Below are 72089 nucleotides of genomic sequence, written 5' to 3'. Positions count from 1 at the left end.
TGTATATACATATATATATATATATATATATATATATATATATATATATATAGACTTTGAAGTTGAACCTAAGCTCTTTGCTCTACCCCATGCCAGCTGTATGACTGCTGATATTAATTAGAGCCTTTCTAAGCTCTAAAACCCTGAGCAAACACAAGTCACTGTTATTAATAATATGGGCTACTCCAAAGAGCACTCAGGCTGTCCTCACTCAGACAGACAGGGAAAGTGGAGAGAGATAACCACAGAGATCACTGGAGTCTCACTGGAAAGGCCTGTGATCACCAGGTAGCGATGCTCTTCTGTAGATACTGTTGTCTTATGAGAAGCAGGCTTGATAAAAGGTGGAACAAGGAGGAATTGTGGTCTACTTAAACCAGGAGAAACGGAGGGTAGAGTTAGCAAAGACCAGCATGGAAGGGACAGTAGAACAACGCAACTGCCATGTACTCCTGCCCTCTCACGTGAGAGGTGAGGAAACCAAGGCCCAGAGAGGGGCAGAGACTCGCTCAAAGTAACAAAGCTGGTTAGCACTGAAGCTGGGACTAGATCCTAGCAACGCCCATGAATGCCAGGTTACCATCCTCCCAAGATTAAAATCACTTTTTAACAACACTCAATATGACTATCTTTTCTCTGTGTCCCTGAATGAAGCATTTACTTAAAGAACATGCTGATTAGACCTATTCTCTCATGATGTCACTGCTACAGTCTCCAAAGCCCTGAGAGGTGTGTAAGAGGGATCCGGGGTTAATGAAAGGGCCAGTGCCCAGCATATTCACAGGATGCTCTTTGCCAGGCCAGAGCACAGTCTGGATTTCAGAGACAGGCCACTTCCACTCCTAGCCCTAAACATCTTCAGGGGCATGACCTTCCTCAGGCTGGGAAAGTCAGCCCAGCATCTGAGTCAAGTGAACATGGCAGGTAGAAAGAGCTCAGGTTTTGGAGTGAGCAAGATCTGGTTTGGCAGCCCCCTCCGAGAACCTAGCCATAATCTTACAGTCAGTCCTTCTCTACCCCTGAAAGTGGCAAAACCACGGTGATGTTATCCTTCCAAATGCTGGGTTGAGCATTTATCCCATGGCAGGTATTGTGCAGTAACAACGAATTATGAACTCCCTCCTTTCTCACTGTTTAACCATGGGAAAAAGCAGTAATAGTAGCAACCATTTATTGGGCACTTATCATGTGCCAAGCACAGCACGAAGCATTGTATGTGTCTCACCTCACCCCTCACAATGCTGGGAGGTGATACTACTGTTTACAGGTGAGAAAACTGGGACACAGCCATGACGAGGTTATGTGGCTAGGAAGTGGCAGAGCTGGGATTCATGCAGCCCTTCTGACTTCACAGCCTGTACCCCTAACCTCCTTAACTCCCCCCATCCCTGTAATAGAGGCAGCACTTTGTACTCCTCAGGGTTATTGCAAGGATAAAAGCAGGTCAGAAAGTAGGCGACCAGCACAATGCCTGACAAATGTGGGTACTTAAGAAATGTATTCTCTGTCCCTTATGAGGATCGAGGCAAATAGCAAGGAACAAGACAGGCGGAGACAGGGACCAACATTCTGCAGTCTGTTCTGATCATGCAGCATCACGTAGGGATCACCTCATACAGCGAATAGAAATGTTGGTCTGGTCTACCTCGGACGATTTCAACCTACTTGTTAAAACATCAGGCCTCCTCAGAATGACCACCTATCTTTTTTCTCCAGCTCTCAGACAGGAGTGTGCAAGCATACATATGCACAAGCACGGACACATAAATATACACATACTGTGGCTTTTCTTTTTCTTCTGCTTCTTTTGCTTCCCTGCATTTGGTATCCATGGCAACACACAGCCGCATCAAGGAGGTGGCATAGTTGCTGTTTCCTCCGGTCCCCATCCTACTGATCAAGACTGTCCATCTAACTCAAAAGTATCCTTCAGAGGGCTGGGCTAGCCTTACCCAAAAGACAATGGGACATTTTCTTAAGGGAGGGGGGCAAAGGGGAAGAGGGTAGAGAATCGCCACTTTAAAAGCAAACCAACAACAACAACAAAAAACCTCTCTTTAAGATGGAGACAGAATAAAAGACCCAAGTTCCTGGATATGCCAGGCAAGTCTTTCTCAAGCATGGGTGCTGGTGAGGCTAGTTTGGGACTTTGGCCCCTGTGGTATGCTATGACTAAGGGCAGCTAGCTATTTCTAGCCTTTTTAATGGCGGGCTTCCCGGTGTGTAAAATCCAAGCCCAGTTCCTACAAGTCTGGAGTCGCAGAACCCATACCTTGCACCACCTATCAGATGCTGCATCTCCCAGCTCATGTGATTCCCTCAGGTGAGACAGGTCATTCTGTACAGTTACCCTGAGCATGAGGGTCCACACACGACATCGAGCATGAGGGTCCAGACCCACAGCATCTTACTGGGTCTGCCCATCAGTCCAAGTTGAGCCTTCTTATTACTGCCATTTTTTTTTGAAGCAAGGGAACTGAGTATCTAAGGAAACACCAATCAATTGCTCACAATCTCTTCATCTGATGTCAAGTCTGGTTTCTTGATCACCCTGCTACAGCTGATCCTTCCCCAAAGCCACCAGTTACATATGACACCCTACTACAATGAAGTAATATTATGTCCATGGAACTGCTGTGGGAACTATGTCATTTAGAATTAAAGATTATGTAATTCTCCATCCTCCTCCATTTCACAGTGGAGGAAACTGAACCTTATATCATTTATACACATAGTAGTTGCACAATATGTATCTATTGGAGTCCAAAGGGGAAGGGATCTTAAAAGCTCGAGATGACAGCTTTTAACAGGATAGGATGAAGACTCCTATCGTAAGTCCTAGTAGAGTCTAATTCAACATACGCTTGCTAAGCCCCTGTTAAGGCAAGTGCTGGGGCTATAGATATGCGGCAGAACTGGTTTCTGACCCTGAGGTGGGCAAGTGTTGCTATGTGAGCTCTTGGTCCAGCCCAGGAGCTTCAACAAGTTAAAGAATGAGCAAGAATGAGTCAGGCAAAATGGGGAGGCAGAGAAGAGAAAAGGGATTCCTGGTGGGGGGAATGGCATGACCACGTGCATAGAAATCTGAAACAGCTTGATGTGAACTGGGAACTCTATATAATTCAGAGTTACCATCACGTGAAGCATGAGACTGAGAATGGTGGGAAAATAAAAACGTGGTGGAAGTCCGGGTGCTTGCAATGAAGGGCCTTGTAATCAACCTTCAGGAATTTAGACTTTATCTTCAAGGTCATTGGGAGCTTCTGAAGTGTTCATGTGGTGGGGACTCTCCTGTAAAATCACTGAAGTGTTCATATGAAGCCACTGAAGGGTGCTGTATATCATGTAGAGAGGGCAGATCAGAAGAAGAAATCAATTAGTAAAACTTTGCGATGTCTGGACTCAAGACTGGGCCATTTATTGTCAGGAAAGATTAGGGATGGAGAAGAGGGAATGGATGCAAGAACTTCTTGGGAGGTAAAATTGACAGGTCTTGGTGATTGATTGAATATGGTGGGTAAAAAGAGGCGTCAAGGATACCCCCAGTGTCCTTTCCATTACATAACCTTTACTATTATCTGGAATCGTCCCAGCCCAAGACCAAGGTACCTAAATATATAACATCTTCCTGAGGTTGCTTGAAAACTACAGGCTCAGAACAAACAGAAAGAATAGTCTTGAATCAGTTGGACTGTGTCCATTGTGGCTCTGCCACCAACAGGCAACGTGCCTTCAGGACTGTCACTTAATTTTTATGCTTTGGTCCCTTCATCCGAAGGGGACAGTGGGCTCACCATCTCTCAGGTGCCTTCCAGCCCTATCTACCTTCCTCATGCAATTGTTATGAAGGCCAAATTCACTCATTCATTCATTCATTCATTCATACAGCAATATCCATTGAGCACTATCCATGTGCCTAGCCCTGTTGTAGGTTCTGGAAGTCCAAAGATGAACAAGAGCTAACACCTCTCAGGGAAAGAGGATGGGAAGATACAGACAAATAACAAGCAGTTACAACATGAGCTATGGAATCAGAGAACACTCAGAAAGGCTCTTCACCCAGGTTGTGAGTAGAGTAGGTCGGGAACTATTTCCCTGAGAATGAGATACCTAAATGAATATTGCAGGATAAATAGTTAATCTGGCAAAGAGAGGGGAGAGATGTTCCAGGCAGCAGTAACAACATCGTACAAAGGTCAGAAAGTAGAGAGTACAAGATCAACTCAGAGAATTGAAAATGAGAACCGTATGTGAAAGTGTGTTATAAACAGCAACGTCCTGCATTAGTATTACCATCACCACATTCATAAGGTAGAACCCAGTGAATCACACTTCAAGTAGGATGCACTTCACTTTTCTAATGAACCAGGTTGTCCAAACCCATCAGATTCTGTTCTGCTCTCCTCTGGATTACATTCTATGGTGATACAGAGAAATACTTTCACTCACCAATTCTTTTTACTATTCTCCATTACTTTTCCTTTAAAAAAAAGAATATCAGATATATTGTACAATACAGTTTAATCATTCATTGTCTCTTTACAGTCTCAAACAATCCTGTGGTGGCAAAAAAAAAAAAAAAGACATTATTATCCTAATTTTACAGAGGAAGATGGTCAGACACAAAGAAGTTGAGTGGTTCAGCCAATAGTAGAGAAACCAAGACTTGAACCCCATGTCTCTGGCTCCAGGTTACCCTCTCTTTTCCAAAACCCATACAGACCTTCCGATTGTACTTATCATAGAGCCACACCCATCAGTCTCACAGACTTTCGTGGTAGACTGCACTTGCCAAAGTCAGCGATCCCCTTTCATTGATTACCTTGTAGGTGGGTCTGCTTCTTAAATCTCTTTAGTTAAGCCATCTCCAAATCACTTTGGCTAGAAGATAGGATCGGTTTATGTCTGGGAAGGTTTCCTGTAGACAGCAAATGTTATAATGGGAAGATTGCCCACGTTTTATCAAGGAAGGTGATATTTCCTGGCTCTGAGGTTCTGACTTTTTAACCTTTTGCATAAGTCAACACTTGCTTAGAATTTGGATCTGAACCTGGAAAGCTAGGGTTGGAGCCTTCCTTGGCTGTGCCCCTTACCACCTTGTGACCCTGGAGCAAATCACTGTACCATAGCCACGTCTGGGGTCCACACATACCTTGGTTCAATTCCCAACACGTCTTATGATTGGTTCTATGGCCATGTGCAAGTTATACAGTTTCTCTGAGTCTTAGTTCCTCATCTAGAAAAAATGGAGACAGTCCTTATACCCCTCAAGATAATGTGATTCTGGAATATAAGAGCTGCTGCGCTGATATTTGTTAAATAAGTGGGGAGTTTAAGAGAATTCCCTTCACTTTTCTTTCCCTCTCTGGCTCACTTTCCTCACCTATGGAAGGGAGATAAATATCTCTTCCCTGCATATCTCATTGGGCATCTGAGCAATTCCCATATAGTCATGTCTGCAGAAGTTCTTATAAACTTGAATAGCCTAGGAAGATCTAAGGTATAATTTACTCTATCCAAGGAACCATGAGAAACCCTTCCTATATGTATTTGTCATTTTTTAGTACCCTACAGAGTGGATATCATCATTTCTAGTTACCAGATAAGAAAAACAGAGCCCAGGAGGTTAAGTGACTTTCCCAGGTTCACAAAATCATCTGTGCTGGAGCAGAGATTACAAACCAGGTTGGTTGGTTTGACTCTAAATTCAATGTTCTTCCCACAATAGCCTCTGTTCCCAGTTCCCATGGAGTCTCAGGGTCACAATCCTCATCTCTGGAGCTAGGCTACCTGCAGACCCATTTGAGGTCCACCACTGATTAATTATCCCCCAGATAATCCACTGGGGGAGGATTATCTTCTCTAAGTCTCAGTGTCTTCATTTGTGAAAAGAACGTATTAATAGTATCTAACTCAATGAAGAGTATGTAAGACTCTTCATCTCACTTTCTTCCAGTTTCTTCAACTCAAAAATGAGAAAATAACAATTATACTGCGTTAGACTGAAGACAAGGGGTAGGCCTTACTCAGTTTTGATTCTAGCTCTAAGATCTAGGGTGCTCTTTACATGAGACTCATGTCTCACCTCCTTTGGGGAGCCTTCCAAGATTATTCGGGGTCTGTGTCCTCAACATGCATTGGGGTATCAGTTAACACTCATGTGTATGTTGCTGATTAAATGTATTTAAATATCTTTCATGCCTTGCTGATACTGTGAGATTTACAGCTTATTAGACTCTAATAATAATAACTATCATTTCCTGAGTGACTACCATATTCCTGAAACTGGGCACTTAACCTTATGAAGAGTGTTTTATTATTCCCTTTATATAGAAGAGCAAACTGAGGCTCACAGAAGTTAATTTGCCCAGAGGCACACAGCTGTTTGCATGGAAAACACTAAAAAAGAAAATGTTTGTAGGATGAATGAATGAATGAATGAATGAGTGGTGTGTCCTCAAAATCACTGAAAATTTGGAGAATAAAGTTCTTGTCTTTTATGCTCACAGCATCTAGAATAGAACAGATTGCATAATGACATTAGAAGCAGACTTAGATAGAGTTATGGCCAAAATGTCAGATGAGTTGTCTGAAGCCTCTACCCAATGGACATGAGTGGTGCAGAGGGGAGCCCATCAGGCCGGATGTGAATCTTCCCATCTGCAAGTGTAGTGGCTGGGAACTAACAGTTAGTCCTGTGGGTTCCAGGTCTGCCAAGTAGCCACCTAAATTGTTATTTCTTTGAGGACATTTGCTTCTTTCATGACCCGGAGAGCCAGAGCAGAAATTTATATGAAATTATGAAAATTGGATGCCCAAAGGCCAATTCCCCTTGATACCAATAATCCTTGGTTCTCCATAATTTATGTTTGAAAAATAAGATAAAATCCTCAGAGTTCAATGATGCTTCTTCTAACAGTCTTCCAAGATCTTGTGCTTTTGCTACCATTTGACACCCGAATGTAACATCAAGCCAGCAGAGGGAAGCATGCAGGGGTGGGGGCCGGACCCTAGGGGCACAAGAGGAAGTCAGAATTCTTACTTCATCCAGGTGTTCCACAAATATTTAAGAAAGGTCTACCTGGTGCAGGAGGAGCCATTGTTCCTATATTCCAGAAAAGGAAACTGCAGCTCAAAGAGGCCTGTCAAGATGATTAAGATATGGTCCCTCCCCTCAAAAAGCCTCAATTCAATAGAGGTGACAGACACTGAGGCCACGACCTATGACCCAATGAGAGTAGGTACAAAGTACTCAAGGTGTGTGGAGGATCGTGCAATTATCTTAAGAAGGAAGGCCTCCCTTCGGGAAGTATTTGCAAATGTGGTGAAGTCATGCCTGCCAATGACTTTTGACAATGACATTTGCCTGTTCCTCAAATCTGTGGTTTCATGATAACATGCATCCTGATTCCTTCACCAAGTATACGAGAAGGCTCCAGGACTTGGAGTCTTTGCTGTGTGATTTTAAACAAGCGACTTCATACTTGTAAGCCCCAATTTCTTTATCAGCAGAATAGGAATAATGATAATCCGAATCCTTATTAGGATTATTGTAATTATTGTCATTTCCCTAGCTACCCCCAGACATCGCCATGGGGCCTTCATGGCCTAACATGCACCCCAAAACATTGAATCAACTGCAACCTCCTGTGTATGTGTGAAAGGTTCTATTGTTGTTTCTATTGAAAACTTGTCCTTTTATTCCCAAGTGATTAGATACTCTATATTGATTCTTCAGTGAATTAAATCTTGTCCCAAAGACGGGTCAGCCTCTAGAGGGTCTCCTTTCCCCCCATGTGCTTCAGAGAAGTAGTGCAATTCCAATACTCAGGGTTTTTCAAACGTGACATAGTGGACCTTTTGGACCAGAGAGTTCTTTGTTGTGGGAGTCTCCCCTGTGCTTTGCAGGATGTTTAGTAGCATCCCTGGTCTCTAACTCCTAGATGCCAGTACCCACCTCCCAGTTGTACAAACCGAAATGTCTCCGAAATTGTCAAGTGTCTGCAGAGCGGAGGTGGGGCAAAATCGCCCCTATTGAGAACCACGTGGGACAACACACCACTAGGAGGTATGCCAGGCTGGAGTCTCTGCCTCCATGTCACAGATGAGAAATAACCTGAAGCCCAGAATAGGAAGGAAGCTATCCAAGCTCACAAAGGAGCCTAAGAGCCAAGTCCCAATATCTCTTTCCAGAACACCTCGTGTGTAGAACTACAGTGCCCTCCAGGAAGGAGAGACAGGGAGGGAGTCAGTCCCAGAGTCTGAAGACTGAGTCTCCTCTTTCTCAATCCTGCCTAGACCCTCCCCACCCCTCCTCACCCCTGAGCCACAGCCTGCAGGAATGCCTGCTCCTCTCCCTCCCTCTGCCCTGCCCTCTCCCCTTCCATCTGTGTTGTCGGAGGGGGTTGCCCACTGGATGCTGGGATAGGCACTGGGCCATCATTACAGGAAGGGTGACAAGACGACAGCGAGGATAAAGCCCGGACTTCGTCTGGCCCTACACTTCAAACTTCAGGGTGATGTGTTGTCACCAAGAAGCAAACATAAAAAAAAATCCTCAAACGAGATTCCTCTGTTGCCATGTAAGGGAAGGCCTTGGCCAGCTCTGTGCAACCTGGGAGAGTTGGGGTGGGGGTAAGTAGCACAGAGAAGGGTATTCTGGTTCACTCCCTAGTCCCCACCCCCAGACCCCCCCACTCCCCCTTTGTATCCCTCTTGGAAGGGCCCCTCAGAATGCACCAAAATAACCCCTCCCTCCTCCTTCACCTCCCTGTCCATTTGCCTCGTCTGTCCCCCCTGCAAGTAGGCCGGCATGCAGCCTGGTGCACGGGTTAGGGGTGTGTAACATTTTGTCTGAATAGGCCCCTATGTTCCCATAATTTATAGTGGTAAGTAATCTTATTTGCAAAGCAAGCCCTTACAGTTATAAAAAACAAGTTAATTGACTTGCATAAAAATCAAACATGTAAAAGTTTTCCATCTTAACACAAACAGCACACTGAGCCCATTTGTACAATAGCTATGGTGCAGCGCAGCCCGCGTCTGGACTACCTGGGACCCGGCCTCTTTCATAACCCAAAATGGAATCTTAAACCCTGACAAGGCCACATACCGATGGGAGTTACTGAATTTAGAGTCAGTCACTCAACTAATTATACGACGTTTTATTTTTTTCCTTGTGTCAATAAACAAACTTGGGTCTGACTTCTGACACTGAGTCCTAGAAGCCAATTAAGAGGCGTTCCCAATATATTACAGGGTCTACAAACAAGGATGGCTTTTCTTGGAAAAGTGAACATCATGTTTCTTTTAATGAGTGTGAAAATATATGAGTTTCTTAATCACTGGCAACTTCGATGGAGTCTGAGACAGGGAAATCACTGACTCCCTGCTCAGGAATGAACAGGGGCCAGATTCTTGATGGGGTTTTTATGATGGGATCCTTGGGTGAGAGGCTGCTGGGAAGACAGCATTCAAGAAATGCTATGTTTCATTGTGATGTGACAAAGAGTTGGCGGCAAAGTCTGCTTTATGATCCCAAGGGAGGCAGGGAAGGGAGCCCCACCGTGGTCGGGATCTTCTGCAGAAAGCAGTGAGACCCCGCCTTGCAGAAGTGGAGAAAAATCATAAACCCAGAGACATGTGCTGCAAAGGGCTATTCATGGGGCTATCCTGATTATCCCCATCCTTCCTCTGCTGTCCAGAGAGCCCATTGCACAGGTAAGAGGAAGGGGGAGGGAAACTAATATTTATTTAGTACCCATTATGTTCTGGGGGGGGGGGGCTTTGCTTTCTGTATCCCTTTTAGCTCTCAGAAGAACCCTGTCAGGAAGATATAATTGTTCTTGTTTTACAGATGAGAAAACAGACCCAGAGAAGAGGGGTGATTTGGTCAAGGTCACACAGTGAGGTCATGGCAGAGCGAAGTGAGTTCCCATCAGCCCTCTTACTTGCATGCTGGTCTGACGGGGCAGGATTGGTCATGACTAGCGCCCTGGGGGACCCAGGATCAGGCATGATATCTGAGCATCCACCGTTTCTGGAAATGGCTCCACCTATCCACCCACCAATATCTACACAGGCTAGGAAAACAACGAGAAGAAGAGTGTGCTATGTGTTCTGATGGAGGTATTCACAGAGGAAGGGCACCCCATTCATCCAGACGGTGGGAGCAGGGGGAGGTCATCAGGAAATACTCCTAAGAGCCAGGGACCCTTCATCTGTGACTTAAAATACTTCGGCATTTTTAAATTACCTCGTGGACAGTGAGGAAAGAGCATCTAGGGGGACAAGACAGCTTCAGCAAAGGTGTGAAGGTGGGAGAGCAGAGAGCGCGCGGCCAGTGGAATCCCAACACTGCTGAGGGCGCCAGCACTTGCAGAAGGTTGCACGATGGGTGTGTGAGGCTAGAGATGAGGCCAGGAGGGCCCATCAAGGGGCCTGGAGGCGGCAGGGAAGACCATCCATACAGATCTCTGGTTCCGACTGAGCTGCTCATGCCTTGGGCAGGGACAGACAAATTGGCCCCTGGCAGCAGGGCTCAAGTCTGATGCTCTGAGGCAGCAGCGCCAGGGTTCAGAACTTGAGCTCTCACCCAGCCTGCCTGGCCCGAATGCGGGCCCTGGGAGGGACACTTAACTCCTCTGTGCCTCAGTTTCTCCCCTACAAAGTAGGATAATAAGAGTATGTACTTCACAGGTTTGTTGCGAGACTTCAGTCAGTTCATTCGTATAAAACTGTTAGAAACGTACCCATCTCAGAAGGAGGGCCTAAGACACGTAAGAGGATGACGCGTTTTCATTTGGGCACCCCTGCCTCCTAGACTCTGTCACCTTGGAAAAGTCTCCCAACCTGCCAAGCATACAAGATGTGTGGGCTCTGGCAGATAGTAGGTGCTCAGTGAATAGACACTGTGACTGTGGCTTCCACTGTCATTATCACTGTCTCTGGAACAACCCAGTGATCTCCTGTCTTCCCCCGTGAAGTGTGCGTCACGGCCATCATCCCTTCACTGTGACATGTCCAGGCAGGCTGACATGCCACCCAGGCAGGCAAGACAAATGGACTTGCCACCTACACGGAGCACGCATGCACACCCAGGGCACGTAGCCTAACTTTCAGCACAACAGGGCTCCCTTCTTTTCGGTGTTGCTGCCTCTCTGCTCTGCATGTGCTCTGCGCGGACTGGAGGTCCCCGTTATTTATGTTTGGAAAATGCATTCAGGGCAGTTCCCAGAAGCACTTACAGAGCTCTTATTTAATTGCTACTTTATAAACTTGCTGCTCCGAAGAGTGAGGGATTGATGGCTGGGCCTGGCACCTGGAGTGGCCTCTCTGCAGATGCTTTTCCGAGAATGGCCTGGGAGCCAAACTCCCAGGAGCCCACAGCCCCATGTGGCTCTGGCCTGCAGCCAGCTCCAGAGGGTCCTGTGGGCCTCGTCACCCTAATCCCCAGCTTTGGAATGGCAGCAGCTGCGGGGCTAGACACACACACACACACACACACACACACACACACACGAAGACCCTTCATCAGTTCGGAGCTAAGGGCTTTGGGATATGAGGGTGGGAGCGGTCCTGTTCCTCCCCAGTCACCCTCCCGTGGCCACGGACCTGCAAAGCCCAACACTGAGGACGAAGGGACACTGATCAGCTCCTGCAAGCCTCTCTCTCACTTGCCTCCCTGTCATCCCTCGGGGTCAGACCTGGGCCCGTATCCCCACATCCCCCATTTTCAGATCAAGCTACTTAACCTCACTGAGCCTCAGTTTCCTCTCTGCAAAGTGTGGTTTATGGATCCCACTTTCCAGCGTCGTTGAAAGAATAAAATGAAATGATTGTGCCTCTCCTGGCATGGAGACGTAGAAGTAGAAGATCAATAAACATTATTCATTGGAGTTCTGTGGCCACAGAAATAAAGGATGAAGTGTCTTTCATGTCGTCCTCCTAAAGTCATCAAGTCTAAACTTCCCATCCAGATAAAACAGAGAACTTCACAATGATCCCCTCTGTTATCCCTTCTGCCGTCACTTCAGACGACACCATACTCTAGTGCTGTATGAAGTTCTAAGAAGCATTTTATAAATCCCCTCTCAATGACCTTCACTACTATCCATCAGGATTGGACGATGAGGCTCACGTTCTAGATAGGCAGAGTGACCATCCATTAACCAACTTCTGTCTCTCAGCCTTGCTCCCTTCCCTCCACAACACACCCAGTTTGCCCCGAGTTAGCCCAAGCCCCATTTGTGCCTCCAAGATGGCTCCCAACAATCTCACACTCGCATCTTTGTATAGGCCCCTCCCACGTGAATAGGGCAGATTTGCATAACCAATAGGATGCTGTGGAAGTGACTGCCGAGGCTAGGTCATAAAATACATCGCCACGTCCACCTTGTTCTCTCAGACCACTTCCCATGGAGGAAGCCAGTTGCCATGTCATGGAGACACTCAAGCAGCCCTAGGAGAGGTCTTTGTGGGGAAGAACTAAGGCCTTCTGCCAAAAGCCAGCATTAACTTGCCAGCCAGATGAGTGCACCATCTCGGAATCGGATTCTCCAACTCCAATCAACTGGCTGCAACCTCATGAGAAATCCTGAACTAAAACCACCCAGGCAAGCCACTCCCAAATTCCTGACCCACAGAAACTGTGAGATAATAAGTGTTTGCTGTTTGAAGCTGCTAAGTTTGCAGTACTTTTGTTACACAGCAATAGATAACTAACACACCATCCATCTCACTCACCCCTGCCCAGCTTCACTTTAACTCTTCCCTCCCCTGCTCCTTCCATCCTACACAATACAGGCACTTATTTCAGACCACACCAGTACTTTAGTTGTTATACCTATTTTTTTCCTTTTTGTATATGTTTATTCAACTACTTGTCTTCAGTGTGTGTGTGTGTGTGTGTGTGTGTGTGTGTGTGTGCCCACGCTCATGCAATCCCCAGATATAGGCCATGTTAACTCCTAGTGTGTGTGCAGCTTCTTCAAATGAGGACCCTAATAACCAAACCACAGGTGGTTAGTACATATTTTAACATTTCAAGACCAAGGCTTCTTGGTCTTTTGGCTCACATTTCACCTCTCCTGCCCGCGTCCTCAGCTCAAACCTTCATTATTTTCCTCCTAGACTATAGCCACAGCTTCCTAGCTAGTTTTCCCACTTCGAGTAGTGCCTCTCTTCGTTTCCTCACACAACTGCCATGCAACTACTATCTCATTTTTTAAAAAAATATCATCTGCTTATAAACCCTATATTTCCATCACCTCACAGGAGAAAGCCAAGCTCCACGGTGTGCCCAAGAGGCCCTCTCTGATTGGCTCCCACTTGCCATTACTCTCCTATGATATGTTGATAGGTCCCTGACATTGTTCCCTCTGTGCCTTGGCACTAACTATGCCTTCTCTCTGGAAGCCCTTCCCTGCCTGGTCTACCTGGCAAACTTCTATTCATCCATCAAAACCCAGTTCAATTACTGCTGTCTTAAAATTTTCTTCCACATCTCCAGGCAGAGTTAGGTCCCCTGTGTGTCCTGGCTGTATCTTTCTGACAACAATGAGCACATTGTTAGAATTATATACTCATCTATCTCCTCTGCTAGGCTGGGGACCCCTAGAGTTTCATTCATTTTTGTTCTCTTGGCATCCACTTCAAGGGCTTGGCACGTAATAGCTGCTCAAGGAATATTTATTGAATCAGAATGTTTTGGGTGAGGGGAAGAGGGCAATTTTCATTCTGTGAGCTACAGTATGGGAAACTTGACGGCCTGGTGTTAGGCATACAGAAGACATACAATAAACGTGAAGGTTGGTGTCTTTTTGTCCTTTGCCCGACATGCAGAGGGGTGAACCTTGTTTGTTTAACCATGGCTTCACAGCTCCTTCATGCCTTCCCGGGAATTTATAGGATGGCCTGATGTTTCACTTACTTTAAACTCTTCCTGAACTCTGTGGGCTGTTGATCCCATAGCCTCCTCCCTGCCAGATCTCCTGGAATCTTTGTGTTTTTCTTTTGTAAACCTTAATAATGGGTTTCATGAGGTCATGTAGCATTTACCTTTCTTGTCTTCAGTTCCTAGAATCTCACTGAATTCATTCATTCGTTTGCTCACTATTAGCACATTGATCTCTGGAGTCCAACTGCCAGGTTGAAATCCTGGCAAGCTCTGTGAACTTGAGCAAGTGAATTCTCTATGCCCTTAGTTGCCACATCTGTAAAGTGGGACTATAACAGTGTCTATGCCACAAGGCTGTGTGAGGATTCTGAGAAATACTATTGATACACAGCAAGAGATCAGTGAATACTGGTATCTGTTCATTCGACAAATTCCACAAATATATATTTGGTACCTGTAGGGGCCAGGCACCATTAGATGCTGACGAGAATGAGACAAGCTACCTGCCTGTTGGAGCTCACAGAACAGTGGGACAGACATGGAAAGGTACACATAAATACAAATAATGCCATACAAGTGCTACAATGGAGGCAGGCCCTGAATGGTTTACTGGGAACAGAGGAAGAAGCAAATATCTTTGCTAATGAGGAAGTCAAGACTTCATCACTGAAGAAGCGGCAGTTCACCAGGTGAACAGGGGACCAGCATGGGTGAAGGGCAAAGGGCTGAGACAGTGAGGGGGCTGCTTAAGAAACTCAATAGCCCAGAGGGACTGAAACACCCGCAAGGTGTTATTTGCTCCGTTTTACAGATGAGCTTACTGAGATTTGAGTATTTGTGGGGCACACAAATAAATGAGAGTGGAGAGATGGCTGCAAACAGCCTGCAGACTTGGAAGGCCTTAGATGGCAAGCCACTCACATCACAGACATGAGGAGAAATGGAAACATTTGAGAGCCTGCCAACCTTACATCTGCATTTAAGAAAGCTTACTCTGGCTTTGACCAGCTTGGTGACTACTGCAATAGTCCAGACAAGACAAGATAAACGAATAGAGAAGAAGAGGGAACAAACTCAAAAGACATTTAGAGAAGAAGTCAGCATGCTTTGTCTATAAAAGGCCAGATAATAAATATTTCAGGTTCTGTGGGCCATACAACCTATCACAACTACTACAGTTGCAAAATAAGCCATAGACAATCTGCAAATGAGCATGGCTGCGTTCCAGAAAAACTTTATTACAAAAGGAGGTTGCAGGCCAGACGTGACCTATGGGCCAGAGTTTGCCAACTCCTGATTTAGAAGGTGGAAGGACAAGAATTGACATCCAGAATTGTAGGGAAAGTGCGGGAGGAGGAAGAAGGAGGAAAATTTTAAGAATCTCAAATGGTCACTAGATCCAGCATGCTGCATCTTTCCCAAAGTGGCCTAGCACTATTCCATATTGAGTTATTTGTTTCCAAAATATAAAGACTGAGATTTAACCAACTCTGTTTTCAAGAAGTTGCTCCTTATAGCTGCTGCCTCCCAATGTCCCATAGGACTCATTCGATCCTATACTGACCTTTGGAAAGATTGGAGAGCAAGGACGAAATATTGACCCATGGTATAGCCTTTCAGAGTGCCTGTCTCCCCATTTCCAACCCAGACCCTCTCTAGGCCTGAAGGGAAAACCAGAGCAACCACTGTCCAGTTGAACTCCACAGCAGGGAAAGGACTGACCCAGAAGGCAGCACACCTGCTTCAACCCGCTTGTCTGGATCTAGTAGTCAGTAAACTCGCTGCTGGAAAATGGCACACCAATCTAATATGAGGAAATCATATGTACCAAGAAAGCTGACTATTTAAAGAAATCCTGCAGATAATTCTAATGTAAAGTGTCTACCATTATATCCTTCTGCAACGTTGGTGGGAATACGAACAGGTGCAAAACTTTTGAAGGCTGCTTTGGTTACAGCTTTAAAAATTTAAAATACCACTTTACTCAGCATTTCTACTTCTAGGAATCTATCACGTGGAAATACTTGCAAGTATCTATGCCCTAGGTTATTTATTTCATAGCATTCATTGTGTTATAAACTAAATATTTGTGTCCCCCCCCCTCCACCAAAATTTTTATGCTGAGACCATAACCCCCAATGTTTTGATATTTAACGGTGGGACCTTTGGGATTAAGTTTGTAGTTAGGGTTAGGTGAGGTCATGAGGGTGGGGCTCTCATGATGAAATTAGTTCCCTTATAAGAAAAGGAAGAGACATGAGAGTTCTTGCTCTCAGCATGAGCACACATCAAGGAAAGCCATGTGAGTACATAGGGAGCAGGTGTCTGTCTACCAGCCAGGAAGAGAGCCCTCACCAAGAACCAAATCTGCCAGTACCTTCATCTTGGACTTACCAGCCTCCAGAACTGTGAGAAAGCAAATGTCTTGTTTAAGCCGCCCAGTCTATGGCATTATGTTTTAGGCGTCCAAACTGACTAAGACACATTGTAATAGCAAAATTTAAAATTAAATGTTCATCAGTAGGGAAATGGCTGAACTATGGTTCATTCATAGTACAGAATGCTGCACAACTATTAAAAGTCTGAGATAGATTTATAGGAATTGACACAAATGGATCCCAATTCAATGGGAGTAAAAGAGTCACCATAAAAATATGTTATTTCAGTTAAAAAGTAACTATATAAGTACCCTCATAAATACATGTCATGCATAGCAGGGCCAGGACTAGAGTGACTCAAGCAAGGTGTCTAGGGAGCAACATTTAAGGAGGTGCTCCCTCCAGGTTCGTGGAGGTGTTAACTCTGCATTGGCACAAACCTGAGAGTGAGAGACTCGAGACAGCCTCCTTAAATGTTGCACCCTAGGCACTTCTTTGCCTCACCCTAGTCCCAACCTCTATGCACAGAAAAAAGTTTTGGGCTGATACACATGTTACATCTGGGAGAAGCACTTTAGGGATGGCAGTAAGAAATCTTCATTTTTTTATTTTATACCCTTTTGTAGTGTCCAATTTCTCTTGTAAAAACACATTAATTGAATTATTAACAAAGCAGAATTTCCTTTTGAAAAATCTTCCTTTACCTCATTAATAAACATAGATTTACATAAGTTGAGTGCTTTTAAATGTGCATCTATTGCCATAATAATAGGTACCATTTATTTATTAAGTGCAAATGTACCCAGTACTTTTACTATATTATGTGGAATTACCATAACCTCACATAACAGCAGCTTAACCAAATAGGAGCTTCTTTTTCTCACATAGCAAGAAGTATGATTTCATGTCAATTAATTTTGGTACCAGCCGGCATAAAAAAAATTATCTCCCCAAAAAATCAATGACTCTACAGAAAGAGCAGGCAAAAGGTGGAGTAGAAAGAGTTAAAAACCTGACTTTGAGTTCCAGCTGTGCCTCAGACCAGTTATTTAAAAACAAACCCAGGTATAGCTGTAAAGCACTCCTCAGTATTTTCATCTGCAAAATGGGAATTATAATGTCTATCTCAAAGGTCTGCTAAAAAAATTAATGAAATAATAATACAAGTGCAATTACCTAGTACTGGTAAGCTCTCCCCTGCAGTTAATTTTCTCCCTTCTTGAGACTTTCTGAGACTACATCAGAATGTCTTGCAAATCAAATTTCCTCTCTCCATCAGTGTATGGTCATCTCAGAGCAGTTCTGCCTTTATTTCTCATGGGTTAGCAGCTGGCAGACACCATCAATATTATTATTGTGTCAGCCCAAGAACGTGGTAGACTAGATCAAGTTTTGACAAAAGATGCTGTATATTGGGACTTGAAAAACAAAGAATACCATGATCTTCTTTCAATTATCTGATGCTTTGGCCTGATTACTCTTTGGGGAGAAACTACCCTACCCCTCTCTTCATTCATTTTATACATATACTTCAAAAGTCTCCTTCAGTAGAGTCCTTACTAGTGAAGAAGGGTCCCCAGGCAGACCTGTAAACAGCAGAGCATATTTGAGGCTATGGGAGTGGTACATGTGGAGCACGGGTTTCAGCTAAGTTTGGGGTCTGTTTTGAAGACTGGCTGACTTGTGCTCTAGGTGCTAATGAAAACCAATGAGTCAGAGCTTGAGCCCTCAAGTGCCCATAGCCTTTTGAAGGAGAGATTGGTGATGTGTAAGCAGAGATATAGATGCATTTGTTTGCTATCCCTTTACTGAAAGAGGAATTAGGTGGGAAATTTTAATATATTGTGGCCAGAATGAGAGGAGCTGAGGCCCAGGCCTAGGCCGAAGAGCAGCTCTGCCCTCCTACACTGCTTGTGGGATTGAAAAATGGGACAGCTACTTTGAAAGAAAGTGTGTCAGTTCCTCAAAATGTGAAATAGAGACTCATCATGTGACTCAACAATTCTACTCCTCGGTGTCTACTCAAGATAAATGAAAACATATGTCCACACAAAACTTGTATAAGAATGTTGATAGCAGCATTGTTCACAATCACCAAAAAAGTAAAATCAACTAAATGTTCATCAGTTGATTACTGAGAAAACAAAAGAAGGTATATGCATATAAATAAATATTGTTTGGCAATAAAAAGGAATAAAGCAAAAAAAAAAGAGCAGCTCTGATTACCTTCCTGATGATGATCAAGGCTTAGAGCTTGTTGGGGAGAGGGTGGGGCTCAGTCTCCATGCCATGTGCTCTTGTTGATAGATCCTAATTGTCTTTGGAGGAATGACCTCACCTTCTGGGAAATAGTTGAGCTTCTCAACAATGGCCATGAATGGTACAGGGGTGCTGAGATGATGGGCCCCTCAGTCCAGCAGTGACTTTACAACCATAAGTGGCCTCGTCCTTTCACCCCGTTATACCTTACAAATATCACTATGTGTCGGGATATGAAAAAAAAACGTTGAGAAATAATGCAATTGAGCCTTGAGAGACTCTTGATGAAGGTGTCCTGTCCTCTTTTGGTCAACAGGGAGGTACAGGACCCTATCAAGCTAACCAACAAGTTCCTTTCTGGAACTTGATTATAAACAGAGCATCAGTGACTGAAAATGGTAGGAGAACATTTTGTCCAGTGGCAGCCCTGACTTTTCCCAACGTGGGTTTTCAACCTTTTCCCTGATGAGCTCCCCTTCCTTCCTTCAATAGAGGAATCTGTTGCTTGCAACCAAGGAATGCTAACCAATACCATGGTTGCTATGTGGGATGGTGTGTGTTTGGGTACAGGTGTGTACCTCTATGTATAATTGTGTTTTGTGTAACTAAGGTCCCAAACACCCTCTTGTACCTGTGAAAGCTGAAGCCCTTCCTTGCTCTCTCATTCTCATTCCCATTCTGCCCCTCCAATTCCTAAACTCTTCCCCCAAAGTCCTCTGGGGACAGAAGACCGGGTGGGAGGCAGCCAGGAACCCTGACCTGCTCCTCAGAGGTGGGCTGGTGATTACAGGCTGGCTGCTAAGCACTGAGGAAGGTAGACGCAGGGCCAAGAAGAGGAGGTGGGAGTCAAATATATGGTGATGGAAGGAGAACTGACTCTGGGTGGCGAACACACAATGTGATATACAGATGATGTATTACAGAAATATGCACTTGAAACCTATGTAATTTCACTAACTATTGTCACCCCGATAAACTTAATGAAAAAAAAGGAAAAGAGAGAGAGAGAATTCAAATGAGAGCCATAAAAAAAAAAAAAAAAGATGAGGTGGGAAACAAGAATACATTTATAATTCCCAGGGCCTGCAGGCTTGCCACATGGCAGTACAAATTCCTCACAAAGATCTTCAGCAGGTCTGTCCTTCAGGGTGGGAGGGTGACTTTTGTTCACCAAGGCCTGGGTCCTCTGCTCTTGGTTCCACAGTGAGAGGTAGGAAAGGGGTTCCCACCCATCTTTGGGGAGGCCACTCAGCTCAGAGCATCAAGGGGGCGGGCCCAGTCAGGGTGGTATAAGAAGATGAGCAATATAGCTGGTATTTACTATTGAAAACACATACAGGTAAATATTTGGCTAAGTGTTTATTTGCTGGTGGAACTTTTTAAATGGTTGAATGGAGCCCAAGTGTCAGTGCGGAGAGTTTGATTAAAAACAAACTGGGTAAGTGTTTCTTCACAGTTGTGAACTTGGAGAGTTTCTGTTTCTTTGGCTCTGGAACATCCACTGGGCTCTGTCCCTCAACTCCAGACAGTGGGCGGGGAGCCCCAGACTGGTGGCTCTTCCTGCCCCGTTAGCCAGTGAAGCCAGGGCCTCACATCCCCGCATCAAAACAGCGTCTCTACGGCCAGTGCAGACAGAGCTCAGGGTGAGAGAAGGAGGTTCTCTATATCTCTGGACCTCGTCTGTTACCGAGGCCTACCCTCCTCACCAGGAAGCCATTTCGTGAGGACAGCTCTGAGCATCACTCTGGTGATGACTAATTGTTTACAGATCTGTCTTTCTTTTTCCCTGTCTTGTTTTTTCTCTCTCCAAGTGAAGTTTAGTGCTTATGAAATACATGTCTCTTGCTATTAAGCCTGAACAGGTGGGAGCAGGGAAGGGTGAAACTTTGCTTTGCTAAAGGGTCTTTAGAGCACATATCTCTCCCACAAAAAAAAAAAAACCTCCAGCATCTGCTGAGTTCCTACTCTGTGCCAGACTCCATCCCAGACTCTCCCTCCATTCCTCATCTTGGTTCATCTAACGGTGTAGGAGATTTATCATCCCCATCTTACAGATGCGTAAACTGAGGCTCAAAGGTCTGCCATGTTTTGCCTGAAACCATGTAGTGGAGGTGGCAGGAGAAGATTTAAGACTAGACGTGTCAGACTGTAAAGCCGCACTTTCTTACTCCCTCCACTTGCATCCTCTCACTTTACCTGATGCCCATTCTGCTGGATATCCCAGAACAAGGAACCAAGGCCTGTGAAAAGTCAGGGCAGAAGATGAACAGGGGACGTAAGCTACCTCTCCAAACCCTTGGTACTTAAAAGGGATGGTAATCCATAGCTTGGGGAGAGAAAACGTCATCCTGAATGGCTGGCTCCCTATACAGAAGGCTCCAAAATCCCAGAACACTGGATGGGCACAATCTGAAGTCAGGCCACTGTTGTCATCACCTCCTCGAGTTCATTCTGCTCAAGAATGGGTGAATGGGGGGAAGACACTTAGACCCTGGAGACATTTCTTCCTCCCTTCCATATTACCACCTGTGCTTCAGGAACCACAGATCTAGGTGTAAATACTGCTAGACACAGACTGGGAACAATTACATACCCTCTCAGAGCCTCACTGGTCCCATCTGTAAGATGGGGATAATCAGGCCTTTACAGAGCATGACTGAATATTAAATAAGAGGATATCTACCAAGACAGTGGCTGGCACTAATCACTCAAAAAAGTATTACACTTACACACACACACACACACACACACACACACACACACACACACACACACTTCCACTGAATCCCATAGGTGAATGCCCTGATTCCTAAAAGAGAGGGAAAAGTCCAGCCTCTGGCCTAAGACAGCTCCCCACCCCCCACCTGAAGGATTGAATAGTCAAAGCCAGTCCTTTACCCCTCACGACTCCCGCAAATTGCAAGCAAACAAGACTTCTCACGATAGGCGGCCCTGGAGTTTGGCCAGATTCCTGAGGGTGAGAAAAAATATCACACTAATTCTCCAGGAGACTGTCCCCAGAGAGAAACTGTTCTCACCAAGGGGATGTCTGCCTTGTGCGGCGGGTCTGACCTGAGCCCCAGGGCAGGAAACCCAGTTGGGATAAGGGATGCTTGACTCTGGGGACCTTAGCTCCTCACCACAGGCCTTGTAGGTGCTGAGGAGGCACCATTGTCCCTCATCTCACAGAAGGGGAAACTGAGGTTTGGAAAAAGTGAGCAACTGAGCCAAGGCCGAGCAACCATTCTGGATAAACTGTCTCTGCTCCAAGGCCGGGCAGATCCACATTTCCAGGAGGGGGAGTTTGAGAAAGCATACTAGATGTCGCAAAATAATATTACACTCAGAAAAAAAGAGAAATAAGTTTTGTTTTAACTATGCAAATTACTGAAAATTACACAAATTTCAGTTGGGCATGAGTTAAAAGAATATTAAGAAATATTCCCTTGGACAGTGAGAGTGAGCAGCCCAACAAGAATTATGGAAAACCACTCCCCTTTTTTATGAAGAGAAGGCTTCCCCACCCTTCTCTTCTCTCCCTGACCCCTCTTCACACACACACACACACACACACACATACACACACACACACACACACACAATAGTTCTGCAGTTGTTTCAAATGGGGTGGGTGGAGGTCAGGGGGTGAATAAAAACTCATAATTAAAATAATGGCGCACATGCATTTTTCTCCTAGAATTCTTCTCTTATATGAGCATGAATACATTCCTATATAGTATTATAGGTTTATTTTCCACCTGAAGAAGAAACAGAGAGGTAAGGTAATTTCCCCAGGATCACACAGCAATTTAGTATAGCAAAGAAGCTACTAGCCCAACGTCCAACACGAAAAGCCTATACTTTTGTGAAGTTGTCATTTCCCTGCCCATTCTGCTGCCTACCCTTGAATTTCCCAGTGGGGCCCTGGCCACACTTTGATCCCAGACCTTCTGGATCTCCTACTTTCTTAGCAGAAGGACATATTCAGAAGTGCAATTACACTGGTTTGATACATGTATGTATACAAACATACATGTATCTATGCATACATATATCATGTTTGTATATATGTAATATATACACATATATAATACATATGTATACCTACATATATGTATTTATATACTTGTGTATATATAGAAAAGACAACTCTTGAAATCCATGAGAAGAGAGGAAGGGGGGAAAAGAACAGAGAATGCATAAGAGGAAGAGGAATAGGGTGTGAAGAAGGAAGAGAGGGAAAAGGAGATAGAAAAATCAGAGGGATCAACAGAAGAAGAGGAAGATGGGTGGGTGGAAGAATCACCAGAAGAGGAAACAGAGAAAGCAGAGATGAAGACATCTCTTCTCAGTAAAATAAATAGCCGCACCACTCAAGCCATTAACTTGCCAGAAATTTTCAGGCTGCGCCTTGGCCCAAGAAGTATGTTTGTAGCCAGGGAGGGCCCCTCAGAGCCTGCCTCGTCTCAGCAGTCACACTCTGAGACCCTTACTTGTGCCTGCCAGGGAGACGAGGGAAGGGTGGGCAGGCCCGGGGCTGATGGAGGCAGGGGCGTGCCAGGCCCAGCCCCAGGAACACTGGGCATTTCCGGCTCCTACCCTCCTTCCTAAAGCTGCTCAGGGCATGCTTTGACCCAGGTGGCCTCATGGGTATCATCAGGTTCTCCCTTGGGCCCGCCTGAGGTTGGCCTTCCCTGCCCTTTGTATGCATGGAGATACAGACTGGCAACTTCAGTGTGCCTCAGTTTCCTCATCTGTAGATTAGCGCAGCAAGAATACCACCTCACCAGTAGTCGTGAATCTTAAATGACTGCAGACACGTCTTGGCCCCGAGTAGCCTCAACAGCTCCTTGTGGAGGCTGCTGTTATTGTGTGTGACCTAGGCTGAATCTGCCTCCTCAGGCTCTCACAGCTAAGACTTTTATTCTGAAGCAAGGCTCTTGGATCATCCATCCAAGGGCTGACTGGGCAGTGAAGACATGGTGTCTTAAATCCAGGGAAACCAAAGTGGGATTTCTGGCATTCGGGGAACAACTATGAGTGAGAGAGACTGTATTCATTCAGATGAATACTTAATATGCATCCCTACTCTGTGCATAGTCCCATCCGTGTACTTGGCAGTGCCATTACAGCTAAGTGACAAAAGAGAAGCACTCAACACCCCTTCCCAAACTTCTCTTTTCTCTGCTTTGTGAAAAATTGTTTATGTATCTGTCTGTCCTTCTAAATAAACTGTCAGCTTCTTAAGGATGGGGGTCTGCCTTGCTCCTTTCTACCTCCCACAGTGTGTGGTACAAAGTCGACACTTAATAAATATCTGAGAAATAAGCCAACAATGAAAGCATGAGAGTCTCAAGGATGGGCCTCCAGGAGGAGATGGGGAGGGAGGCCCCTGAACCTTCTCCCATCACCATCACCATCAGGAATGGCATCTTAGTCAAGTCGAATGAACTTGAATTATGGAGGCCATGAGATGGGACCTGGGCTGAGTCACTCACTGTGTGACCTAGGACAAGTGGCTCAGTATATCTGAGTTTTTCCTCACCTTTCAAATGAAAACATGCCCCCTACCTCCTTGTGTTATTGGAGGGATGAAATAGGAGAATTAAATGGCGGCATGTGGCCCATAAATTGGCTCAAGCACCTCTCTTCTCAAGCCCTTTCTCTGGACAACACAACAGAGCCCAACCCCTTCGTCTTCTCTAGCTTTGCAAGAAACTCATCAAGATAAAAGGACCCAGGTCACCCAAGGAGTAACTAGGTTCATCCCACAGGAAGTATAGCCTCTCAGAATTCTTTGAGAACGCTGTGAGTGTATACGGTTTTAGGTCAATGGCATTTTCATAAAATAATAATAATACTATGGTGATGGCTTTACACATACATTATATCTCATTTAATCTTTACTTCTCTGTGGAGTAGGTGTCCATAGCCCCATTTCACAGATGAGGAGATGGAGCTCTTAAACATTCACCCAAAGTTGCATGGCTCCTGGGAAAGGAGCCAGGATTTGAACACCCTCCCCTAGGTCTGTCTGATTCCAACATACATTCTCTTTCTCCTCTAGCCCATGGCATCTGTCTATAAACGTCAAAACAACTTCATTCTCATCAGAAACTGCAGTCAGAAGATGAGAGGATGAAAGTGGGGGGTTGGGTGGGGAAAAGGAGGCTGAGAATCCTTTTTCCATCTGAAACCCGTAGAAACATTCCAATTCCATTTTTCACTGTCTATCGCATCCTAAGCACACAAAGGCCTCAGCCAAACCCCTAAATATTTAAAGAGTAACAGAACTCCAGATTAAATTAATATCCACATTCAAGTAGTAGCTGCAATGAGGCAATTGCCAAGTTATTTCTACCCTCATGAGAAAGAGGAGAAAGCAAATATTAGCCAGGACCTTCGATCTGGAGCAGTGAAATCAGATCCCACCAGGCGGTGCCATGCTGGGGAGCTCTTGAGCACAATCAGATCTTTTCATGTTTCCACTCAAGACTGCTCCTTTCTCACCCAGTTCCCGCCGCACGGCTCCCCTCCTGCGGCAATGAATTGGTACCAAAGTGATATGGACTGTTTTGACACTAAGCACCAATTCCACAGCCTCGGTTTTCATCGACAAATCGATTATTCTAGTTCATTACAGGGCCAGAGTGAGTTTTCCCATCAGAAGGGAAACTTTCATTCACTCTGCCTGTCACTGGTCCAGGAAGGAAAGACAAAGAGAGATAGGCAGGAAGGAGCTATGCTCGAGTTATGAGAGAATGGCCACATGTTTTCTTCCTGGGACACAACCCAGAGAGACAGAATGTCACTAAGCCAAACATGCAGAATTCCAGGAGCAGGGTTTGGGCTTCCTGAGAGCACCCAGATGAATCTGCATCGTCCCCCATCTCAGAGGCACTGCGACATGCCCCACAGAGGCTTCAGACTGTCAGGGAGAGAGGAGCAGGTGGGGTTTGCAGGAGGTAAAATCAAACCACAGGCAGCAGAAGTGGGATAAAAGTGTCACTAGATCACTAGTCCTTCTCCTGCAATGAGAGGATCTCCCCCAAACACTATGCGCAGCCCCTCAGAGAGAGCACCTACTATGTGCTAAGACCCAAGGCAGGTGCATTGTTTTCTCCCCCACGCCTTCCATGACAGGCTAAGGCAACAAAGAGCCACTGCCCATTTATTCTCAAATGTGACCCCTTTAAGAGGAACCCTGGGAAAAATGACTCTGGTCTCAGTGCCAAAGAAAGATGCTCTCCTGAGAAACCATTTTTTAAATGGACAACATGAATCTTACAAATGATGGTGTTTGCTTTATTTTGACCAACCAGAAGCTCACAGACAAACGTACTAACAAATTTTAATAATTGAGCAAGACTCCATACTGTGCAGGTTTGTGTACAAACACCGTTCTAGTTTCATATTTCTGTCCAACTCTTATTTTCTTTTTTTCCCACGATTTCTTTAATGCACTACATCTCTTTTAGGGAGCTGTCATGCCTTTTCTGGAAAGAAAAGAAGTATGTGGGACCTAACCAAGCCATCCTTTAATAAATGAACAAAATGCAAAATCTGGTTTCATCCTCGCAGACGCCTACTGATCATGATCCTCATATTTGGGATGAGAACATTCAGGCACAGAGAGCTTAAGTAACTTATCTAAAGTCACACAGCTAGTGAGGGGCGTAGTTAGGATGCTAACCCAAGTCTGCCTGACTTGAAAGCTTCATGACCTTTCTACTGCCTGGTGCTGCCAGATAGTATTCTCCAGTCCCATAAAGCTTCCCCTGGTTTCTTGATCCAGGTCTCAAGACCTTCCAGAATCCAAGAGTACAGCCATAGAACCAGCCACTGCTCCCATCTTCTCCCCTTTCATCCAGGATAAATCAAGAGGGCACAGGTGCAGACTCCATCTCCATGTCGTCCTCCCCAGCCCAAGCCTGACCAGTCCTCAGACAGCACATTACTGGCTTGGCACCTTCCTTTTAGAGCCACGTGTACTGGGAGGGAAGCCTCATGCATGTGTTTCTGATTTGCATGCATCCCCCCTGGTCTCCACAGAGCTATTCAAAGTCCAAGAAGCCCCAGGATCCTTTGTTTCCCCCTTACACACTCCCTCCTTTCTCCTCCTTCTCCTCCTCCTCATCTTCTTCTTCTCTCTCTCTCTATCTCTCTCTCTCTTTCCCTCCCTCCTCCCATCCTTCAGCGTTTCTCTTTGAAGCAGAGAACTAGACTCTGCCAAATGAATATGTAACTGAAACTCCAAAGGACTCGATGGAGGCTAGAAACTCCTGAGGCATGATCGCCCGGTAGATGCCAGCTCTGTGGACAGGACTCCAGCTGGGACAGCTCTCAGTCTGCCAGGAAAGGGGGTGATGCTGGTGGTCTGAGTAATTTTTAGCTGATAATGTATATAAATGCCCTGTGCCTGACCACCTAGAGGTAGGGGTGATTTCTCCACTTTATAGGCAAGGAAGCGAGGCTCTGAGAATCAAGAAGACCCTTTCATTTATTTGGTGCCTACTATGTGCTGAGTGCCTTCCATCTGATACCTCTCCGTCCTCACAGCAACCCAGGGAGGAGGGTGGGGGGTGGGTACCCTGAGGCCCTATGACTTCATAGGGCATCTTCCCTTCATCACACAGCTTATAAGAGGCGAAGCAGAACTCAAACCCAGAACCATGTGATTCCAAAACCATTATTTCCCACCATGCGGAGGGACATGGGTTGAAAGGACAGGCACCCCCAGAGGTGCTAGCAAGGAAGTGGGTATACACCCTTGAAACCACCCCACCCCCCCGAGCACCGCCAACAAACAAGAGACGCGCCAAGCAGAGCCTGCTGTCTGTAGCCTTTCCCGGGAGGATTTGAGTGATCCGCGTAGGAGGGCTTATTCCGAAATGGCTCTCTCAGGGAGGAGAGTCCTGAACCTGACTGTGAGCAGCGAGCGGCCAGCTTCTAAGTGAGCAGTGTTTGCCCTTGGGTCCCCTTCCCTGAGTCCCACTTCCCCACCAAGACCAGCTGCAGGATTTGCAGCCACAGTGCAAAATGAAAATGTGGGCCTGGTATTCAAAAATCCTTCTTCATAAGATGGAAACAGGAGAGCATGAAACCAACATAGGGCCCTGTGCAATGGCTGGGGTCACATGCCCCTGAAGCCAGCCCTCAGTGACTCCTTTCAGCACCCATCAGAGGACGGGGTGTCACCTTAGATATCTAGTTCCAAAAGCCCAGAGCGGGAGCTGCCCAGACACGGCTCAGTAACCCATAAGTGGCCCAGCAGGAACCATCACCAACATCTCCTGACTCCTCATCCAGGCCTCTCTCCAAATATGCCCTTGCTGCTGGCAGCTCCCACCCCCAATCTGATCTCACGCAGACTTAATGAATACCTGTTGATTTATTTCCATCGCAAAAAGAAGTGATACTCATTCACCACCAAGTGTAAATAACCAGTATCAGTTTAAAGTGTGACCCTACCACAGAGATTTTCATTTTCACAGGGATCAAAGTCTTGAACTCAGGAAACACACTTCACTTGGTGGCCTTCCAGGCATCAAAGAGTGAATGGGGAGGTGGTGCTAGGAACAGAAGGGAGAAGCCATTTACCTGCCCACCTATGGGTCAGGCCAACTCCACAGGGGCAATGCATAGAGAGACTTGGTGATGGATGGATCTTAGGGACCCCTTCTAGCTTCTCACAGGGGCTCAAATAAGTACTTCATTTTCATCACATGGGTCTCACAGTGGTAACAACCATTGTACTCTTCATCAAGGCTAAAAATCTCTCTACAGGAAACTGGGCCCACCATGACTTTGGCTTTCCCCCCGCCCCCAAACTCATGGTGGATTCAATTCTTCCCTGAAACAGGACCTGAAGAAGAAAGGAAAGAGAAAGAGGAACTAGGATGGAGGGCAGATGGGAGGGAAGGAAGGGAAAAAGGAAGAAAGGAAAAACATTGATTTTGCTTTTAATTGATTGTAAGCTTCATGAGACCAGGAACCATAGATGTCTTGTTCCCCCAGAGCCTAAGACAACAAAGGCAGCCAGTACAGTGTCTGGTATCCTGTTGGTGTTTGATAAATATTACAGATGGATGGATGGATAGATCGAGGGTGGGTGGATGAATGGTTGTATGCATTAATATACATGTAGGTGGATGGACATGTAGATGGATGGGTGAATGGATGATGGATGAATTAATGGAGTGGATAGTTGGATGGATGAAAGGATGGTGAGCAGTTGGGTAGATGTGTGGGGTAATAGATGAATGGGTGGAGAGATGGTTTGGATGGTGGGTGAAATGCTAGTAGGCCCTGTGTTAGATCATTTTGTGTCTATGTCATTTTATTCTCCAAACACTGCCTTGAATCCTCTTTGAACAAAGTAGAGTTTTAAACAAGTAAAATAACTCATCAGCACTGTGGGTTAAATATTGTTCAAGGTCACCTCTTCTATAGCTAGAAAGGGCCCAGTCAGAATCCAAATCTCAGTCTGCCTGAGTCAACTCAAAGCTTTCTCCCCAGGACTAGCGTACTGCAGAGGCTGGCCATGTGCCCAGGGTACACCCTGCACCATTTTCTGCGTATACTTAACCCTGAACCTCTGGGCCCCATCTCCTGCTCCTGCCTCAAGGACGCAGGCACACTCAACATCTTTTCTAATATTTTCTAATTCATTCAGGCTCCTTGATGCATCACATGTTTCTTTTCTGGAATATTCCAACCAACACCTTCCATCTCTCAGAGATGAACTGACCAGGCTGGGTAAGGCAGGGAATGAAGTCCCTCTGACATGAAACCAAACCACACAAGAGAAATGTCCCAGTGAGTTGTCAGCTTTCTGTAACCTGATTCTGTGTTTGCATTTAGAGTCTGGACACATACCCTTCCCCCGACCTCCTCCACCTCACCCTTTATTTCAACTCTCGAGGGTAGTACCCTTTTGGAGGTCAGGGAACCCTAAGAGAATTTGATGAGAGCTAACATACTCTACTCTGCACCCCAAATACACACAAACATAAAATTATGTATACACAGACCCCTGACTTAATTCATTGTGTTGTGGAATTCACTGTTTTGTGTGTGTATCAACTCTTCATATTCTAGGTATCTAGTATGTGATCCAAAGTTGTTACTTCTGCTCCCATTTCCCTTTATCACTGTCAAAGATTTAAACAATAAGGTGTATGCCAAGGCTCCACAAAGTTGCATAAACTGACTGTATCCTCTGTGAGTTGGGTAGGCAGCTCATAAGATGGCTCCCGAGGGTCCTCACCTCCCAGAATTCATGTCCTTGTCTACCTCCCGCCCCTTGAATGTGGACTAGACCCAGTGACTTTTTTCATCGAGTAGAACCTGGGTGTCCCTTCCAATATTAGGTTACAAAAGACCCTGGCTTCCGTTTTGTTCACCCTCTTTTGCTCACTTGATCGCTCACTCTTATGGAGGCCTGCTGCCATTTTGTAAACTGCCCTGGCCATCAGTCAGTGACGAATGGAATCCTACCAATAACCTCCTGAGTGAGACTGAAAGCAGACCCAGCCCCTGTAGACATGACGCTAGTCCCAGCTGTAGCCCGAGGAGCCCCAGCCCCAGAGATTCAACTAAGCCACACACAGATGCCTGCTCCACAGAAACGTGAGATAATCAATGTGTGTCGCTTTTTTAGGAGTAATTTATTATACTTGGATAGATAATTAATACAGTTATCTGACATCCTATTGAACACCTGCTCTTTGCCAAATGTTCTAAGGGAAAGAGATGAATAAGATCCACTCCATATCCTCTAGATAGTCTCAATCTGTGAGTCAGCTAATAAAAAGAGATCATTATAATTCACTTAAATAAATATTATAATAAAGTTATTACGCATTGACAGAATAAACAAACAATAAAAGTCAAGGCAAGTCACATAGTCAAACACAAAGTTAAGGGGACGGGAACTATATTCCACCTCCAGCAGTGAGAAGAACATGACACAGGCTGTAGATTCAGGATAAGGAATTAGGGCCAACCATGCAATCTACTGCCATGGAAAGACCTATGAAGGAAACTTAAATGCCCATGACTAAGTAAAGAAGCCAATCTAAGAAGGCTATAGACTGCATGATTCCAATTATATGACATTCTCGAAAAGGTAAAACTATGGAAACAGTCAAAAGACCAGTGGTTGCCGGGGTTAGGAGGGAGGGAGGGGTGAATGGGCGCAACACAGAGGATTTTTAGGCAGTGAAACTACTCTGTATAGTATGATATTATAATGGTGGATGCATGTCATACATTTATCCAAACCCACTGAATGTACAACACCAAGGGTGAACCCTAACGTAAACTGCAGACTCTGCGTGATGAGGACCTATCAATGTAGGTTCACTGATTGTAACAAATGTATCCCTCTGGTGCAGGACGTGGATAGTGGGGGGGGGGGGGCTTTGCATGTGTGGGCGCAGGGGCCATATGTGGAATCTCTGTACCTCCTATTCAGTTTTGCTGTAAACCTAAAGCTGCTCTTAAAAATAAAGCCTATTAAAAATGCAATCTACTATAAAGAGTTATGGCTTAGAAAAAAAAATACAGTTTAGAAAAAAATACATTTAATACATGCATTTTAAAAAGACTGGAAGGAATGATAACAAATGTTGATACAGGATGATGGTGGATTGGGCATCATTCTTATTTCCCTCTTTATATTTTTTCCATCTCCAAATAGTCTACAATGAGCATGTTTACATTTAAAATAAGAAAAGAAATGTTACAAAAAATATGAGAAGAGCTCTTGGAGCATGAAGGAAAGAGAAAGTATTTCTGGCTAAGAGAGCCCAAGGAAGTATCTAAAGGCAGGTAACATGGCACTGGCACTGAAGAATAAAAAGTCCTCTGGAAGAGGACTGTAAGAGCATTTTAGATCCAGAAAACAGAATAAGGCCACTAATCCAGGGGTGGAACTTTCCTCAAAGCTTTTAGGACACTAAGTGCATCTTAAGGGTCTGCTGTGCAGCCAGGGCCAGGTGCACTGATAGGTAAGTGACGAGTGGGGGTAAACTCACCTTGTGGAGGGCAGAGTCGGGAGGAAATGGGCATTATTTAAAGAATCTAAAATGTCAGAGGCTGAAAGGACTTTTGAGAGAAGATCAGCCCCTTCATTTTATTTTAGGTCTTTTAAAAAAAAAAAAAAATTGTTTAATAGTGATTTCACATGGTTCAACCTAATATCAAGAGGGGACCTGAGCCCAAAGAGGGAGAGGGCTCATCCCACAGAATCAGTCAGTGAGGGGTAAAGCCCAGACATGTCCAGTGCCACTTCAAGAGCAAAGAAAGAACAAAGGCAACAATTTTAAGCTGCTTCTGTGAATAGTTCCGATAAGGGTAGTTTTGGTGAGGAGCATCTTAGATCTTCAGAAACGCTGACCTGGGAGGGTTTTGCTGTGTGTACACGGTTGGGCTCATAGTAAAGAAAGGACTTGATGTTAGTTCCATCGTCATTAAACAGGTACATCTGACTTTGTCTTAGAAGACCTTCTGCAGGTAGGCATGAGGTGAGCAGAGTTTTGGAAAATCCTCATGGGCAGAGACAGCATCCCGTTCTTATCTGTGGTGTCTATGGGCCGTGGCACAATTCCAGGTACAGGCCCACTGTTCGGTACTGTTTGTAGATCCAAGGCCATGGGTCTTCAGCCAACGGTCACCCTTTGTCTCCTACTCTCCCAGGATCAGAAGACGTCTCCAGGTCTTGGTCTGTGACTTTTATTTTTACGTAAAGAGCTTTGGGTAGCAGGAGGTGAGGCAGAGGGGGAATAGAGTGTGGGGATGTGTAGCCATCAGGGGGCCCTGAAGCTCAGGGGTGGCTCCACTGAGCCACTTTTTGTGTTGCATTTAGAAAACACGGGTTTTTATAAGGAAAAAAGGGGCAAATCCATTTCTCTGCTGGGGGAATTTGGGAGCAAGCATTAGCCTCCTAAGAGGGTTCACAAGGTCTCTCTCTCTCTCTCTCTCTCTCTCTCTCTCTCTCTCTCTCTCTCTCTCTCTCTCACACACACACACACACACATACACACACACACACACACACACACACACACACACACACACACTCATTTCGTATCAAGCACCAGGTTTAAGTAAGTCAGAAAGGAATGGTACCATTGTTCCCTGTTTATGCCTGTTTTTCAAGAGACTGCCCCGGAAAGTCACCTCTCTACCCTTCCCCTACCTGAAAATGAGATTAGAACTTGCCCTTGCTGTTGCCCCAGGACCAGTCCAGCTCAGCACGCTCACAGCAGGGCCATTCAGTACGCACTAATCATTTCTTCCTATCTCCCCATGAGATTAGAATGCTCTGGGCTCCGGCTCCTGGTACAGCCTGACTGTGCGAGGCCCCCACACGCCCCGGCCACTGTGAAATACCCGGAAACAACAGGTCCTAGAAGAAAAGACCTTCTTAAGGAGCTGCAGCCTCACCCTCCTCTTTCAGTGAAGCACTTGGTGGAGGTGGGGGCAGGGAGTATAGGGACGGAGGGAACATAGAAGGAGAATCTGCATGTTTCAGGAGACCTCTGCCCTCATGGGGACTGCTCGTGGGGGAAGTCTGATGAAGCCCTTGAAAATGCCTCCTCCCCCTAGGCATGTCCCCAGACTAGAGCCCCACAATGCCCCACGACCCTCAGGAGCCTCATTTACCAAGTCTCCAAGCCTCCCCTAAAGATGAGCTTCTCAGGTTTACCTCCTGATTGCCCAGGGAGAGGAGACTGCCCACCTTGAAAGTTACCTCCAGGCAAGCTTCAGGCTTGGGACCCACTTGCCTCTCTCTCCCTCTCTCTCTTCCCAGCTCTTGTTTCAACCAAACAGAGCTCTTCCTGAATGTGGCCTGTAGCACTAAAGCCTCAGAGGAGAGGCTGCTTCTGTGACTCTTTCCAGCTGTCAGAGAGGCCAGCTAAGAATAACTGCACCCGAAATAGCACTTGGGGTGATTTAGGTGTGGCTCAGCCCAGAGGCAGGTGGATGGACTAGATGACTTTCGGGAGTTCCTTCTACTCCTTGGATACCTCATTCATTCAACAAAAATATACTAAGTACCTACTACGTGCCAGGCATTATGCTGGGTACCAGGGATGTTACGATAAGATATTTGGCCCCTGTCCTCATGGAGGTCTGAGCTTAGTGAGTAAGCCACAGCCCCACTTCTCCTGCCACCATGTTGCCTGCCCCAATTGGGATCAGTAGGGTCTGCCTCTGTGCCATGGCACTGTGTCCAGACCTCTGGCCCAGCTTGGAATGCACTGTACTATATTTACCCCCCTCTTAAGTTGCTTCCTTATGAGATTCTGAATTTTTGACACAAGAATCATTTCTATATCCCCACAACTTAGCACATTGCCTGGTCCATTGTAGATGTAGAATAAATATTTGTTGAATAGTGGATGGATGGATGGATGGATGGATGGATGGATGGATGGATGGATGGGTGGATGGATGGATGGATGGATGGATGGATGGATGGATGGATGGATATACTCATAGATCAATGGATCAAGTACTTTACTTTATGGAGATATTGTCTAATTGGGATTTTCTATCTGCTTCTTTTCTTTGAGCCCAATTTGATTTGGCTTGTATATCAATTTGGGCCATACTAAAATTAAACATAAGATATCTACAGTGAACATTTGAGGGAGAATAAGAATGACAACTTTATGACATACATGCCAATGCTTCTCACTTCTACACTCTTTTCTGCTGAGTCCAGATGCTCCTCAGAGTCCCTCTCACCAGTGTCCAGGACATTTGCAGCCAACCACTGGAGATGTTAGTTAATGGTGAAGCTTATTCACCAATCACAACTAGAAGATCAAGCTCGGCAAAGAGAAGCAGTGGTTAGGTTCCAATAAATCATTGAGATCGAATGATCAGGTGAAAAGCTTCTAAAACAACGTCTTATGATCAATCATTGTAACTAATACCCAGCAGAATTTACAAATACATTACATTTTCATTCAGATGCTAGTTAATGATTTTGCTCTATATATTGATGGATGAATTGCTTACTCATCTCCACAAGAAGCCCCCTGAAATCCCCACGTTTCCCAGGGAATCGCCAAATTTCCCAAGTCAGCCTTAAAGAAAGTCAAACTCTAATTATGTCACCATCTCATCCAGAACTTCCAAGAGCTCTCCATCATCCCTTTGATAAAACTCCAGCTCCTTAGAAGAGCCTTCCAGACCTTCCATGAAATTCAAGATGCAGCCACATAGGAGTCCCTGCCAACATGCCACTTCCTTCTACTGGAACTTAGCCTTCATTCTCTGCTTCCCTCAGAATGCTTTTCCCTCCATCGCTACCTAGTTTAAATCTGCCCGTTCTTGTGAGAACATAGGAAAATGCTTCTAATTAATGATTCATTTTAACAATGAATGCAAGAATGTATGCTTAATATGATAACATATGACATGACAGCAAGAGCTATGGAGAAGCTGTACCCAGGGGGAGAGGCTGGCAAGACATGCAGCAGAATAGAATGCCAATAAAACTTTTGTTGGTGGTATGGAGCTGTGAGCGATACTTCGTCTTTATTTTCTAAATGTTTTTCATATAGTTCTGTTGTTCTTATAATGAGATTTTTACACTAAACCGGCATCTACTATAGGATGGTAAGTAAGCTACTTTTAAACCTTACACCTTTATCACAGTTCAGTTCAAATGTTATCACCTCCAAGATGCCTTCCCTGACTACCCACTTCCATTGTCCCCATAAGATGCAGGACTTCTTCCCCTGTGTTCCATAGTCTTTCATTACTGCCTCTGTCAGAGGAGTTATCAGGATCTATACTGAATCATAGATGATTGTATATACACTTGTCTTTAGCTTTATGATAAAAGGATATTATTTTTGATTCAATAAATGAAAGAATGGCCATGTTTTCCGTTTGTTATGATATGGAATAAATCATTACATTCTCATTTCTACTTTCAACTTTTTATGTGACCCCTCTCAATTTCTGCAGCCTGCCCCCCCCCCCCAATTATTCCAAATCCCAGGCAATTATTTGCAAGCATTTATAAGACCAAAATGTAGGGCCCTTCAGGGTGGGAACTGCCCAGATCTTCTAATACACATTGGCCTTTAAAACAAGTAAAATCAGCCACTTAGGTAATTAATTTGCAGGAAATATGAATACCAAGTCTTGGTGGCAAGCTGTACACTGATCTGTGGGATTTAAGCATTCAACCAGTTGGGTGAAGAATTAGGTGTGCCCGTGTTCCTGACAACAATAGGAGAATGGGCCTTCGTTCCCGACTGAGACTACAGACTTACCCATCAGACTCACACAGGTACAGCATAATTGGTGTAGACTTATTTGTTTGAACTTGCAAAATGGATTTCTCAAATGTTTGAGCTGGTGCTAGAAGTGTTTTCAAAGTGCCTGTATACTCATCTTAAATACACACATTATTAAGGGATTTTATTTGACGTTTAACAATTTTGTATATTAATATTCCCCTCTTTGCCCTAAATGGCCTAATCCGTCTAAATCCGTAGCATCAAAAGTCATTACACAAAAAGAACAAGATGCTGCCAGAGCCACTGTGGCCCAGCATTGAATTTGCGTGAGCTGAGATGATTCAGGCAGATTTATATCCTGTTATTTCCTGAACTCGGAGCAAAACCTCACAGGTTCAAGACTTTGCAAGCATTTGTCTGAGCAATCTCACTTCATCACTTTGAAAGGGATGGAGTTTCTGCCATCTGCTCGAGCAGCGATGCCTTCATGAAAAAGAGAAATCTCTCTGTCTCTCTCCAGCTGGATATCTGAACCCCAGGGTGGGTCCAAGGCCCATGGCCACTGGAAAGAGGGTTATCTTTACTTAATCTTCCCTCCCATGGAAACTTTTCTTTTACCTTTTGCCTGGGTTTCCATGACATGGAAAGATACTTGAAGAGAGTATAAGTGGAACTTTATATTCTGAAGTTATTACTTTGTTCTTCTCACTACCAAATGACATAAGGGTTAGGAGGGAATAGTGGTTTTTAATCATTTTTGAGTCACACACATCTCTGAGAATTTGATGAAAGCTATGTACTCTCTCCCTTGAGAAAGTCAGATATGTGCACACATGCAAAATTTTGCTTGCAAATATAAGCAGTTCACATGGTGAATTAGTCATCCATGGCTTTCCCAAGGGTCTATGAACTCCAGTTTAAGTCTGTCTCATCTAAGCAACGAACGCTTACATGGCCCTTTGATATACAAAGTCTTTTTAAATCTATCTTTCATTAGATAACTTAGTAAGGTAGGTACTCATTGCACGCTCATTCGCAAGAAGTATTGTCCATCTGGCTTATCAGAAATATATTTTGACTTTCTGCTCTCAAATCTTAATTTTCACCCACTCCTGATGAGAAACTGCACTTTGAAAATCCAAATTCTATTTGTTATGGTTTTTCAAACTAATGTAACACTAATTCCTTTCCTTCCCTATTAAAAAATGGAAAGATCACAAACTGAATTCAAAAGGTGTGGGCTAGACTCTAGACGCTGCCTTCTTTAGGTGTCACTAAGTCATGTCTCTGAGCCCTGGCTTTTTCATTGGAAGAAGGGGCCCGACAACACCTCCTCACTGGTCCAGGGCATTACATGGGTCAGGCCAGGATTCTCGTTTGAGCCACACACCCCCGTGGGACATATCAATATCTCTGAACACATTCAGTCGACCTATTGTTTCCATAATACAAACTACAAAGAGTCCAACCTACAAAATCTTCTAGGCTGGTGGCACTAAGCAGAACATAGAGTGAGCAAGTGTTACAGGTAGCCGGAGGGTTATTTTTAAAAAGGTTTCTTAACTCCTGTGATAACAGTGATTTAACGTGTCTATCCCAATGTTCATTTCTCTGTCGTCTACCTTTGAATGGGAGGCTACAAGATCAAAGAAAACCAGTTGTTTCATCAGATATCCTGAGTTATTAATAAACTCTCAGAACAAAAGCATGGATTCTGTCAAATGCTAAGCATGAACCTAGCCAGAATCCGGGCCTCTGGCTACCTGGAATTGCCTACTAGACCACCATTTAGACATTCCCTGACCCCTTTGCTCAAAATAGCTCCCGCATCCTTGATCACTGCATCCCTGCTTTCCGCCCAGTGGGTTATTGGCAGCCATGGTCGGGGTAGAATGACAGCTTGGCATGGCAGACAGGATGAGCTCCTCCTGGCATGTGTGGCCTCAGCCTAAGAGGAAGCAGACAGGGCCACAGCTAGCCTGCCCAGCACTGCTGTGTGACGTAGGATAAGATGCCCTCTGGGAGGAATAATTAGGAAAGGTGGCTCCCCCAAGCTGCCCAGCTCTGTGGGCACAAGACTTGGCAATCGGAAGAAGAAGGGCTGGGTGTCAGCCCTTGCTTTCCCCCAGCTCTGGTGGTCACGATCAGTAAATAAGCGGCGTAACCCTGGAGCAAACCTCCCCTCAGGTCTCAGTCCTTTTCCCCAAGGACTGAGGCCTGAGAGCACAGGAACCAGCAACTACAAACAAGGAGGAGGGCATATGGCCCCGACCTGGGATTAGATATCACCAACCCTGCTCCCCAGGGCTGCTCTTACGGACAGTCACTTATTTGATTAACAAATACTTAACGAGCCCTTTCTATATGCCAACTACATAGGTTTTCATTGGCTTCTTATAAAATCTCAGCAAGATAACAATTATTATTCCTCCTTTATAGGGAGGGAAACTGAGGCTCAGAGAGACTAAGTTATTTGCACAACAGCATCCAACTAATAGGCGGCAGTGCTTGAATGCAAACTCACTGGTGTCAGACTTCAAAGTCTCAGTTGGCCCATCCAAAGCCTTAGGTCCGTGCTTGTCAAATCTGGCTGCATGTTACAATCACCCACGGAGCTCTAAAATCCTACTAATGCCCAGGCCTCACCCCAGACGTTCAGACTGAATTGGTCTAGGGTGGGATCAAGCATCAAGGTTTTTGTTGTTGTTGTTTTATACCCTCCCTGGTGATTCTAATTTGCACCCAAGTTTGAGGACCACAGATTTAGTTGAATGACTCACCCTAGTCAAACTCAACCTATTTCCACCCAAATATCTGAAGAGACAGATGGTCAGTCGGGGAGTGAGATTTGATATGGCATCAGACAAGATTCCCATTGCTAAAATGTAACTCCACTCCCTGTCACTCCTTTGGACCTTGAACTTTTCCAGTGTTCTCCTTCTTAATATTAAATAATACTTGTTATCCTAATGCATCTTAGTGGAGACTAGCTGTAACTAATATCAAGAATGGGGGATTCAGAAGAGGACTGGTTGGGTAGCAAAACCCAGGAATAAGGAAATTCGTGGTAGAGAAGGTAGACTAAATAATTATGATGATGATAATAATTATTAATAATGGCAATGAGTATTAATAATAGCTAACCTGTACTGAGCACTTAGATTCTTGTTCCTGTGCTAAGTACTTCATAGATATTAACTAAATTACCCCATGAGGTAGGTATGTCAACCTCCCCTATTTTACAAATGTGGAAACTGAGGCATAAAGAAGCAATTGAATAGTTTGCCCAATTTTACCTTGCCAGGCAACCTGACTCCCCAATACATGCTTAAATTGTGTCCACTTGACTGGCTCCCCTGCCCCACTCAGAGTCTTATTTCTGAGGGTCCCTGGAGCACTGCTTCAGCCTCCTGTACGTGCAGCTGCTTAGTTCTCCTATGTGCAGCAGTCTCCTTTGCTCTGCCTAGCCCAGAGTGGCCAAGGCACATTAGTCACGTGGGGTTAGGGAAGGAGCCCTAGCCTGATGGTCATAAGGTCTGGGGTCTCACTGCAGGGCTGCAAATCCTGGTCAAATTACTTTCCTCTCTGGGCTTAAGTTTCCTTCTTTTAAAATGAAGGCTTTGGGTTGAATCATCCATATAGTCTCTGAGAAGTCCTGTGATAAGGAAACTGGATTCATTAGGATTTCTTAAATTAATATGATCACTGTGACAGATTGCATTATTGTTTCCAATTTTTCACCCCATTCTATATCCACACTCTTTGGTGTGACTTGCATTTCCTGCCATGGGAGGTGGAGTATATTTCCTTGCGTCATTAACATGGCTTGGCCGTGTGACTTGGTCTGGCCAATGGGATGTCAGTGAACATGAAGGAGGAAAATGGCCTGAAATGTGCTCATGGAGGTAAGTTTGCCCCCTTGTTCTTCCATCACCACAAGGACAACATGCCCTGGGTAGTCTTCTGATCCCAGAAAAATAAGAGACTTGTGGGGCAGGGGCACCCCAGCTACCCCATAGGCTTGTCAGCAAACACAAAACAAAACAAAACAAAAAACAGTAAGAATAATACATGGTATTATTAGCAACTAAGTTTGGGGTTGGTTTGTTACTCAGCATTAGTGCAGCAACAGCTGACTGGTATAACTACCAAATCATTTCTTAGTTAACATCTATGAAATGCTCAACTGAATGACTGTTCCAAGGAATACATTTTAAGAAGTGCTCCTCTAGGAACATCTGAGGTGAGTCAGTTCTCCCGACTTTCTGAGCCTTCCTTAGCCACACTACTCACGTCTTTGCTTAGAGTTTAATATCGGTATCTCATCTCCCTGCACAAACTGGAAGCTCCTGGAAGGCAGAGCCCTCTCATGATCATCTTCATATCCTCACTGTGGACAAGAAATGTGCACAAGATAATCTCTAAGTACCCTTCCATCTTCAGCATCTTAGAATTAAGCAGCCAACACCCCTCCTTCGATAAACCATCTGTGGAGACTGGGAGCCAGTGCCATACTCTGCACCAACCCCCCCATGTCCACTCTTAACTTCTGGTCTTAGTTCATCGATCAATTTAGCCACCATTTACCGGGCTCTTATTAACTGCTGGCTGTTGGGGACATTACAACGATGAGCAGGACGCACTCTTTCCCCTGTCAAATAGTTGCTGCCAGTCTAACTGACACTGAGATTTGAGGCTCAAAGTCCGTAGACAGAGACACCCCAGGGGAGGGTCAGTCACCCAAGGTTTCCAACCAGGAGGTGGCATGGCCAACCTCAAACCCTGGGCCTTTGCAGCCCTGTTTATTGTTCTGTCCTCTAGAGTCTAGATCATAAACCATCCTGTCTTCAATGAAAATCCAAGAAAGTCAGTCTGTTACAACACTGAGCTTCTCACTAATTAAGCATCCCCCACCCTCCCTCCCAGGCAACTCTGAAGGCTCTTCAAGCAAATTTTGGGGATTTCCTAGAGGGGGCCAGGCTTTTGTCACTTGAGCAATATCCTTTCACACCCTCTAGTGGTTAGAGGGCAACCTGACATCCTGGAGGAGGGAGGTGACTCCCCTGGGCCTATAAAGTAAGCCTGTTACACTAAACAAGGTCCTCCAGGAAAGCAATTTGGCAATAAGTATCAAAAGCAATAAACACAATCCTACCCTTTAACCCAGTAATTCCACTTCTGGGACTCTCCTCCAAGGTGATAATCCAAAAATGGGGGAAAGTCTGTTAGCACAATGATGTTCAGTGCTTCATTGTTTATAATATCTACAAGTAGTAAATATCCTAAATGACCAAAAATAGGGAAATGGTTAAGCATATTATGACCCATCCACACAAACGAGTAAGCACTGTAAAGTCACTTAAAATGATGGGAAGAGGCATGGTAAAATAGCAGAAATGTGAATATTGAAATCAGAGGGACCAATCTAGTCTCCAGCAGCTGGTTATTGTTGACTAGCTGCTTAAGCTCTATGATCCTCAGTTTCTCAATCTGTAAAATGGAGCTAATGACAACCACCTTGCAACCTGGAAATTAGATGAGAGACTGTATGTAGAGCCCCTGATGCTATGTCTGGCCCACAACAGGATATGCAATCAATGGAATTGTTAGTGGTAGTATTACTAATGTTTAAAATTATGTTACAAAAGGAAAATGCATCTGAAATCGTGGTAAGAAAAAAAAAAGCAGCATGCAAAATTGTATGGCCACTATGATTATCACATTTATGCAAAAGAAGAAAGGAAGACAGGAAGGAAGGAAGAGAGGGAGGTAGGGAGAAAGGGAGGAAAGAAGATACATAGGGAGAAAAATTCTGAAAGATATACTCGTACATCAAATGCTGACAATGTTTTGTTTTGGTTTTTTTCCCTTTCTGTTTTCAGTAAACTTTTCTTGAGCAGGATAGGCTCCTAACAGAATATGCATTGGAGACCCAAAGATTAAAGAAAGCACCTTAAGGAGCTCAAAGTCCACTAGGTGAGACAGTTAACAGACAACACAAACCAAAGGAAAAGGGTCTGGGGCAGTGGGATGGAGGGAGGGAGGAGTCAGGAAAAGTTACCTGGGAGACATAGTACCTGAGCTGATTCTTGAAGACTAGTGCACTTTTTCCCAACCTTCTAAGAATGGTGACAACTTATTTGGGGGAGTTTAATTTCATGACACTCACCCAGCTTCACTCTAAGTAAGGTATTCCGAAGTGATTGCGGAGGAGATTTAAGAGGAGGTCAGTGGAGACAACGAGCACTGGCTTTTGCTGTACCCCACACCCAACCTAAGCTTGCAGAACCTTCAGTCCTTCCTACACAGGGAAGTGCCCAGCCTGAAAGAGACATAGATAGTGACATGTCCAATCAGTGCCACATGAGTGAGTTGAGGCCATTTCCTTTCTCTCACTATATTAGCTACTTAGAATTTCCCAGAGGGAATCACAAGTGTCAACTAAACTTTTACATGCTTAGTAAGGTTTTGCTCCCTGGCTGTCCTAGCACCACTAGCCTCTTTGACTCTACCCTAAATGTAATAGGTGCAATTAGTGGTTTACAAGGTCTCCAACCTGAGATACCAGGAGTCGTGAAGCCAGAACTCTCACTGGCTCTTACTCATGAGGGAGGTCATTGGAAGTTGCAGCTTCACCCAACTTCCCTCTCTAGGCCAAGAGGTTAGAAACAGAGGGGTCTCATACATTTCTCTAGTTTCCTTCTATGTTCATTTGACCTTTACCCTCATAAGGGTAGGACCTGAACAAGCTGGGGTGCTCAGAGGATCCAGATATCAATGTAACTCCCCATCACATTGCCTGGAGCACTCACCCACCCCCAAGTGCTTTCTGTCCAGTTCAGAGAAGTAGCCGTCTGTTCCAGTTACTGTTGCTACATAAGAAAGCTTGGTGGTATATAAAAAAAATTCAACCATTTTATTATACCTATGGATTCTCCTAGTCAGAAATTTGAAATGGGCACAGTGCAGTGCCCGACTCTGCTCCATGAGGCCCAGGGCCTCAGCTGGGAGGATCTATGCTGAAGCTGAGTTAATGGCTGGGGGCTGGGATCACCTTCAAGCTCTCTCACTGAAACGTGTGATAGTTGAGGCAGGCTGTAGGCTGACACCTTAGCAGCGACTATCCGCAGAAACACCTACACGTGGCCTCTCATGTGGCTACTTGAGCTTCCTCAGATCATGGTGGCCAGGTTCCAAGAGGGAGCCTCCCTAAAGAACCAAGCCCTGAAAGTCACATACCATCACTTCTGCTTTCGTCACTCACAACCCTCCCAGATTCAAGGGGAGGGAATATAGACCAGGACTCTTGATGGGAGAAGGTGTCAGTCACCTTCCAGGACAAACATGTGGGATGGAAGAGGCAACCATTTTTGGAAAACACAATTTGCCACACTCTCCCTTTCCATTGGAATCAATGAGAAGATGTACCTTTTCAGCCCAATTAGATTTTATGCTGAGTCCCAGGACATCGCTGTCTTGAGGCCACTGCTATCACGAAGAGTGAGCCAGTCTTCTTTTCTTCCCTCTTCTTACAGCTCCCATCCCCAGAAGATTGTGGGACTTGTTCTGAGGGAACCAAGCCACAAGCCTGAGTATCATTAACATTCCCTGAATTGTTTCCAACACACCTACCTAGGATGTCCTCTCCCACCAGACTGCTTTCCTTCTCCACATCTAGTACAATGTCTTAGGAGGACAAGGTGAACTTTTCTATTAATAATAGCCAACAGGTCTGAGTCCAAGGGCTCATTGTCAGTCCCAAAGGGTTCAGTCACACAGACTGTCTCATCAAGACAAAACAAAATAAACACCCTAATAAATTCACCTGGCCAGCTTCCCAATGTATACCAGGTATGCATAAGTTGACTGAAGCTTAAGCCTGTACAATAGGAGTTAAGTGAGAAGAAAAAAGCTCCGAGGATGTGGTGGCATAAAGCCCTAAAGATGGCTTTGGTATATGTCATTCTGGAATCCCAAATTAGAAAGGAGTGGTTCGACACATACAGGTAGGCCCCATTTTAAGAACACTCACTTGGCCGTAATCTCTAAGGTCTAACAACAAATTTTAAAAATGCAAGAGTACTTCACTTTCTATCAAAGATGATGCTTTATATTAAAGCGACTTCTTTGATGGATTTAAATATTGGTTTCTAGATTGGCAGTAACTAAGAGGCAGAAAAATATAAAACTAAGGATTGAGCGCACAGCCAATCAAAGACCAATCACAAATGAAGACAAACTTCTGAAGCTGTAACATCCAGAACTATGGAAGCAAGGTTTACTTCATACACATGCATAGACTTTATTTTTGTATTTTATTTTTTAATTGTTTTTATTACTCAAAACAGCTCCATTAGTTTTATGTAGTTTTCTGACGTTGTGCTTGTGCTGTCAACACTTTCACAACGATTTTCTGCTCATCGATAAAGAAAGCACGCTTGATCCTGTCACGGACAACGTTTAGCCCACATGGATCCACCGTAGGCCCTGTTACATGGTTTTTTATTTTGGACAACCTCATTAGAATTTTAGTTTTCGCAGCACGAACTCCACGAGGTCAGCCTGGGCACATGCCACATGCAGATTTTGGTGCGTTCCCAACCTTCTTCGTATAAAGGTAAATAACTCTATCACCAGGGGCACGGGACCGCCTGGTTTTGTTAGAGGCTGTATTGTAGGCCAGCCTCTGATGGTACGTCAAACGCTGGCCCATTCTGAATGTCTGTAGACACCGTTCCCACTACACATGCATAGACTTTAAATGGCAAACCTGGAATCCATTCACTGTGTAAAGTCAAGTATTCCTATGACGTGGACCTAAGGCTGCGTTCCAGGCTTGAGAAGTAACATGAACAATTGCACAGGGACAACAAAACAAGTGTGGCATGTTTATGGGATGTGGAGGAGACAGACATGCCTGGAGAAGAGGGTGTGTGTCAGGAAGCAGAAGAAAATAAAATTGGCCAGGTAGGGTGGGGCCATTTTAGCAGGCTTTGAAAGCTACGCTGAGGCGTTTGAACTTGAATTGTTAGACAATAGAGAGCTTCCAAGCTTTTTTCCTCCAAGAGTAGCATGATCAGGGAGGAGGTTTAGGATGATTAATCTGATGGGAGTATCTGAGGATGGAGTGGGAACAGGGACAGAAGCTAGGGGATTGTTACAGCCACGAAACTGAGGGGAGGAGGGCCGGGAACCAGAGGGAGGCAAAAGGATTTGATGGTCCGTTTCCATATGAAAGATATTTCTAAAGGAAGCGAGCACATGTGTTCACGAGGGCCCAGATCTTACGGCAAGTCTTCCCACCTTTGGAACAGTGGTGCTTCTAAGTTATGTTTTCAGAGTTATCTCTTCTTGGATCCCTCTTCAACTATTCTTCCAGCTTCTAAAACTCCATGTTATCAGGTTAGCAAACAGGGTGGGTTAAATCCAAGGTTGTTCAAGGTATAATCAAAGATTAATGAGGACTAGAAATTATTTTTAGCAAACCTATGGTCTCTTAAGCCTCGAAGAGCAGGGTCATCTATCAAACTTGAACCCCAAGAAGGTCATGTTTCACTGACATGCCAAATAATCAAGTCCCCACACTTTGGGGGACTGCCTTCAGACTCTGCAATATATCCATTTTAAACTCAGTATCTTCTTTTAACAATGCAATGAATCTTTTTTTAAAGAAATGGTCACAGGTCAAGTCTGGTAGAGAATAAGATGGTCGCTCAAGCTGGGTAATGGTTCTTTGGGTTAAAATGCACAACAACAAAAAGTGAGACTTCAAAGAAATGTATTGAAATAAAGTGAGAGTGTTTTCTTATTATCTTTTGAGACTCTATATCTATAGTGATGTCTCATTCTTCATTCATTTATTCGTTTGTGTTTTTACTCATTTTGTCTTGACCAAATTGCCAGTTTGTCTTAGATTTGAAGTTGCCTCAAAAATTTAGCTTGAAGGTACAGGGGACAAAAAGGAAAAGAAAAAAAAAAAAAATGCAGTTGATCTCCCTGTGTAATTTGTAAACTTAATGAATGGGAAGTTTCCAGAGAGAAGTTGCAATAAAAGTTTTGAGTAAGGGTAGGAGCTCCATTTGGCTAACATTAAGTAAAGATGCAAAGATATGTCATTGTTTTAATCAACAGGATGGAGATGCAGGTCAAAATTGACAAGAGGATCCCTGCCCTTAAGCTCATAACCCATGAACTACTGAACAGACTTCAATGTTGGCTACTTTTACATAGATAACATTTACTTAAATGTCTAATTCATATTTTTCATTTTCTACCCTTGCGACGGAGAGGTTACATTCTCACTAAGTAGCCACGTGCTCCTCCACCTTTCCCAGATTTCCTTTCAGTTAGATTTGAGCCATGTGACTAGTTCTGACCAATGGGATGGGGAGATTCACTCAACTCATATTGGGATGTTGGGGGGATGGGAGAGATAATCCTTGATAGGGTTAAGCCAATGAGTTTGGGGGCTTTCTTTGTTACTATCACTTAGCTTTCTTGCTGAAAATTCTGAAATAGTACACAGAGGATGGTAATGATTGATCTGGGTGTAGTGGGAAGGTCAGGGGCTTTTAGAGTGGCCCCAACCTGGGTGAAGCTACTGACAGGCTGCCTCTAAGTCTACAAATCTCAGAAGAAGAGATCAATCCTCTTCCTTCTGTGAAAACAGACCTCCTGATCCTGGAGACAGGGAAAGAGAATCTATGGCCTCCCTTGGAATCTCCCACAGACTGACCACAGACGAAGTTTTCATACAACAGAGGGGGGTAAGCCCTTTATCCCATCTGCTCTGTCACATCCAAAAAGGACTTCCAAGAAAATAAATTATGTTATTTCTTCCCTTAAAACATAGATGTAAGCAATGGATAAATAATCTGGGCTACATCCAGACAAAGGATTATTCAGCACTAAAAAGAACTGAACTATCAAGCCATGAAAAGACAAGGAGGAACCTTAAGTGCATATGACTAAGTGAAAAAAGCCAATCTGAGAAGGCTACATAGCATGTGATTCCCACTACATGACATTCTGGGAAAGGCAAAACTATGGAGACAATACAAAGATCTGTGGTCACGGGGTTAGGAGGCGATGACTAGACACAGCACAGAGGATTTTGAGGGCAGTGAAAATATGCACACAAGGATGGCTACATGTCCTTAGACATTTGTCCAGACCCCCTAGAATGCACAAGACAAAGGATGAACCCTAAGGTAAACTGTGGACTTTGGGTGATGATGTGTGCATGGAGGTTCATCATTGTAAAAAATGTGCCCCTCTGGGGGGGAATGGTGATACTGGAGGAGGTTATACACGTGTGGGGGCGTACGGGAAATCTCTGCATCTTCTTCTCAATTTGGCTGTAAACCCAAAACTCCTCTAAAAAATAGTCTTCATTTTAAAAATATAATAGGTTAATATTACCTTCTTGATGTATATATATAAAACCAAAGAGTCAGGGAAAGTCCCTTGTCAACCCCTTTCCACTGTTCATACTCTACTTAACCAGAGTAACCACACTGCACCATCTTTTTGTATCCTTCCAGGACATTCTATGCATTTACATACATACAAAGGAACATAGTTTTGCTTTTGGCCTTTGGTATATTCTTGGTCTTAAAACACAAATTGACCAAATAGCAGGTGTTGTTCTGCCCTATATTCTTGGTTGTTTCTTTGGATTTTTTTTTTTCTACTTTTCTTTTTTGACTTTTGACTTTTGATATTTTTCAACAAGTTTCGCCAACTTAATGCCTTTTCATTGCTACGTTGTTCTCTATAGTATGGAGGTACCATGATTTATATAATCATCTCCCTATTGATAGAAATATAGGGTGTTTTGCAGCTGTAGTGGACATGCTTGAAATGCCTCTTGGTGCACACCAGCCAGCATTTCTCTAGGATGGATACCCGGAAGGGGACTATCTGGGTCAAAGGGTATGTATATTTTTAGTTTTAATAGACACAGCCAAAGAGCTCTCCAAAGAAGCCATACCAACTTAGATTCACACCAATAGCACATAAGTTTCTCTCCTTTTTGCACTTTTTTTCCTCATGAGTGTGATGAGATAAAGGATTGAAGCATCTTATGATAATAAACATATAATATTTACTTATTATGAAGTCACCTCATGCAATTGCCTGATTTTCAAGAAGGATAACCTCTACTCTTGCCAGCAGATTCCACCATTGTACTCATTAGCTCGCAGGCCCTGGGCCCACCAGGCAGATCTCTTTCAATACTGACAGGGGAGTTTTTTATTTCTTTTAGTGAACAGTGACCTCTTGCTCTGCATTGCATCTTTGAGAGTTATAATGCCTAGGTCATATCACCCAGAAGTGTTGAAGTGAACCAGCTGTGGTACGGGACTGGGGTAGGAGAGTGAAGCACTCAACTCAGGGGCCCTAAAAAACTTAGCAATCAAGATAAATAGGATTGAATGCAATCTTTTTAAAAATCAAAGTTAATGCAAAAAAGCCCATGATGAACAGAATATCAAAATTTCAAAGACAGAATCAGTATTACTGATTTTTCCATTTGCCTCAGGTTTCAACACAGCACAGAGCAGCCATAATTCTGGGAGATTTTTAATACACACACACACACACACACACACACACACACACACACACCCTAAAAATCCCTGCCTGTGTGACTTTGGGGAAATTGCTGAACCTTTCTGAGACTCAGTTTCATCATTTGTGTGTTGTCAAGGATTAAAGGAAATATAATACGTAAAATACTGGATTTTCAAGAAACATCTACCACCACCAGTGCTATTATTAGGCACCAAGGCAACCTTGCTGGTTGCTGGTTCTGCTTTCATCCTGGAGCCTGGTTTGGTCTCATACCTTTTTCCTGGTGATCAAGAGACTTCTATGTAGACTCAAGATTGCTAATAGGAGGGAATGAACATTTACTGGGCACTTACTTTGAAATATGCTCTCAATGGGCACTTTCCTGTATTATCTCAGTTATTCTGCACAATAATCCTCTGAGATACATTGATGAGAAAACTGAAGCTCAGAGAGGTTAGTGACTTGCCCAAGGTCACAGAGCAAGCCAGTGGCTGAGCTTGGCTTTGGACTCAGGTCTCTTCACGTACAAATATATGGTCCAATGTTTACCTCCTCGTGGGCAGTGTCAGTAGGAAAAAGGAAAGAGCCTACTAGTTCTGAATATGAACCCGAGGGCAAATTCTCCCTTGAATTTCCTACCTGACTATCATGCAAACTGAAAATAGCAAGTTTGGTTCCTGACTCAGCCCAGAGTTATTGCCTTCAGAGGGGTGTTTGTTCTCTTGCCCGAGCCCCAGAACAACCATGATTCCCTCTCCTGAAGGCAGACGCGCTGCCCTTTCCTCTCAGTGTTGCCTCCTACCCTCCCAGCTCCCCACACCACTCGCCCCCACCCAGATGACAGTCCCTCAGTCTTCCTGACATCAAGGTAGGACAGCAACACAACACAATTCCGTTCACCTTTACCCTAGCCCACTTCTCGGGCAGTCACCCCTTTCTTTGGGCCTTTCTAACTAGGCTGTACAGGCTGGTATGCACATAAAAGAAGACAGGGGGTGAGGAGTCGGCAGTGCAAAATGGGGGTTTTCAGAAATGGTCTTGGCTCCTACACTTAGAACCTTTGGACACCTCCCCAGGGGCTCAGCAGCCACACTCTGCCCTGCTTGGTCCAGGGGGTGAGGGCCACCTGGCCGCGCCAGGCCAGGCCATGGTGGCAAGTTAACACCTGGGGAGGTGGGGGTGGGGAAAGGAAAAGCTCCCTTCCCAGAGGGTCACACCACTGTCAGATTCCATTCCTGGAATCTGCTCCTGCTTTCCCGGTCCTTCTCCCAGCTCAACTTCCCGAACAGTGTCTGTCATCGCTGGGAGAATCACAGCTAGCTGTCTCCATGAATTCACAAATCACCTTCCTGTCATCGCTTGGTAGGGGCGGGGGGCCCAGGGAGGAGCAGGAATCAATAACCCCATTTTGTGTCACCTACTCCCTCCTCACTCCCGTCACCACCCAGGGTCAGGAGCCTTAGCAGGCTAAGCTCACACAAAATGTCATTTGTCCAACCTGCCAGAAGATCTTAGCATTGATATGCCCTCTAGTGGATTTTTAAAAACAACAAAAGCACTCACAAGCAGAGTCACACCCACATGAAACAATGATCGATTAACTCTGCTATACCTACAAAGTCCCAGCGTCAGAGATGCCATCCAAGGAAGCCAGTCACTCAGCCAAGCACAGCTTCCACATCCTGACCCGTGGCCTGGCTGTTTGGGGCCAGTCATTGCCAATAACACCAAGTACCTTCCCAGGAACTGATTGTATTGGCCCAAGCGGGAAGCAGGGACCCTCCCCACCCCATGCCCCAAGCCTTCTCTGCCTGGAGAGCCTATAACACTCAAGATTCAACTCTAGGATCTCCTTTCATCGCCACCTCTCCTGGCCACCCCCAACCCTTTCCTCAATAGAAATGACACTTTGTGTTAGCCCTCTTTTCCCTACCCCATGTCACCTGGTACGTGCTTCTAGCAGAGTTTCTGTGGCTGTGGGTGAGCGTCCTCTTATTGCCTGTCTCAGTGTTTCTCATCCTTAGCACTATTGACATTCTGGTCCAGATAACCCTTTGTTACGGGGGGGGGGGGGGGGGGCACCCTGTGCATTATACGACGTTTACCAGAATCTGGCCTCTACTCACTAGATGCCAATAGCGCTCTTCCATTGTGACAACCCAAAACGTCTTCAGACAGTGCCAAATGTCCCTGGGGGTGGGGGGACAGCAAAACCATCTCTGGTTAGGACCTGTTGGTCTAGCTGTAGAAATGTTGTGGATCTGTTGTGGATTTGGGGGTACAGGCAGTCCTCCGCTCTACCTAGGAGATCAGGGAGTAATCCTTCATGTCCCTGAGGTAGAAGGTGCCCTCTGAACGTGTCCCCTCCCCAGGCAGGATCACACCCACAGGCTACTGCATTTCACCCTCCTGGCAAGGTAAGGCGAGGCATGTGGCGTGTGCGGCTGAGAAGGTACGGGGTCAGGGCAGAAAGAGGGGTGCAGGAAAAGGAGACGCGAGGCGAGGAAAGGCGAGGCGGCTCGTGCTGAGTTCCAGGCATTGTATCAGGCCCTCCACCTATCTTCTATTTCACTTCATCCTTAGGGTCCCGATAATAAATGCCAACAGCTCGGGGACCTTACTACACACAGGTCCATGTTGGTAAGCACTTGACACAGATTACCCCTGAGAGAGAACTGTGTATCCTCATTTGTAAAATGAGGAAAGGAAGGCATAGGGAAAGTCAGTCACTTGCCCAAGGAGCCAGCACCAAACCCCATTTGTCCTCCGACTCCCCGCAATGTGTCGCCAGAACATTAAATGCACTGAGGGTGTTTCCACAGGTGTGAAATCAGGTAAGCCCTTGGCCTAATTGCAGATTTTGCTTCAGGGCTGACCCAACTGGGGCACTGAGCTGAAGTAGCCTAGATTAATTATTTCTCAATTACCCAGTTAGTTAGTAAATGATTTGTGGCTTTTCTTCCACAGAGATCCCGTCAGCCTGGGAGACTGTCATTCCCTGGGAAGGCTGGGACTCCCCTCTTTATCTGTCACGTCCCCGGAACACCCAGCCCCTGGCTCCTCCACAGAGACTGGCAGTGACGTGGAGGCCGAGGAGAGCGCAGAAGGTCCTGATCCACTTCCTCTTCCTCACGGGGGCTGCTCCTCAGGCAGGGCCCAGCAGGCAGCCAGGTGTGAGGAGCCCAAGATTAAGCCAGGGACCCCGCCCCCCACCCCACCCCACCCCCAGCCTGCTGAGTGGCCTTGGCAAAGTCATTCCCCTTTCTCTTTCTCAGCTGTTCCAGGCCCCGCCTTCTGAACTCCCCCAGAAACGTGCAGAGTAAATGGTTACCCAGGGCTGTTCCACTCCACTTGACACTTAAACAAACACCAGCCACTGTAGAGCTCCTGAGAGGCCCTGACCAGCAAAAGAGGCCAGGGTCGCCACTCCTTTCCAGCTCTTCTCCTCCAGGTCGGATTTGGATGCTAACCTTCTCCCTTCTGGAACCTTGGCCAAAAGCAGGTGGGAATAGGAAACAGCTCTGAGCAGGCCTGAGAGGGAACTTCTCCATCTCTCTAGCATGCCTACCCCACATTTGAGAAACCACACACAGGGCATGATTGATTGCCCGGCTTGGTTCCCATAAAATACACCAAATTCCAAAAAAGGGGAGGGAGATGCAATTGTGAGGTTTCTACCCTCCCATCCTCCAACTAGGCTCCTGATCCCACTGCCTCAACTTGCATCACAAGTGCGAGCGTGGGCTGGTGGAAAGACCATGGGAGAGAAGGGTGGGGTGGGGTGGGGGAGACTTAAGGGTCTGTGCAGGCAGAGGAATGCCCAGGCAGCCCCAGGTGCAGGGGTCAAGGGGACAATGGTGACTCTTTCCTCCTGTACACACTATGACAAACAGGACATCCGTACCCAGTGAGTAGGACCCGGGCCTGGCCCGGTACAAAGGCACCAAGAGAAACCAGGCACACACCACTACTTTGCAGAGATATGGGGATGGCGTTCCGTCTCTTCAATTAGAGACCCAGACCCCGAGCACCGTATCTTCTGCATCCCTCCGACAACACCACTGCCCAAGACCAGCCCCCACTGTGGGCACCTCATGCCATGTCTGATGCCCGGTCAGGCTGTGTAGTTGAGAGCTAAGGAACATGGACACCGGAGTCGTGGTCACCTTGGCTTGAATCTAGGCTTCTGCACCTAACAGATCCAGGTGGATATGGATCCAACCTTGTATGAACTTGGACATGTTATTTAACCTGCCTCGGTCTCCTCTGTAAAAATTCTCTTGCATAAGCTGTTTGGACAATTTGATGAGGTGGTACATGTAAAATGTAGGGTGGCCAGCACAGACACCCCTTCTCCCAGCTCCATCCAGACTAGATAGAAGCAAGAGAGATAGCTGAGTAAAGAGGTAGGGGAGGGGATTGAGGGGCCAGCGAACCCCCAACATCATCGTGTAATGTCCCAGAGGGAGGAAAATGATCACCGTAGGAAATGACACAGGACTTACCAAAAGTAGGTGAAGTTCACCATTCTTTTGATGCTGCGCTGGCCAAAATCACAAAACCCAACTCAACAGCGCATACAAAAATAATGAAAAACTGTGAGATAATAAATGCCAGCCCATGGCGAGAACTGTCATTCTCGAGGCCAGGTCATCTAGGGCCCATCTTCAGGGACAAGAAACCCCACAGTCCTTCCCACCCCTGATCTGTATATGACAATCTCTTGCTCCACATAATCAAGGTACGTACAAGGATACAGCTCGTATTCATTTGTTTTAGTTTGTTTTTTACAATTAATAGCTCAAGGATCCAATGACACAACAGGGATCCAGTATCTCTTTCTTGAGCTCTGCTCCAATTTGTCTGAGAACATTGGGAATTTATTCAGCCCAGAGGGACCACTTCCCATCTAAACTAGCAAGCAGACAAGCGCTAGAATTTGGCCAGTCCACTGTCACGGTTAGTTCCCTCAGCCCCATGGTGTGATTATTGAGGATGGGTCCATGGTTAATAGGATGTCCTTGCTGGCCCAGGTCCCTGCCCACACCACTGTGATGTCCAGAGTGACAGCCAATATAATTCTTTGCAGTTCTCACTCCCTCCCCAGCCTGCATTACTTAGAGCTAATCACTGTGCTGGGAAAGCTGGGTCAGAGGTGCTTCCAGCAGGGCCAGCCACAAACTTTGCTGGACCAGCCCTCCCTGGGAACCCTGAAGCCATGTGGTGACTCAGGGCTCCAGGAAAGACTCTCTGTTTCCTTAAAATAGTTTTATCTTTAGAGAGCTTGCCACCTCTCTGGCCATTGAAACTTGGTTGGGACCACTTTATTTTGAACTTAGGAGACTAAGGATGGCATGACCGTTTTTCCTTTCAGAAGGCCATGAACTTCTTAGAAAATTGATCTCTCTTCTCCCAGCAATCAGATCTGCATACAATGAAACCCCAAGTCTTATTATCCCTTTGTCTCAGAATATATGTATCAATGGGAAGAAGGGACTTTCAAGAGCCTAGCCCCTAAAATAGTGATGGTTTGAGCCAACGTGATTTGCAGAACCTAGGAATAGATTTAGGGCAGGCTGGCATAATTTCTAAGTATCCTCACCTCTACTTTACCAGGATTGTATAACAGTGTTATATAATATTGTGGTTTTCAATGCTCTTCATTCTGTGAACTGCCCTGCCCCCCACCTACAGCTAATGCCTCCAGCCCTGCCCTAACCCAAGCCTAGTATCTCCAGAGCCATCTTTTTAAAACCAATTCAAATGTCACCTCCACTCTTGTCCTGGAAAAAGTGATTCCGACCAACCCCAAACTACCTCAGCAATTGTATGACTTTGCTAGGGTGGCTATGACAAAGTGCCACAGACTGGGTGGCTTAAACAACAGAAATATATTTCCTCACTGTTCTGGTGGCTAGATATCTGAGATCAAGATGTTGGCAGGGTTGGTTTCCTCTAAGGTCTTTCTCCTTGGCTTTAGGTGGCCATCTTCTCCTGTGTCTTCACATGGTCTTTCCTCGGTGTATGTCTGTGTCCTAATCTCTTTTCACGAGGATATCAGTCATGATGGATTACGATCCACCCATATCACCTCGTTTTACCTTAATTACTGGAATGAAAATCCAGGAGGGCAGGGATTTGTGCCTGGTACATGACAGGGACTAAATAACTAAAATTTGGACGGATGGACGGACGGACGGACGGACGGACGGATGGATGGATGGAAAAATTCATCTCTTGAGGAACTTATCACCTTGTATCCTGAAGTGTGGTGTGGACATTACTGGGCATAACTCACCTCTACCATCTGGAAGATGCTTTCATGCCGGGCTCTTGTCTGCTGCTACTAGTCCTCACAGCCCTTGTACTGGGCCTTGGTCAGGTGAACCAGGACAAGTTCAGAACTTGGGCTCCACTTGGCTCCTTTGCTAGTTACTAGCCAATTACTTCGGAGCCGTTCACTTAATCCCTGTAAGCCTTGGCTTCCCTTCTGTGAAACTGACACAAACCCAGTCTCACAGGGTCCTTCAGAGGTCTGGCGGAGAGGTCTTTTGTAAACTCTAAAGTGTTTTACAAATGTTAGCTGTCATTCTCAAGTGTTTTGTAGTGGGTGCTTTTTCCAGTAACTGTGGCTGCATAATAAATTACTCCCCAACACTTAGTGTCTCAAAACAATAATGACATTATTTTGCTCACCAATCTGCGATCAGTAAGGACTCAGCGGGGGTAGTTCATCTCTGCTCCATTCAGTGTCTCCTGGGACAGCTCCAAGGAGTATACGAAGCCTCACTCTCTCGCAGGTCTGCCAGTTGATGCGGGCTGTCAGCTGAGATCTCAGGGGGGCTGTCAGCCACAACATCCCCACGTGGCATCTCCGCTGGGCCTGGGCTTCTTGCAACATGATGACTTAAGTCTAATATGGAGCATCCTGAGAGAAAGACAAGCGAAGCCATATTGCCTTTTATGACCTAGCCTTGTGGCGTCACTTCTCTGTATTGTATTAATTAAGCGCTGGCAAAGGCTCAAGGGTAGGAGAAATGGACTCTGCTTTTTGATGGGAAGTGCAATATTCTGGAACAATATGTGGGCTTGAAAATACTGCTGTGGCCAGTTTGGGAGACTATCATCTGCTGCAATACTTGATACATTTTTTTGAATGAATGAACCTTTCCTTCGAGCCTTTCATCATTACTCAAGACTCCCAAGGCAAGGCTGCCTTAGCACAAGCTCAGACTATAGATCTTTCCTAACTTTCTTCCTCAGTTAAAACTTACCCACCCTCATCTCAATCTATCATTGCCCTGCTTTTCGCAAGAGAAGAGTGGAATGATAGATTCGTAGATAAACTAATTCCTGGCTCTGGTTTAGCTAAGGAGCTCCTCTTAGGTTGTAGAAGACTCCCCTTCTTCTACAGCTAACATACCCAGAAGGTCAACTCCTGGGAAGCTCAGAGAGAGGAGTGGACCCTAATTGGGGCTGGGGGCAGGTGGCTGCGTGGGGTTGACTTGACTGGCAAGCCTTTTACATGCTTCAGCCCAAGAAGCCACCTGGCCTTTGCAAAGGCGAAATCCATTTCCTCCACACCATCCACTCCGCCTCCCTATACTCTGTTGCCTGTCACTTTCCTCTACTTAACATTTAGTGATGGGTAAACCCCCAGGTTTAGAAAGGTAACCCTCTGGTCTGAATTAGTTCATTATGAACCTGGGATCGTTAGCCTGCCATGGTTCCAGAGATTGGTAAGGGCAACCTGGGGAATTCTGAGGAGTCCCCAGAGGCCACTTAAAGGTCAAGTGGAAGGTCAATCAGTAATCCAGTTCACTGCAGGAATCATCCAAAGAACATTAACCCTCTTGCCCCAAACCATGTTGTTTTCCACACATCCCTTCTGATTCATCTGCATTTGCTCTCTGACGCATTAGGTCTGTGTTGTCCTTAATTGCATCCTGTAACGGTGATGAAATATCAGCCTCTTTATTTTTTCATTATGTTCTCACTGTCAGGAGTGTCCAGTTTATGCCACAGAGCTCAAGGGGCAGCCACTAGGAGAGCACCTCCCTGTTATCTCTCTCTCTCTCTCTCTCTCATACACACACACACAGACACACACAGACACACACACACACACACACACACACACACACACACACACACCCTCTGGGGACTTCTCATTGCCTCAGGATAAAACCCAAACTGCTTAACCTGACCTATGAAGGGCTCTGAAGTCCAACCTGCCTGGGTGTCCAATCTCTGGCCGCTCTCTCATATCAAGACAGGCTGAGCTTCCTTCAGGTCCTTCAATACTCCATGTTCTCTCTAACACAGCCAGCGTTCATACTATCCCCTCTCTACCCAGAATATTCTTCCCCTTTCTCCTCACCCTGCAGCTGTCAGTTTAGAAGGCATATTCCAGGGCCGCCTTTCCTGACTCTTAGATGATGCTAGTTATCTCTGTTTGACGTGTGCTTTGCACACTGTACTTCCCTCTCATAGCTCTCTGCATGTGTTACTGTAATTACTTCGCTAATAGTTGGCTGCCCTCTCCCCACTCTGGAAGCTCGGTGAGGCCAGGACCCATGTGACTTCTTCATCATGGCATGCCCAGGGCACAGCATCATGCTTGGCACATAGAGCCCCGCATGAAGGAATGAGGCTGAAGGAGGAATGGCACTCCTGAGCGGGCTCAGCAACTGCTCTCTTCATCTCTGAACACCACCAGCATGGGCAAGCAACACAACAATGTCCCTGGTGCTGACGGGGGAGAAAAGAAAAGGCAACGCAGGGAAAAGAAGGAGGAAGACAAAAAGGATAAATGAAACAGGAAAAAGGAGGTGGGCAGAGCACCCTGCTTCTCAAGCTGGGGTGCAGGTGGCCCCGAGGTACATGCCAGTATGCCACGATAAATTAAAGCCACAGAATGAACGGGGCACATCGTAGAGGGTCAAATTTACTTGATGGTATGTCATTTAAACCTTATTTTTATGTTAAAAGAGATTTGTTACTGAGTCAGACGAAAACCCCACATTAATTTTTAAGGAAATACTGTTAATGAGACTTCAAAGGCACTTCATGTGTTTGTGGTGAGATCTTTGCACTACTCCTCTCCCCACCACCCTCCACGGAGAGGCCCCATTTCAAGCTTTTGCCTTCTAGTTCTTTGGTTGAAAAGTCTGAGAAACCCTGAGATGAGGCCTGGGCTTCCTCATGACATGGTAACTAGATTCCAAGATGGAGAATCCCAAGAGAGAGCCAGGAAAGCCATGTTACATTTTATGACCTAGCCTCCCAGCATCACTCACTCTGTATTCTATTAATAAGGAATCTCTAAGGCCCTTTCAAGGTCCCTTGAAAGACAGATATTTGCAAAAGATAGAATTAGGAAAGACCACTCTACTTTCAGATCTTATGCTACATTCCCTGATAACCCTTGGTCTCAGTGTACCCACTAAAGACTAGATACGATGACAGGTTCTTTTGTGAAGAGCTCATGTCAAGCCTCAACTTAACCAAGATGGTAGCAGCTAACATAATTGTACAATTAGCCTTGGAAATCATGGGGGATTGGTTCCAGGACCCCTGCAAGTACCCAAATCTGCAGATGCTCAAGTCCCTTATATAAAATGGGGTAGAACAATGCATACGGTCAGCCCTCCATATCCATGGATTCCCAACCACAGATGAAAACTACTGCTTTTGATCCGTGGTTGGTTGAATGTGTGGATGCAAAACCCAGGGATACAGAGGACTAACTGTATATTTATTGTAAAAAGTCCACATAAAAGTGGACCTGTGCCATGCAAATCCGTGTTGTTCAAGGGCCAATTGTATTCTAGACACCACACACACATAATGGATTATCGCCTCTAACACTCAGCAGTCATCCCATGATTCCCTCCAGTTTACAGATGAGGACAAACTACAGTTTAGAGAAATTAGTCATCTGCTCAAGGTCACACAATGACTAAGTGGTGACACAGGGATCAGTCCCAGAAAATGTACCCAGGACCTGTACTCTGCCCCCAAACTCTGCTGCCTAGGAATATAGGGACACTTATTGAATGGCTCCTCTGCACCCAACCACTGGGGCCTTTCACCCCCATATGCATGGCAACCCACTCCTGGAGGAACCCAGAATAACTGCCAGCAAGTTTCACCTTTGCTTGTAAGCTCTGAAAGAGGACGGTGAGACAGTTTCATGGCCCTTTGGCTCAGTGGGTAAACACGCACCCTTCCCTCTCCCAGGAGTCACTGCAGATTATAAGCACATCCAGGAATCACATGTCCCAGGTGACAAAGAAAAAGTGGAAACTCAATTCCTCCTCCAGATGGTGACTTGTTTCTTACAGTAAAATCATGGGATGCTGCAGGCTGCTTCAGGAACAAAAACTACCTTTCCTCTTCCACTCACAGACAGACAGCTCTCTCTAATATATCTATCTCTACCATATCTAGCTCTATCTGTCTCTGTCTCTGTATCTCTATCTCTATCTTTATCTCTATTTCTAGCTCTATCTCTACCTCTATCTCTCTCTATCCCTCCCCCCTCCTCTTCCTCTCTCTCCTCTCTCCTCTCTCTCTCTCTCTCTCTCTCTCCCTCTCATCATTATTTCGGGCATCTTACCTCTCTGCCAGGTTGACAAGAATAAGTTATAATTGAAAGTCTAGGCTAGGTCTTGGCCACTATTGACAGCGGAAACAGATCATTCTTTGTTGGGAAGTGGACGTGGTGGGGATCGGGGGGCTGTCCTGTGCATTTGTAAGATGTAGCATCTGTAGCCCCTACACACTGAATATTGTGATAGTCAAAAATATCTCCAGACAAACGTTTCCTGAGGACAAGATCTCTCTCAGTTAAGAACCACTAGTGTAAACAAATGGGCCACTTACACCAAGGAGCTCTCTCAGAAAGTCAAGTCCAAGAATATTTACTGGTGGTGCAGTAAGACTTTCTTACCCTTGGATGGGATTTTAGCATTTACAAAGCTTTTTCTCTCTCATCAACAAGTTCCTTACCTCCATGGCAAGCACCGCAGTTTCTAACTGTCGCAGAAGCTGTCCGTGCTCCCATCAATATGGAACATCATTGTCTGACCATGTGTGGGGCACAGTATTTAACTACCCTACCCACCATACCTCACCTCAACAGCTCTCAACCGATGACTGACAGGAGTTGGGTCTTGTAGTAGTAGCCAGCTCACTACCGATTCTGGAACCTAACCATGTCTGGCACATGGTGGGCATGTAATAAATACTTCTTGAATATCAAATAAATAAATCCAATCTGAATGGCTCCTACCAGCTAGACCAATGAGTTACCTCCATCGCAGAGAGGAGAAGTGACTTGCTCAAAGTGCCCCAGTAAGTCACCATCAGCGCTGCAGTAGAATCCAGCTCTCTTGGATTCTACTGTGCACTGCCTCCTGGCCGGCATAGCTGGGAGACAGGCACGAAAAGTAGGAGCTTCCAATTCTATGAATGAGTCAGGGCATGAAACAACCCAACTTCTCCTCCATCTTCAGGATGCAGCTCAGTGGCTCCCACACGGGAAGTGAAGCCCCTCACTCCGTCTTGGTGTCCCCACCATTGCTACATGGCTCTCTATCACAGCAGCGACTGCAGCACATTAAATCTCTGCTCACCTGCCTTCCCTCCCAAACTCTGAGTTCCTTAAGAGCAAGAGACCACATGATTTGGGGTTTTCCCTTCTCTGTGTCTCCATTATTTAGCATAGGGCCTAAGTAGGTGTTCATTAAATGTTTGTAGAATTACTATGCATGGAGCTATATTGTGGAGTATAATTTCTCAGTGCTACAAGAATCATAGTACCCTGGGTGGCTTTCTAACCATATTTTACTTCTGAAATCATCTCTCCAACATTTAACTCCGAGAACCTTTGGAGATGCTACAAAAAGAGGCATCAAGGAAACAGAAAAATAATAACAATATTTGCTCACATTTATTGAGCATGTACTATATATGAGGTGTCTTTCATGCATTATCTCATTTAATGCTCATATCAACCCTTTGAGGAAGACATAATTATTAGCTCCAATTTACGGCTGAAGGAACCAAGCCTTAGCGAGATGAATGTATAGCGCCCGAGCTCATTCAGCAGAAGAGGAACTTGTTGATGAGAGCTCCTTCGGCAGCAAGAGGTGATGCTGGGATACGGCCTCAGACGCCCTGACTCTGGAGCCAGTGTGCTCCATTCTCCTAAGGCCTGTGTATCCTTGAGAAATTCACAGTGAGATGTGCCATGTAAAAGGCAAATGTGTGAAATTTCTTGCTTCTCTGTGGACTGCCTCATTCCCAGGTCTGGGGTTTGTCCAGGGCAGAGACCACATCTCATTCATCTTTGTTTATTTCACGCTGAACGTTGTGCCAAGCAGACAGTGGCGCTAAATAAATGGTACAGGACTGTGGGGTGCATCCCTACACCCTAAGGTGGGGAAAATGAAGGGAGACCAGGGGAGGGCTGACCATCACAACCTGCAGCCAGCAGCCGCATCAATAAAGGCTCTGAGTGGGTGTGTGTCTGCACGTGCTGCGAGAAAGGGGGTGCATCATGAGAACCCCCCAACATGCTGCCCCAGCGCACCAGAGCCAGAACGCTCTCCAGCAGAACACAGGTCAGCACTCACTGCCTGCAGGAAAACGTCCCTGATTGATACCACCTCATCTCTTTAAACCCCTTCACTGTGCAGAAGAGAAAACTTCTGTTCCTTGGCCCCTTGGCAGTTCTGTGTGCAGTCTTATGGGAGCATATACAGCTGATTCATTCGTTATTCTCATGTTCATTCACTCAGCAGAAGCCCAAGACTGGACCAACTGGAGGCCCTTGAAATGTGAAAGATGGAACAGGTAAGGTCTTTATGGTGACACTCTCAACTGGGGTAGCAGGAAAACACCCTCTTCCGACCTAAAGGTATCTGTACATCAGGCTTTCTTACTAATCTGGTACCCAATGGTTTATGTCTTGGTATTGCCTTTCAAGAATCAGGGTGGCTTTTTAGATTTGGTTAACAGAGAAGAACCTCTGAGAATCTTCAGATAAAGCACACAAGTCTTATCCTGGGAGGGCATTTGGGTTTGCTCCATTGGTCTGATGGGTGCATGTTTGATATTCGGCACAATTTTCTTTCTAAGCAGGCTGCCTCTCCATGCTCAAACACAAGGCTGCTGCTAGGGCTGTCTCAAACTGGATCACCCCCTTATTTGGGACCCCACTACAGCTACTGCGTAAGCCTTCTTGGCTTTACCACATGGCAGCTTAGCAGGGTTCTGGTCTGTTCTCCCCACACAGTCCTCATGTCACTTTACCCGTGAGTGTGAATTCTTTAGGGTCAGGCACTGATTTTAATCATCTTTATATCGCTGGCACAGAGCACAGTACCAGCGTAACAGATGCTCAATAAATGGTCAATGAATTAAATTACAACTACTCAGCTAACTCAGAACCAAGGCAGAAGAAGGTGCTTTCCTTTGTATGTGAAGATGCAAGGATTGATTGAGTCTGGCACTCGGTAGGGTACCAGGCTGTAAAAGTGACCAGAAGCTACACAGGCCCAGCCTTTGCAGAGTTAACAATTTAGTGGGGGTGTTGGACAAGTAAACAGACAAATATGCAACACTAGAGTAGAGGTAGCTTGCTCAGCTGGGGAGGTAGAAACACAGAGTGGAGCATCTATTCTACCTTCAGGGGTTACTGTGTCTTTGTTGTTTGCTAGCCATGGGGCAGGTCACTTCAACTCAGCCACTCTCTCCCTTGGTCCCTACCCTGGCCAATAACATCCAATGACACATGGACCACCTGAGGGTGGAGATGAAGCCAGGAAATGCAGCTCTCTGTCACCAGAACAAAGCAGGTCCAGCCGATGACCAACATAGGACCTAACCCCCAGGACTGTTTGTTTGTGGATTAATCTGGGGCTCAATCCCAGGCGCGTGGCTGGATACAGCAATGGACTAGTAGTGATTTGTCCATGCTCAGGCTGGTGCCTAGGGATATGTAGTTTGTGTTTTGCACAAGGACACCTGGTGGGAGGGTCAAGCAGGAGGAGAAATTCAACCTGCGTTTTCACTGACAAGCTATGTGCCCAGCTCAAAGCTGTCAGGCTAGAGGAAAGCACCATCAGCCTGGCCACACTCTGCCTTTATCTCCAGGGGGCACCTTGTTCTTAAAGATGCCCTATAAGCCAACAGAGGCCCTGTCCAGGCCACAGCAAGCCAGCTGGTTGGCTGGGCGATGGGGTACAAGGAAGGAACATAAAACAAACAAAGGGCACCCTCCCGAGTTTGAGAGCTTGGCAGAAGGCTGGGGTGAGGTGCCCACGCCAAATGGGCTGAGCTGCAGCGTCCAAAACCCAAAGCCGTAGTGTTTGGGGTGAGGTGTCAACCTCAGTTCAGGTCCTCCTTACCACTCGCACACCACCTTGAGCTCTGAACTGAAAACAACGCCTCTGGGACAACCCTGAACCTGACCCCACAGCACCCACACCCCTTCAAACCTCTGGCTACCTTCTCCTTTTTAAAACACAACCCCCAGTCAGCGTTCCACGTGCTGCTGGTGTGAGAGCCAGGCGGCCCACTAAATCATCGCCTGCGTCCACATTTCAAAGGGGAGCCGGAGGAGTGACGGTGATTTCTGGGTGCCACACAGATCAGTCCCAACCTCTGATCTATGGATTGTTTTGATTTCCTCCTTTGAACTCTTCTCATCCCGCTCCAGCGGCAGACAGAGATACTGAATTAAGCGACAGACAAGTTGGAGACAATGAGCGCCAGGGGCCCCCTCCCTCCCCCTGCTCCCCTCCCCGAAATTTGCAGACATCTGCTAGCTGGAGCCCAGTGCTGGAGTCATAAAGAAGAACTGGCAGCGGAGTGATGTACAGCCCTGGCCCTCCCGAGTGACTGGTGTTAACCTCCAACGGAGAGACGCTCACCCTGTTTACGATGGAGCTCTTTGTGTTACACCCCTCGGCAGAGGTGCCTTCGCCGTGCTGAAGATTTAACCAAATTATTATGAATGACCCTCAGCAGCGCTGTGCCCTAATTAGAACAAGTCGCACAGACATATTGTCTCCCTGATTTCCTCTGTTCCATTTCTCGCACTCTCTTTCTCTGCTCAGGACACATGGGCCCCATTAAACATTCTAGTATTTAATGTGGTTCCCTTAAATTACTTCTCAAGTTTTCGAGTTCCATTTAGAATTGGATTTTACTCTTTGGACTGTGTTTTTGATTTGGGGCTTTGTACATTTCGTAACCGCTCTTTTTCTCCACCTAGTGGAGACGGTGGACACCACGGAGTAGTGCCGGCCAGAAGACAGACAGCAAAGCCTCCGCCAACCGGAAGGAGGGTACCCAGGACCTCGATTACCCGGAGACCTCCTTTGCACGTGTCTTGCAAGGAGAAGAATAACTTAACACAAACATCAGCTGATAGTGTTGATTTCACGACCCTCAGCCCAATCACCTCATCCCCATCATAATAAAAAGGGGTGAGGACCTTCTAGGTATGTCATAATACATACCGAAAGGAAGGGGGGGGGGAACTTACTTGGTCCATCCGGGGGGGTCAGTATAGAAAGAGCCCATATTTGAATTCACTTAAGATGATCATGGGCCTCAATTTCTGCCAGTTCACGTTCTGCAGAAAAGGGCTTTCCTGCTGCACCAAAGCAGGACAGGAGACTCCCATGGTTCACAGAGGTTGGCAACACGTACAGAAATCGAAAGCATACCTCAAGCAGTGAGTGAGCTGAAATTCTATCTTCCCTGAGCCTTTGTAAGTGTACGTTTTATCCTGAGTGTCTGGATATAGATGCGCCAGATATGCACACCTGCGCCCCAGATAGGAATCTACAGGGAAAGCGCTGAAACGATTCCAGGGGACGATACCATCAACGGCAGTGGCTGGCTGGGTGTGTGTGAAGACAGATCCCACACCCTGCATGTGCTCTCAAGAGCAATTTAGAGTTCTTTGGGTTAGGAATATTGTGGGTGAAACCTCTGAATTGGAAGGGCTGTTGAGGTCCTCTGTCCCTCACGTCCCCCCCCCCATGACCCCATGCCAGAAAGCCCCCTCATGCATGCCTGCTAATGTTTACCACCAAGTTCACTGCTGGCAAGAAGGCCTTGGCTTCCCGAGGCAGCCTATGGCATCCGGGAGTTGTTCCACGGTGTGTCACGCGGTTGGGAAGCCATCGAGACAGGCATTCAGCCTCTCTAGTATCTCACTCATTCAACAAACATTTACCAGGGAATGTTCTAGGCACTGGGGACACATCACTACATCATTTCTTGATCATTTCAAACAATTACCTTATCAATGACATGGAAACAAGGGCTCACCTCACAAAGGAGCTCATGTTTTTGTTCCTCTTGATTATAATGATCAGAAAAGTTTTCTTTCTATGTATATAAGTTGGCTTCCCTCTGCCTTCTACCCTTTGGTTTTAGTCCTACCTCGGAGAATGGGCCCACTTCTTTCTCAATGACAGGCATCTTTCTCACAAATCCTCTTGTTTTTGCTTCTCTAGGCAGAATGTTCTCTGATCTTTCAACCTCTCCTCACATCAAATAATTTCTGGAATTTTCTCATCTTAAACAGCCCATCTCTGAGTACACTCTAATTTGTCAATGCCCTTCTCAAAATCCAGTGCCCAAAATTGAACATGATCCCCCAGATGTCATTTAACTAAGAATCTAATGAGATCACTCTTTCCCAAGAGTACTGGATATCTATTAATTCTTCTATCTCACATTGTGTTGGATTGTTAGCAATCACATCACACTGTTGGCTTACTCGGAGCTGGTGGTCATTTAAAAGCCTCAGATATTTTTCACATGATTTCCTGCCAAGGCAATCTCCCCCACTCTATGTTTTTGCCATTTGTTTTTTGCACATAAATGCCAGACTTTACATTTAGGCCTGTTAAATTGTATCTTATTGTTTTTGACCCAGCATTCCAACCTGTCAGGATCACATTGGGTCTTCATTCTGTCACCTCTGGTATTAACTCTCCCTCCCAGATTTGTGACATCTACACCTTTGATCAGTATGCCTCCTGAGTTTTCATCTAGTGATAAATCAGACAGGATCCAGGATAGAGCCCTGAGAACTGTGCAAGAAACCTCTCTGTAGGTTGACATCTATTGTCATGAGTTGGACACAGCCCCTCTAAGAAGTAAGGAGCACAGAGCAGGGGTCTATACATAATCCACCCTTGGAACTGCCTGACTCTCCCTATACTTACTTCTCCAGCTACTTCTCTGTCTTGTACCTCCCTCCTGAAACCTACCTCTTTGTCTACATCTACCTTTGTAGGTCTTCCTGATGACCCTTCTTTTCATTTCTGCCCCTTCCTGTATCTACCTGATCCTCTCAGCTTTATCCAGGGTTTCTGAGCAACAGGCTCAAGGTTTGCTGGCACTTGTCCTGCCCATCCCAGCACTGTCTCACCCAGCGTGTCAGACTTTCACTCCCAGCCAAGCTCAGGCCAATGTGTGACTTCTCTCCCTGCCACCCGGACTGAGTTTCGCACATGAGCTATGACATCCATCCAATACTCAACACTCTTTGGATTCAGCTGTTGAGCCAGCTGCAAATACATAAAATCACTGCTCTCATCCAACCCACATTTCACCATCTTAGCCACAAGGAAACCAAAAGAGGAACTGTTAACCCTAAGCTGAAATCAAGAACTGCAATGTTTACGGCATACACCTGACTTGCAAACATAGTAACCTTATCAAAAGAGGAAATGAGGTTAGTTTGGAATAACTTGTACTCAGTGAAGTCATTTTGCTTTCAACTGACCACCGCATTCCTTCCTAAATGCTCACCCACCATCTGCTTCTTAATCCATTCTGCTTCACTGTTGTCAAGGATCTACCTCAAACTTACTTGTCTGGAGTTTCCAGAAACAATCTTTTTCCCCTTTATGAAAATCAGGATAATCTCTGCCCAGTTCCTACTTCTGGCACCACCTTCTATTCTCCACAATTACTTAAAAGTTACTGACAGTGGCTCCCCAACCCCACCAGAAAGTTCTTTCCACACCTCGGGATGTGAGTCATTGGGTCAGATACTTGGACCCATTCAACTCAGCTTCTTGCCCCCTTCCTATCTAATCTCCTCATCTGTCTTGAGCTCTGAACCAGTCAGGATGCCTTAGACTTCAGGGAGCAGAAACCCACGTTCCACTGGCTTAAACAATAAGGAAGATTGATATCACATAAAATTCAAAGCACTAAATACAGGGACTCCAGGAGTGGTTACTTCAGTAGTTCAATTACATCTTTAAGGATACCTCTCTACCCTTCTACTCTGCCATCATCAGGTTGTCAGTTTAATTCCCTCATGGTTGCAAGATGTTGTTGCATTTCCAACAATCCCATGCAAACACAACAATGTCCAGCAGTAAAAGAAGGACTGTTGGTTCCATATATCTCTTTTTAGAAGCAAGAACACATTTTCAGAAACCCTGGCAGACCAGTCCTTGCATCTCAATGGTCAGAAATAAGTCTCTTGCCTATCGATAAACCAGTCAATGATGGAAAGAATGGAAACACAACGATTGGCTTGGACTACACAGAATTTATCCCTCAGACATGGTGGAGAGGTGCTGACACTTAAAAAAACCAGCCATCTGTCAACAAGGAGGAAGGAAGTGACTGTTGAATGGGCTATCACTGTCTCTATATAGTGTTTGTTCTTGCCTTCCTGGTTTGATATCCTTGATGGAACAATTCTATTTCCAACTTACATTTTACTTTCCCTGTTTGTTTGTTTTTTAATCTAACATTATTTCCTTTTGCCCAAGCAATGGGTGTACACTTGCCCTATTCTTTCACTAAACAGAGCCCAAAGACCTCTTATTGTTCTCAGAATGTCTCCCTCTTGAAACCTGAGTTTATTTTGAGCTTTAGGCTTGTTGTCACTATTCCCACAGGCCCATTCTACTCTTCAGTGCTCATCCTCAGGGTCCTGCAGGTCGCATTTCTTTTTGAAGTCAGAGCTCAACGTGAAGCAAAATGCATGGCTCCAGTGTGGCTTTCATCACTTTTCTCCCCACTTTTTCTCCTCACTGGGATCAGCTCGGACTGTAGTGTTATAATGTCTTTTCTAGGAACTTTCTACTTTCCTTTATGAGGTCCTTGGCTACTGGACCAGACTTCTCTATGAACATTCAAAATGTATTATGATGTCCCAGACAAGAAAAAGCTATAGGAGTTCATCACTATCAAATTACAAGAAATGTTAAGGGAACTTCTTTAAGAAGAAGAAAAATTAAGATAAAAAATAGGAATAGTAATGGGATGGCCTGGTGGCTCAGGCGGTTAGAGCTCCATGCTCCTAACTCTGAAGGCTGCCGGTTCGATTCCCACATGGGCCAGTGGGCTCTCAACCACAAGGTTGCCAGTTCAATTCCTCGAGTCCCACAAGGGATGGTGGGCAGCGCCCCCTGCAACTAGCAACGGCAACTGGACCTGGAACTGAGCTGCGCCCTCCACAACTAAGACTGAAAGGACAACAACTTGAAGCTGAACAGCACCCTCCACAACTAAGAGTGAAAGGACAACAACTGGACTTGGAAAAAAGGCCTGGAAGTACACAGTGTTCCCCAATAAAGTCCTGTTCCCCTTCCCCAATAAAATCTTTAAAAAAAAATAGAAATAGTAAAATGGCAATAATGACATACCTATCAATTATTTTAAATGTAAATGGATTAAATGATCCAATCAAAAGACATAGCGTGACTGAATAAGAAAACAAAAGCCATACCTATACTGCCTGCAAGAGACCCTCTTCAGATCGAAAGACACACACAGACTGAAAGTAAAGGGATGGAAAAAAGATATTTCATGCAAATAGATAGAAAAAAGGGGGGGGTGGGTAGCAAGCAGTACTTACATCAGACAAAATAGACTTTAAAACAAAGGTTATAACAAGAGACAAAGAAAGACATTTCATATACAATAGCAAAGCTATGGAAGCAACCTAAGTGCCCATCAATGGATGATTTGATAAAGAAAATGGCTACGTATACTCAATAGAACACTACTTGGCCATAAAAAAAAGAATGAAATCTTACCATTTGTAACAACATGGGTGGACCTAGAGGGTGTTATGATAAGTGAAATAAGTCAGACAGAGAAAGACAAATACCATATGATTCCACTTATATGTGGAGTCTAAAGAACAGAATAAACAAACAAACCAAAAATAAACTCATAGATACAGAGAACAAATTGGTGGTTGCCAGATGGGAGGGGGGTTGGGAGGCTAGTGAAAAAGGTGAAGGGACTAAGAAGTACAGATTTTCATTTACAAAATAGTACTTTACAGGGATGTCAAGTACAGCATAGGAAATATAGTCAATAATATGGCAGTAACTATGTATAGTGCCAGGTGGGTACTTGACTTATCAGGAGGATCACTTTGTAAGTTATAAAAATATCTAACCTCTGTGTTCTACACCCAAAACAAGTATAATATTAAATGTCAACTGCGACTGAAAATTTTAAAAATACGTGTTATGATGGACATCACTATATTGCCCAACGGATCCTATTTCCTTTGTGGAACTGCTCCTTACCCATCATCCCCCACTCAACCTCCATTGCTGGGAGAAACAGTGACCAGGCGGTGTCATTACAGTCTGTGATCCATCATACACAGTACGTAACCCAATAGTGATTAGTCCAGAGGTGGGCATACGACCCGAGCAAGGCTAACTAGAGATCCGGTTTGGGTTGAAAAATAGAGATTGAAAGAAATAAAGGGCACTTTTCCACCCAGGTTGTAAATCTGAAACTATAGGCAACTGCCTTTCCCATCTGTCTGCCGATGCCAATACTTGGAACCAAAGAATGAGACAAGAGAGATAAAAGTAGCCTTAATTGCCTTGTTTCAACTCCTGACAACAGAAGTGCCTAAGCCAATCACCCTGGGGCTTCCCAGTCACAGGGGCCAATTTACTCCCTTCTTTCAAATACCAGCATGAGTATCCTGACTAATATTTTTACCCTCCTAATGCCCAGGACACATGTTGAACTATGGCCAGCATCCTCTTCCTTCACTACCACAGCTTCCAATATGACAATACAACAACATCTCTCTCTCTCAAGCTTCCCATAATTTCATCATCAGTGAACAAAATACAAAGGGACAGTTCTCTTCCTTGTCTCCTTTGTCTTTTCAGAGACAATATAATTAGCTATGCAAATGAGAAGGCTTTTGCAGAACACTGGACTTTTAGGATATAAGAACCCCACCCCAGCAGGTGACTGGAAAGTTGGAAGTCCTCATGATTCCTTTGCCTTGTGTCTGTGCTAGAGAATCAGAATTTAAAAAAAAAAAAAAAACAGCCTATATCTACTGTTTGTCCAAGTTAGTCATGTATCTGTAAAAGCCTAGACTCTACAGATGTCCTGGATCTGGATTCTTACTCCATTTTCTGTCTCGATAGCCTTGGACAACTTGCTTGACCTTTCTGATCATTTCTTTCCCTGTCCATTGTATGGGAGTAATAATAATAGCCTTGTCTTTTAAGATGGTAGTGAAAATTAATGAAATACTGTAAGCAAAGTGCCTTGATGGTGCCCTACCAATAGAAAAATGCAATAGATATTTGAAGAAATCATTATTATTATTCTTTTCTCATCATCCAAATTTTCTACTGTACACCGTCAAGTTAATCAATTTTCACACTCCTCGTATATATTCCTCGTATATAAAGGAGGGTCACTCTCTCCTGCCTTTGTTAGAACTCTATTTTAAACCAGCAGTATCCTTCCACATCCAGACAAGCACCATCTCACCAGATGTCCAACTTTCTGAAATCATCGTTGCCCCTTCATGTTCCGTGTCACGTTTGCCCGGTGTCTCTCTGCCATGTGTTGGCGCCCACACCCATGAACCTCTCTGTACCTCTACTTCCTGTTACCTTTGCCTGAGTGCCTGGCTCTGAGCTTTTGCTCATGTCTCATGCATTTAATTTATGGATCATCTTGTTTGCATTTCCCCTTGCCACATCATGCTGACCCAAATTCAAAGCCAAGTTCTTATCCTTGGTTTCTACAAGAAAGCACTCGCACAAGGCATTTATGAGCACAGCAAAATCACAGCTCCAAACGAACAGGATGCACCCCTTGTTCACCTACCTGCCATCATGCTCTACCTTGTCTTCTCTCTACCTTCTACTCTCTTCCCAATTCTCTCCCACTTGTGCCATGTTTCTATTCTTTACTAACATACAGAAGTTTTCACGGATTCTTTTCTTTCCTTCACTCATGCGACGTTATTTCTATGGGGTCCTATCTTCAATCCCGAACTGTTTATCTAAGCATTTTCCTGAATAAAATAATTCCTTTCTTAAGAGGATTTCTGGTTCAAGTCATAAGAATAATTTCTTTCATTCATATAATTTATATCATTTTATCAGAGTTTTTTTTCTCCCTCAATTTAAAGTATTTTGATAGGTAGGCAAGCCTCCTTTGTGCATATTCTTCTCGGTTTTTATGACAGAGACTCCACACTCAGATCATCCTTCTGTTATCATAAGCCATGGTGCCAGATACTAAATCTTATTTTATTTCACTACACATAAAGGGCCCTTCTAGCTAAAAGCCCTAATTTCAGGAGAGAAAAGAAAATGAGAGAAATAGAGATGAATATACCTCCTATGCCTTCAAGTTGTTCAGTTTCTTATTTACAGTATTAAAAAATCCAGGGGTGGCCGGTTAGCTCAGTTGGTTAGAGCGTGGTGCTAATAAGACCAAGGTTGCCGATTCGATCCCTACATGGGCCACTGGGAGCTAGGCCCTCCTTTAAAAAGAAAAAAAAGAAAAATCCAAATTGTTACAGTAGCCCAGCCATCTTCTCAGTCCATCAGTAATTTCCACGGGACTCAATAAAAGTAGGCAGTGACACGTAGGTCTGATGGCTATTGGTGGGTTCTTCATCATACCTGATACCCATGTCCTAGACAGAATACTTAGATGTCAGCTCTATTCATAAAATCCCATATGATGTCTCAGGAGAACAGTGATCTCTCCCTTCTTGGAGAGATGAGCAGACTCCTTCTATTTGCTTATACCTGTTAGTGTGGTGGTGGGTGGATTTTGAGTTGATATTTCTTCAGAACATCTAGAATTACCCTTTTTTACGCTACACAGGCACTGGTAGAGAGGCAATCTGAGACTGAACCGGTACAGTGTGATCAGATTTCATCGCAGTAGATAGTAAAATTGGGTCAAGATTTAAAAAAACAAAAGCACAAAGGGTAGACCCTGGGGTCATTAACAGGTGTAGTCATTCACAAAAGTACCTAAGGTCATTCCAGAAAGAGATAGTTGGGCTGGGAAAGAAATCAGAAACCTTAAGTTTGGAGGAGGAAGTCTCAAAGGGATGAGGACCCAAGGACTGGATATAAGTGCAGGAGATCAGTACGTGGCAGCCCAGAGAATCTTATCAAATTCTTTGCTGCTGCCAGAGTGGATTCTTGTTGGCTAACTGTGGATGTCATGGTTTCTGTACCCACGGGATATACCTCAGAGCCCCTGTCAGCTGAGGGATCATGGGTCTGTGTAGAGCATTTCCAGGGCAGTTTCTGCTCCTCTTTCTCCCCTAGGTCACTTTCTTGCACTATCCTGGTTCTTGACCTTTTTAGCAAAGTCCCAGCCTGAGCCTAAGCTATGTCA

At 45.2% G+C, this 72089-nt stretch overlaps 1 pseudogene; it reads right to left on the bottom strand.

The window, feature by feature from the left end:
• Positions 1 to 44126: 44126 nt before the first annotated feature.
• LOC148756516 (large ribosomal subunit protein eL34 pseudogene) lies at positions 44127 to 44517 on the bottom strand (annotated as a pseudogene).
• Between the last annotated feature and the right edge of the window lie 27572 nt (positions 44518 to 72089).

Source organism: Rhinolophus sinicus, chromosome 12 (assembly GCF_057876585.1).
Source record: "Rhinolophus sinicus isolate RSI-liver-muscle chromosome 12, RSI-T2T, whole genome shotgun sequence".
In the NCBI taxonomy this organism is placed as follows: domain Eukaryota; kingdom Metazoa; phylum Chordata; class Mammalia; order Chiroptera; family Rhinolophidae; genus Rhinolophus; species Rhinolophus sinicus.
The sequence above is the reverse complement of the archived record's forward strand: the minus strand, read 5'-3'. Positions and strand labels throughout refer to the sequence as shown.